Consider the following 60056-nt stretch of genomic DNA (forward strand, 5'->3'; position numbering starts at 1 on the left):
CAGAAGTCAGGTACTTAAGATTGGTTTGGTTTTGGGCATTTATTAGCAAAAATCAGATCTTTAACACTGGCAACAGCAGACTTATTTCCTGAGCCAGAAACATCAGGCCATTTAGGTTAATAGGTACAAGGCATCAGTTCTTGTCTGTACAGCCATCACTGGACATGAGGGTGCATAGTCTCCTGTATATTTCCTCCATGTAGGAACCAGTACACATATTCAAGCTCTCTTGAAGACCTGTTTACATACTTGATTCTCACAACGAAGCTCCTACCAAAAAACCAAACAAGAGTATAGTTGTATATAGTAATCAAAGGAACTGCTTCTAGAAGTGAACATAGATCCTTTGCCATGACTACTGACCACAACTCTGCTGCCATGCTAATATATTCAGAATGTTAAGCATAACTTAACTATACAAGACAGTGAAACAATGAAGTTATTCCAGCTAAACTAAAATCAAAGCAGAATGTGCTCCCTATGTACCATCCATTACAAATACTACAGAGCTAGAAGATGACTTGTGCACACCACGACCACATTATAGATCTTATTTTTGTCATATAGAGACAGAATTAGTAGAAATCTGAAATAAATACCAGATGGAGGTCATCTCCTTCAAGCCAGTGAGTCCAGCCCCTGTTGTTCTTCTCACCAATCTGGACACAAACAAGTTTGTCATTTTCCCAGGTAACTATGCTCTGTGGAAGAGGAAACAAAAAAAAGAAGAGTGTTTCTGTGTGTCTTTGTCTCAGTTCTGCAATATACTCACAGACATATCCTTTTTTCCTGGATAAAAGGGGACCTAAATACTACTCCTGAGGGAAAGTGAAACTCCTTGTCTGTAACTCAGGCTCCTACCTCTGTGTTACATTACAAATAGTATTCTTGAAAAAATTTCAGCTCGAGTAGCTGGATTGATCATGGCATGTTAATTTTGTCATGGCCTCCTGATTTTATATATTCAGTCTTACCTTACATTTTCTGTTATCCAGGCCTTTATTATCTTCTTCAAACTCTTCTCCAATTTTGAACTGAGTCAAATAATCTCTGAATGTGCTAGTGGTATGGATATAAAAGGAATCACCATCTTGTTTGATCACTTTCTGAGGCTTCAGCATTTTTGCTATCTTGCGTGTTGCAAAGTCAATACCTTGGACAGGAGGCAAAAAGGTCAGAGTAGTATTTATCACCAGCCATTTTGACAGCCAGGACTTACCTTTTTTACTACTAGAATAATTCCTTAGATAGTTTGACCTTACTGCTGTGCAGGGTTTTGTTGTTTGTGTGTGTGTGTGTGTGTTTAAAGCTGTATGTTACACAGATCAAATCATGTTCTTGTACATTTTACTCTTTGGAAACCAGTTTACTCAATTGTTGCACAATTCCTATGCAAGATTTCTAGGACTTTGAGTCAGAAGTCCTTTTAGGAGTCAGGGAGAGTTGGTTTCCCCCACACGCAGACACCCCAAGCTTGGTCTCAGACTTAGCTTGTGCTTAGCTAGAGGGAATAGTTAGTGCCTATTCTCATCCTTTGTCAGAGGAAAGGCATTATGTGAATTAACAAGAAATCTTTGCACCCTATTCCTTAAATAGGGTAAAATGAAGGGCAGTCCTAAAATGAATTACTCTGGCTTGTTTTCAGGACATGCCACCTGCTATTAACACTTTTTAGGTGCAGCTAGAAAACACCACACTTGTCAAAAGATTTCCTGGTTATCTGTAATGATCAGTCACCTTTAACAGAATCCTAATGTTCTCAGTAATACTGAGCTTAAAGCAATGCTTCTAGAGGTTTTTTTCTATTTCACTAGTGAATGGTCATTTCTTTAGAAGAACAGGCCATCTATTTGGCAGGCAACTGAATTATACTGCATCCCAATAGCATGCTCAGAGCTGGGTTTTCAGGAAGGGGGATGGGTAAAATGGGGGGGCTGTGTATTATTAATTTAGTTGTTTTCATCATCTAGATTAAAAGTGTCATTTTATAGGACCACTAGAAGTTTCTCACTTTATGCAGGCTGAGGTTGTGATCTTCTTGACAGGGTGTGTTCAGCTACCATGTGTTGAACCATATGGCTCATTATGCAGTCTGTGTTTGAAGTGGGACTTAATTACTGTATGCATTACAGACGTGCCAGAATCCGTCTGTCATATTTTTACATGGTTCCCAGTTTATTTTAGCATAGAGGGGTTTGAATTCAGTACTGACAACAGCCATACCCATTAAGCCTTAACATGGTTATAAGAATATATAAATACAAGCTACTCATAAATCTGTTCTTTAGACGTAGATATTAAATTGAAGGAAAGGCTAGGCTTGGAATAGCCATGTCCTTATCTGTAACCATCTAGTTACTCAGCTGATCAGATATTAGCCGCCTCAGTCTACTTATCCTGTCAGAAGGGTTTTTCATTCTAGCTCTACAGTATTGGTTTCAGTCCTTGTTTTGTTCAGTATACTGGCAACCAAGCAGGAGTAATTAAAGATAGGCTGTAAATCATCAACAGGATTCTTTGCCTTTACTTTTAAAAAAGTTCCCCCAATTACATGCTGAAAACAAATTGCATTTTTCACAAGACTGGCAGTTATGTTTCATTAAAAAAGCCCCTTACTTAGCTGGACAATGTTTATTATCAAGGAACAGAAGAATCTCTGTTCCATTTGAAGACATTAACACATTAGCAATATATGACTTCAGTATTCAAACTGAGCAATAAATCTGCATTATGGGAGCACCCTTTCCTTTTTTTTCCCCTAACTGATAACATAACAGGATTAGAAACAGAGAAGAGTTCTTTCACCATGTTAAAGATACCAACTAGGCAATTTAGGTAGGTCACCCATCATAGATGCAGCCAGAAAATAGATTTCATTCTAGTTATGTGTACAATAACCAACAAGGGACACTGCTGGTTATCAGTTTCCGCAAGTCAAAAAGGCAGAAAGGGGTGGGAGAGGCAGGGAGAAGAGAAGGCAGCACACAAGGTTGCCTGCTGTCACAGTCTGTAATGAGCTCTGTACAAGAAAGCTAATAAAGTACCAAGAACTTTCTTAGTTCCCCATTAAAGCACTGTTAATTTCTCTAAAAGATCTGAGCAAGGTAAGAGGTTAGCTTCAAGCACTCCAGAAAGGGGACAGTTAGAGAGACTTATCAACAAGTCACAGTAATGAGAGAAGTATTTTGTAAGCTGTTTAAAGATAAATGACACTAAGAGAAACAACTGCCTGAAGTGGCAAATACCCAAGCACTTTTTTTGTTACTTAACATGTAATTAACCCTAGACATAAGTTCTGTAAGTTTGTGTGCAAAGGCAAGAGAAAATGAGCAGACAGGGCAAAGTTTTCCCTCTCTCTGATGAAAGCTATACAAAAATTCTACTTTTAACAAGAACTAGGCTGAGAAATTCCTGAAAGCTGCAAGGACACTTGGGTGACAGGCTGAAGAACAGTTAATGCTGTCTGTTCATCAATAAACAAAGAGCCTTCCATTGTTTTTCAGAGGAAAAAAAGCTTTGGCAATATCTAGGTTTTAGAAGAACTCAGACTCTTAAAATCCAGGAGGACCCTTATAGGGGAAGAATAGAATCAGGGTTTTTCACCTACCTAAGGCCACCATATAACCTTCAAAGTTGTCATTGCTGATAAGGTTCCAGGTTCCACTGAAATCCACAGGCATTGCCAGACTGTGGCAAGAAGGCACAGTCAACCTCTGACCAAAAAGCAAAAATGAAGAAGTAGTTTTCCAACCAGGCCTTATATAAGGAAGACTGGGGGTGGGATTACATCTGATGGAGGGGAAGGGTACTGTTACTGAGCCAATAGGTGAGAGGGTATTTGCAGATCAGCTTCAGCTGTATTGGAGGGAAAAGTTCACAGTTTCTGAAATCTTTGTGTGGAGCAAATGTTAATAGCCCAAGAGTTACAATGCAAACGAAAAAGCGGTTTATACCGTTTGTGTCTGTCTTGTATACTTTGAAGGGAATCATGGACGCATTTTGTCATTACTAAAATTCCCTGCATGTATATTAGATCTGTGGCTTTATGATCTGAAATCTACATATTTGTTGAAAAGGTGATCTACCCGCTATAAATACACACTATATCTGAACAGACAGGGATTGACTGTTAAACTGTAGACGGTATTGTATCAGCAAATTTTCAAGCAGTACCTATGACACAGTAATAGAGATAAGTATTGTATCTCGTTGGTTTATGTCTGGAGTGAATAGTAGGCAGCATTGCTGTCTAGTGGTTATAACAGAAATTGAAAGACAAATCTTGTTTGTTTATGTTATTCTCTGATGTGACTCTCAACACAGCTCTACTGTGCCACAGTTTACCTATTTGTTATGAAATAGGTAAACTGTTCTTATTATAAAGAAACCTATTCTTTAATGCTGCTAGTTACATCCTAGTTAAATGAACATGCATACACAAAATTATTTTCCCAGATGCCTTACCAGCCAGAAACTTTGTGTAACGCTTAGGCATGAGACAGCAGATCCAGAGGCCTGATCTCTATTCCCAGTTCTGCAGCTCTGTATTTATCAGTTTTCCTAGATGGGGAAGAGGACGAATACCTGTTCTTGCAATCCACTTTCAACTCCTAAAACTAGCCAGTAACAACAGCAAATTCAAAAAGTAGTCTCATGTATATAGAAGATTACTTAATAAAGGAAAGCTCCCTCCTTTGCTTTTTATTCTTGACACATGCAATGAAGGAGAGATGATACAGAAGTTATTCCCACTGATACTTTATTAGATGCTATACATTGTGGCAGAGCATATAGTGCATAGAGCACAGGATGCAGCCGGTAAGCTTCGGTGTTGGACTTTATCTTCAGCAAAGAAAGTGAAAGAAATCTCTTAAGTGATGACCCAGCAATGTGTTTTGAGAAGTGAATAAAGAATGCTTGACTTCAAAAAGAAAGGCTCTATAAGGAATTTGGAAGTGAGATTTTATTTCCTTTAGAAGATACGTAATTCTCCAATCTCTTGCAGTTCCTCCATCTGTGGTTACTTTTTGCAAACTCTATGCCTTATTGTTACAATTTACCAAGTGAGAAATACAAATTGAATAATCCTGAACAACTAGGCACTCTAGAATTGGTAGGTACAGGAGAGCTAGATAACCTTGTACCTCAGTTTCCTCTTTGGTAAAATGGGGAAAACAATCATTCCCGAAGTCACACGTATGTTTTGAGCATTAGCTTAATCCCACATTTTAAGTGGTCAGATGGGGCAGTAATGAGCACCACAATGAAAGCCATGTTAAAAGAAAAACCCAAAATTGATGGGCAAGGGAAATCTTAGCTGTGTTGCTACCATAGTAAAAAGTAAAAGCGCATTTGGTATTCTGGCTCTTGAATGAGGAAGCTCACCGATAGCTACTACATTTATCTATTTACTGACTTGGGTTAGGCTGAATAAAAAGATAATATTTTGCAGAGAAAATTAAGTTTCCTTGAACTTTAGCAACATTTTTGGAGCTGACAGTTTGACCTATATGACTCACAGAATCATGCGAGTAGGAAATTAGGACGTCAAACTTGTTTCCTGTTCGCAGATGGACATTGTTCTCTAACCTATACTAAACTAGGAATAGGACAGAGAAATGCAAATTAATGTTTCCCCTGGACTCAAATAGTAACATTTCACCCATAATTTGTTATTACGAGGTTATGATAGTAAAGCACTGTTGCAATACTACTGAATTCCAAGTAAAGAGAAGTCAGTACTTGGGTAAGTCCTGTGTAAAAGCCTGGATATAACATTTTAATTGAAAATTAAGATTATGCAGATTGTCTGGGATATGGTGCTTCTTTCTGTAAATCAGTACTTAATCTCAAACTAAGACTTGTAAAGGGTCCTAGGGTTACTATTTCAAGGCTCAGCCAAAGAATTGCTATGGAACTTTTTGTAAGAATTGCTAAGTGCCCTGGCCACATCCTATGATGGTTCATTTCTTTCTCCCTTACAAATTCTCAATTTTCTTTTTGTGGAAAGAATTTTTTTCTATTTCCATCTTAATTGCTGTGCAGCACTGAGCATCTAACACATTCCATTAAGGATGTGGCCTCATTACAGAAGTAGATAAAGTGGTTCCTGCTGCTGCTGCTGCAGTATTTATAAAATATTTTGAGTCTGAATTACACATGGTATAAGGGCCCTACGTTCTCTTAACAGAGCAGAACCAAATGCAGTGATGTAAAAAAAAAGCCTCAATTTTACTTTTAGAGCATCTGTGAATGCATTATAACTCTTTTATAAAGTTCAGCGAACTGTATTATTCACAAACATTCAAGTATATAGATTCTCTTTTAGATCTAGTCCACTCTTGAAAGTTATACCTGTCTAACATTTTTGAATAGGCCACATCACTGACTGTGATGCTGGTATTTATAACTGATTGGAACAGTAGATTGTCAGTGTGCACTTACTTCTAGTGTTGAAACAGGCAGGTTTCTGGATCCCACTAGTAAAACAAAAGATCCACATTCAGCAGTCAGTGTAATTTTTGAACAGTATTGTTTTCTATAGACAAAACTCTACGGACATCACTCCGCCTACTTAAAAATCATGCAAAGTCATCAGATTTGGTTAATAACAGGATGGCTAAAATTAGCATATTACATGCAGTTTATTTTATTGAAAGATCCATCACACGTAACTACATTAAAACCCAGTGAAATATAACTGCTTGAAGACCAAAGCTTTATAAAACATCCTATTGAATTCACAGTTTCTCTAGATTTACACAGTGCACCAACACACACCAGCATCATTATTTGGAAGAATAAACCTAGACTTAAAGTGCAGCTTTACTCTGAAAAGTGACCACGTAAATAGGGTGCTTTCCCATTAGAAAGACCTGCTCTGTTTATTCAGAAGCACACTGGTTGACTTGAGCGCTGAAAATAAATCTTGCCCTCTATTCTTGTCAGTCATAAAGATAGACAGCAAGCAAAAGAGAAAAGAAGATCTTGTCCTTTCCCGCGCACCATCAATAATATAGTTCTCTTCCATCAATTATGGCAGTTTGATTGCTGATAAGGTGTCACAGAGGGCGTAATTTACCTTTCAGTACCTTTATTATTATTGATGATAAATGAACCCAGCATCATTACCAAAGGGAGGTGCAAGCTTGCCTCAGCTCTAGGGGAAAAAATGGCAGACTGAGCACATTTGATGCAGGAATGACCAAGAAAAGAAACTAAGAATCCTTGACGCTACTTTCCGTCACAGTGCAGTTAGAGATGCACTTCTAAGTTGTGACTTGATTTTATTACACTAATCTCCTTGTAGATTCTCTGTAGACAGCCACCTTTACAGGCGGAGCTAGCAGAACACAGATGTTCTAGTGTATGGTAATGGCAGAATTTCATCTGGGGCTCGAAGTTTGCATGCCCGATGCTGGCTCCACTGCGGGTTACGTGTTTTCCTGATAGTGTCTCGACTCCCCTGCTGGGTTTTATATGAGCCTTGTAGGCCCTAGGGCTACCTGTGATGCTCTGTGTTTGGCTTTTGGCTTCCAGACTCCCCCGAAGCTCCTAGGGAAGCCTACACTTCTGCCTCAGCATTTTGGGGATCCCCTGCCCAGGGAAGGAGGATGACGGGTTGTCACGGTTACGATCCTGGAACATGCCCCTGGTTCTAGACTTGCCCAACAGCATCTAGGCTTCCTGCCCCGAGAGTCTCACATTCTGCTGGATTTGCTGATCTGAAAAATGTGAACAGAGTCATCTCGTAGAGCTCGTATGAAAAAGCTGTTGACCCATTAGGTAGCATCTTGGAAACCTTGACTTTTTTAATAAGGCACACAATCCAAACAAAAATGGGATGACAGCAAATAAAGGGAGGTAGAATTCTATCACCATAACATTCACAGTGCCTCTCTAGTTTATATTCACATAAAACAGACAATATACTGTTATATTCAAAACCAGATTTCTAGCAAAGAAAAACATTTCACTTATGTACAGTCGTAATATCCTACCATTTCTTCTCAACCCCAGTTACAGAAAACAATTCTGGCTATATACATTTGGCTCAAAAGTAAAAGCTCATTTATTATTTGTAATAAAGGGACAACTGTCTAAGAATCAGTGCAATGACACTTTTTAATTTCTATTCATTAAATCAATGGCTGTAAACCAGTTTCTGAAGTAGGTCTGTCCTTCCATGAGAAACTGAAGTGCTGGGCTTAACACACAGCTCTGGAAACACGAATGGAAAAGTAAAGCAATAGGCATTTCTGGGAGCAAATTGCATGACGGCAGACAAACAGGCTGCATATTTGAAAGGCAGGCAACTCAAAGCATGGTATATCTAGCACCACTTCAGCCAGGAGTAAATTTTTCCCTTCCAGGATAGAGCTAAATAATTTCTTTAAGGTGCACCACATGTTGGCAATTTTTAAAAAAAATGAGTTAGATAGATTTACTATCAGTAAGTGGTACATTTTGAAATTAAATGGATTTGTTAAGACACTGTAAGTTATGAAAAATATTTGTTATTATTTTATAAATAGCAGCCAGAGCAGTCTGAGTTAAAACTAATCAGAACATTTTCATTTGTTTTGTTTGTTAATTTGTAATTCTCATATGCAAGTGTGAATTCTTATACTTAGTACACTGCACCACGACAAAATGTTTAAACGTGAAAATCTTATTGTTGGATTTAAAAAATATTGTGCAGGTCCAATTATTGAGTGCACCAAACCTCAACAGCAACTACATATGTACTAAAGCCACAGAATTACTCCGCTATTTATGTAAAAAAAACCAAACAAGAAAACAACCTCCAAACCCCACATTTTCCTCTACTGAACTGTAGCTTTTTTTCACAGCAGAAAGTAAGTTAGTTGTATAGTGCCTGTTAGTTCTTGGAATCACTTGCATGTTTCTGTAAGGGAGCCAAGACAACCCCAGCATTCATGTCTTCACTCTCTGGACTATACAGATTATTTTTTTCTATGTATGCTTGAACTACATCAGGCACTAGGTAACGAATGCTCTGACCCCTCCGCAGTGCTCTCCTAATCTTGGTGGAGGAAATGTCATTTGTGATCCATTCTTCCACAAGGTGAATGTTATTCTTATGCCTCCACAAAATATCAGATTCATAGATGAATTTCTGAACACTGTTTCCAGCCCTACTGATGCATACGAGGCCATGATTTTCCACAATTTCAGTGATGTCCTCCGACTTCCACAGATTGGGGATCCCAAAAGATTCCAGCATGTCACTTCCACAAAGCAGCTTAACCTGTGGGACACCTTAAAAAGAAAAATAAGTGAGAACCAGGGCTTGGTTTAGGCCACCAGATTCTAGCTAACTTGACATTTAATTTTATGCTACGTCTCTGTATCTTTGGTTAAGATGAGACAATGGAATGAAATAAAAAAATATTCAGAGTACATAATTTATTATTAGTAGCCTCAATACAGGGTGTTTCTGAAGAAAGGTTATGGGAGTCCATTCAAAAGGACTGAAAAAGGAACTCCAATATGGTCATTTAGCCTCGGGGTGAATCAATCACTGTGAGGATCAAAGTAAAAGAAAAAATAGAGAAAATTCCAGAATAGCTAAGTATGAAAGGATACTGTAATGCTGTTAAAACTTCATGTGACATTCCACAGAGTTGCAGAAGAGGAGACAGCTCTTACAGGACAGGGGGCAGAGGGGATTATGTAAAAAGAAAGAAAATACAACCGAAAAAAACCCCGCATAGATTATGTGACCTGACTTCAGGGGACTCTCTTCCATACTATGTTTTATAGGGAATTTAGAGAAGCATGTGGATAGAAACCACCTTACAGTAATGGAAGCAAAATCGAGAGTGCTACAGATCTGCAGCTTCCAGTAATGTCACAGGGCGGTAGGAATGTAGTAGAACATCTGACAACACAACATAAAAAAAGCCTGCCTGATGCTGCTAGTCTTTTGTTTGAATACATTTACTTTAAAACACTATCAGTTAAACATTAGAATTTGGAAAGGTTCAAGGGAAGAAGTCAGGCAGAAGTCAAGATTTGGTAATATAAAGGATTAAGATGGTCATTATGCAAGACCGTTCAAATTCTATACGAACACATATAATTGTACTTTTAGTTCTTTAGCTTATCATGTAAGATCTAAAAGCAGTAAGCAAAATACATGCTACCTAAAATTACAAATTCAAGCTATGTCTGTTGTATGAAGTTTCAAATTACATTTTAAAATGATCCTGTACCCAGATACATTTTGAATTTCAGGACTTAATCCTATCCTTTCTTTCTTCAACAACTTGTAACATGATCCAAAATTCTCAGCTGTAACTACAGTTTAGCAAAGTTCTGTAGGTGAAATGGATAGCTCAGACCTTCTTCAGTTCCAATGTCTATTATCTTGAGTATTTTTCATGGCCTATATATTTTACCCTTACAGTCGTCCTGTTACAAAGCCTACTGCTTTATGCTGTGGGAGCTAAGGGAATAAACTTATTCAGTGAAATCAGAACCAAGAACTAGCATAAAAAAAGTTACTCATCAGTGCAATTCCCTTGAAATAGCAAGTATTGTTAAGCACTTAATTTGCAAACAGACTTAACTTTTTATATCTGGACTCTGATTTTTCTTTTTAACGGGGTCATGCCTATTTGGTTCCTGTTTCCTCTTCCGTCCTGGCTTTGTTAAAGGTATAGCATTCTGCAGACTATTAGTGGGACCAGGAGATAAAAGCTTTTGATGATGGTACCTGCAAAACAGATGTATTTTAGGTATTTTACAGATGTAGGAAAATATAGGGAAGAGTATGGCCTACTAAATAATCTATCACCACTTCCTCCTGCAGTACTTTCACAGACAATCCATCTAAGAACTGGTCTGCTGGAACAGGGACTTGTGAGAGCTGGGTCATAAGATGGTCAGAATGCAAAGATTTCAAAGCAACAACTACAAGGTTGGTTTGTTTCTTTTTTTAATAAAAATGTGTTTTAAGAAGAAGAACCTCAGTGAAGTAGCAGTGACTGAAAGAGTAAAAAATGAAAAACTTAAAAAAAGATATTCCTTCAGACAATTCTCATGGCAGCCTTTAAATACACAAATGGGCAGCATAGCACAATCAGAATCAAATGAGGGAAGCTTGTGTAGCATGTGCCTACCCTATCCTAGTCTCTTGTCCTTCCTCATGAATATCTTTTCAGCACAAAAATTGAACAAAGCCTAAGAAACAATGTATCTTAAGAATTGTTCACAGGCTCATCTTTTGTACGCTTAGGGTTAATGGCGCAATCTTTCATTTACAATGCTCATATAAATAGTACTTCTGAATTCACTGAGTCTATTCATATGATTTGGGGTTAGCCTGCTATTATTCTAACTTGTTAGAGCTAACACCATTCCTTATCCTTCTATACGTTCTTGAGACTTTTTAGGGTTTGGCTGAAGAATACCTTAAAACTTTTAGTGTTTCCAACCACTCACTCTGGCTGCTTTCCCAATCATCAACTTCCACCCAATCTGAGTCTTTTGTAGCTAGTTTTGCCATAGTTACTCGGTGATGTGCACTGATCAGACCTTTCTTCTTATATGCATCACCTACTGGTGAAATTATTCCTTTGATTACTTTGTATTTTCCTGTGGAAAAAACACATCACACAAGAACATAAGAAGTGTTTGAGCAGATGTTACTTCCACTGTATTGTATTTAAACTATTACATAACCGTTATTCACTGCAATCTCTAACAGCACCAATGCCAGCTCTGATAGCCAGCCCAGTGGAAAAGTACAGTGTACTTCTGCCATTGTGCAAGGCAGCACAGTTAAAGACTTAGTAAGATATATTAGAAAGATATATTTCTATAAAGAAAAACTACAAACCTCATGATTTAGCTCATTAAATTTAGTAATAAGCAACATGTGTGTAAGACTGTTCTCTCATGTATTTGGCCTACATGATTTTCTATGATACATCACACATCCTAGCTTCAACATCTAATTAGTATTTCCAAAAGTATCTGTCACTGTCAAACAGGCATTCATATACACAAAATATTCACCTTAATATTCACCTTTAAGTGTCTAGTTACCAGAGCTGTTTTGAATGATATAAATTACCATCCTACCTGTTTCGTGAAAGTAGTCTTTAGCCAGCTCAAACAGCCTTAGATGCATGTTGGTAATGGGATTGAAGGACCCACAGGCCAGCAGTACTACTTCAGTCTTCTTGTCAGGGTCTTCCATAGCCATTCCTCACAGCTACAGAGCCAAGTGGAGAATGTTGGTGCTAGGTACCAGCCACTACAAGAAGAGACCAGATTAAAAAATACTTATTCCGACTTATTAGTGCTACCAATAAGCAGAAGATTTCAAGATCAAATTGAAGACTGCCTTTTCCTTCCATCAACATTTGGCCTGTGATTGTTCATGTGATAACTGCATTATCCAATTTTTAAGAGATTAAAACGACTGCCTCTAAGTTCTTTTTGGTTATCTCTGGACAGAGGTACAAGGCAAGGAGCTGAGACAACAGTGGCATTATATTGCAGAAAGGAGGATAATTCTTCTGTGGGGCTTCAGAAATCAAGGATTTAGAGAAAAGTGAGTGTGCTAGGAAGAAGACATATGTAATAGATAAGTGAACTCAAATTTGCCTTGCCCAGGTATTATCAAAGCAGCTGCGACTCGCTCCTATATGCAAGAGGAAACGTCTTTAAAAATGAAATCATTCAAAACGGGCTGCTTGCCTGAAGAGAGGACAGCCTACTGCCCACTGAAGAAAAGCAGCGCATGCAGAAAAACTTCATGAAGAGAGATTATTTGTCCTGATTGCAGGACAAACGTTATTAGAACTTCGCATTTCTTTTAAGATGCCAATGCCCATCAACTGCCAAGAGACACATCTGCAGGGAACTTCCTTGTAAGTAACTTCCTTATAGGTAACTTCCTTGTTGCTAGTGCTTACGGGGGGAACAGAACATCCTATAACAGTTCCCAGTGCTGCTACTCTAAATTGCAGTGAGACTTTTCAGCAAACACTACAGAACTAACATTATATTGTATTAAATTCTGGAGGAGAGGAGGGTTAACATTTCTCGTTTGGGATTTATTTACATGATCTTGGTATGTGGGAAGAGAGTGCTATGGACTAAACATGAAAACAGCCAATCTACTTCGTGTTGCAGAAAGTAAGTGGTAGGTGTACCAGCAGAAGAGATGATAGGAGAACAGTGAATTTAAAAAAGTTTAGTGAAAACTGCAATTAAATACCAGATTTTTTTTTCTTTTTTTAAAATACAACAGCACTATTCCAATTTTGAACTTCAGCTTCAGAAAGCTGCTTAAGAATTGGTGAAAATAAGTAGATTTCACTACTTATCTTTTTCAACACTACATGGATTTTTGCTTCTCAGTGTTCTTTTCTTTCATGAGAACATTCTGGCTTGCCAAGATGGTTTCCCCTAGCCTGACCCTGAACAAATGAAAACTGGAATATGTTATGGGCCATTCTCCTGGTGTTGCTGTTTGTGAGATGTCTGAGACATCAGCGTGGAGCACTGAATAGTCTGCCATTGTTTCTACAGCAACATCACTGCCTGGAAAAATCCCACAAGGTCACCCTCACATTCTGTCTCCTTTACAAAGAAGCTGAGCGATGGTCACAGCCACCACAGTGGTGAGATATCATCAGAGCTAAATCTTGTAACAGCTACTATGCACTAACATCAAATAGCCCTTGAATAAAAGGAAGTCTTGCAAGGCTTCACATTTTGCAAGTGTTAGTACTTTTCTGTGCTTTCAAGAGTTTCACAAACTTCTAAAATATTCTTTATTACTGCAGAGTAGTTCAGCATTTGAAGGTCTTGGTGTTACTTGGCATGCAGTCTTCACCGGGGCATGAGCTAGAAGAGTTACTATGGGAACAGGCAAGGAAAGGAGTTAGACTTGCCTTTGTAATGCATAAAGCCCTACTTTCTAAAGAAAGTGACTCATGCTGCAAATTTGAAAAGGCTTGATTTTCTCCTTTAAAAAAAAAAAAAGCAAGGGCAAAGATAAGAGCAAATTTTAAGATGAAAATATATAGTGCCTTTTTCTGGAGTTAGTTGAATGTCCTTTTTCATGCTCCTAACTAATTTTACAATCTTCAGAAACAGGCAATTATTGCATCACAAACTCACCTTGTAGCGCTTCGTAACTTCATAGAAATTGAGAATGGAAATATAATTTAATAGTTTGCACATACCGTCAGTCTCCTAGTTTGCATTGACATCCTCTGTCTAGCACTGTTTTCACAGAAAACAGCTGCATGGTTGATGTGGGGAGCAGAGGAAGCGACAGAGGTATCATCACACGATTGCCTTTGCTGTTGTGTCATCCTTATAACCAGCACAGCACCGTCAGAGCTGGCATCTGCTTTCTGCGAGAGGACCTTCATAGGGCTCTAACTTTTTGGAGAAAGCTATGCATTTTGCACATCCCAGGAGAGAAAAAGACTAGGTTCCAGTGATGATTAAAGCCCAGCCACTGCCTGAGCTGTATACGAAACTATGCTTATTCTTATTGTATAATAACGTTTAAGTAGTTTTGATGAATCATGTGTAGTTTGGCACTGCTTGACACAATTCTAGTTATTGCAGTTTGACCACAAGATCCAAACTAGCAGCCCAGCTCCTGCTATAGAGAGATGAGAGATCTGTATGCAGACGTTTAGTTTCACAAAACTGAGAACAGTGTTAAAATAATTAATGCTATCTCATGCCAAATACTAAATGAAATATTAGTAAAACATCGCTACAGAGACTTAAGGACGGGAAACGGTAAAATGGCCTTTACTCAGATTTTCTGTAAGTGTAGGACATCCTGGATCATTTTCCCTTGTCCTTCAGAAGGAAAAATGAGGCGCCTGGTGATGTAGTCCTTTACATACGTGCTTATATATAATCTCATCATGCTTATACATAATCTTACCAATGTTTAGTGTGCACTACTTGCAGTCCTGCTAGTCCTCGGCTGGATCGGACACGTGTTTGCACTAAAGCCCGTGGGAGTATGCCCACAGCTGGGAGGGTTCTGAAGGCCAGCCTGCTCGGGACGGGCAGGTCGGCCCATCTCATTCCTGTTTCCGGGGCCAGGCTGCAGTACGCGCGCTTGGGCGTCTGCAGGACACCAACATCGCTGAGCGCCAAGCTGCGGGCGCGCGGGCCGAGGCTCCGGCACGCTGCGCACGGCAGCCTCCGGGCCGCTTCGGCAGCCTCCTCCGCGCCGCGAGGCCTGCACACGGGCCCGGCCCCCGCCCGCACGGCGGCGGGCCCGGCCCCCCGGCTCCCCCGCCCCCGCCCCGGGCCCCGCCGCGGGCCGCCCCGCCGCCGCCCCGAGCCGCCCGCGCTTACCGCCCGCGCTTGCCGCCAGCTCCGCGCACGGGGCCCGCACTGGGCGGCGCGCGGCCGCGCGCTCTCATTGGCCCGGCCGCGCCGGAAGCGGCGCCTCGGAGGCGGCTCGCGGCCCCCGGCCCCGGCCCGGCCCCTGCCCCAGGTGAGGCGGCGGCGCGGCCCGGGCGGGCGGAGGCGGCCGGAGAGGGCGGTCGCGGCCCTGCCTGCGGCAGCGGGTCTGGGCGGGCTCGCCTCGGCGAACCGCGGGCGCGGAGGAGGAAGAGCCGGGCTGCAGCCCCGGCCTCGCGCAGCGCCCGAGTTCCTCCTTCCCGTTCCTCCCGGGCCTCCCGCCCGCTCTGCTCCCGCCCCGCTCCGGCGGGGAGGGGGGATCGCCTTTCCCCGTGTGCCGGCCCGCGGCGTTACCCGCCGGCTGGCCGCCTGCTCCGCTTCGTGCCCCGAGCGGCCGCGTGCCTTCCCGAGCGCTCGGCTTTCCCGCAGCCGCCGAGTCCGGCGGAGCTGTGTGCGTGCCGCGGGCCCTGCCGTCCGTCCGGGCCGTCCGGGCGGCTGGCTCCGCAGCCCGTCCCGAGGGGCAGCCGGGGAGTACAATCTTGTGTCGTATAGCGGGCCCTCGGTACTTCAGTAACTGCTGCCTGGTTTGGGTTTATGTGCGGAGGCTGTTTGAGTTCCTGCCTTGGCGAACGCCTCCTGCTGCAAAGGTAGCAATCCTGTAGACCCAGCCCAGCGTTTCTGCATTTCCACTGCAAGGATCTCCAAGTTTTTGATTAGGCATTCCATCATCGAGATACTTGCATCATTTTCTCGGTACTTGGAGCATTTTAAAATAAGTTTTAAGTTGATACAAACCAGTAAAGCGTTCTTTCTCCTAGGAGTGTCATGTAACAGCTCAGAATTTTCATGTGAAAACAGAAAATGGCTTCAAGAGGAACAACAGAGACCAGTAAACTAAAACAGAACTTGGAAGAGCAGCTGGATAGATTAATGCAGCAGCTTCAAGATCTGGAGGAATGCAGGTAATAAAAATAGATGCTTTCCTCTTACATGGTAAGATTTTTCTTAAGTGGTTGGCAGAAGAAAGTGGTACCTTTCAAAAATCTTGTGGGTTTTTGTTTCATTTTGTGTTTTGCTGTGGCTTTATATTTTTTAAATTGGGTAGGATGTTCGTGTTACATAGTAAAAATTATTTTAAAAAAACCCTTTCTTTTTATTAAGATCATTTTATTTATCATCTTGTGGAAAATGCTGGCAGAAATACTCATTACTATTTTCTTTGAAATTTTATATTTCGGTGTGACTTTTTAACTTTTAATAGCTGTTCACAGAATTCACAGTTTTCATATGGGCTTTTTTAATAGTGGTTAACAAATATCTTTTGTGTCTATTTTGTCTTATAATTACGGATGTTGGGTTTGTGGTTTGGGTTTTGTTTTTTTTTAGTTTGTCTGACATTTTCATGTGATTTGTTTCATGTGATTTTGTGTTAGTTTTTTGTGGGCTAATAAAATTTGAGATAAACTGAATTACCAAGGAAAAGGGGTTTTTTCTGTTTCAGTACTTGCACTTAAGCATTCTGTGTGGTTTTAGATGCTTTCTCTGACTATAATTCTAACTTGTCTAAGCAGTATGTATTTTTTTCAAGAAGAATTATAACTGCTAAGGGTTGGTAGTGCTATTCTCTGAATTGGGCAAGGTTTAGACAGGAGGATCAGTTATTCCTGAATAACTTGGTGGGGTTTGGGTGAGAAGATGGGCTTCTCGGGTAATTTCATTCACCGTAGGTTTGAGCAAGACAATTCCGCTGCATATTTTCGTTGAGGTCCAAAATGCACTTTAAAAAGTGCACCACTTTTTAAATATTGCACCAAGTGTTGCGTATCTTGTAGTTGTCAAGGCCTTTTTGATGCGAGTGACTTCATACAAACAACACAAGTGCATGGGTGGCTGGGAGGTGCTGCAAAACCGAGGAAACTACATATGCATTACCTAAATAACAGCTGAGAGGGCTAGAGCAGAATAATCTGAAGTGATGTGAATGTTCTCATTGCTGTCTGAGAAAGCGTGCCTCACGATATTCCCTGATGTCCTTTTCTCCATGTTACATCCTGAGTTTAGTCCTGTGAATTAATGTGTCTTGTTGGATCCTCTTTAGAGAGGAGCTAGATGCAGATGAGTATGAAGAGACCAAAAAAGAAACTCTAGAACAGCTGAGTGAGATCAATGACTCCCTGAAGAAGATTATGTCTGGAGATATGACTTTGGTGGACGAGCTCAGCGGGATGCAACTGGTAAGGATGACGTGTTGTTAAAAACAGTTCATGTTCTGCCTGGACTCAGTGAAACAGAAAATAGATACAAGTGGTTCATTATAATTGTTAGACAGGCACGTGTGAAAGCTAGTTCTATGTATCTAATGTTTTTATTATTTAATATATGTATACATTAAAAAACTTGGTTAGGTGTCTTCATTTTAAAAGTATAAAGAATATTGAAGAGTTATAACCATAACACTATAGAAAAAACTGTCGGAAACTGTAGGGACTAAATATCCTTAATATTAGAAAATAACACAAAATAATACAAATTAATTTAAAAGGTGTGAGGGACAATGCAGGACGACATAGATTGTGAAAAATAAGTTATGCCTGTTTGTTAGAAAGCACATAGATAGCATTTCCTGTGCTCTTACTGTTGATTCGTATTTCAGAGATTCATACCAATCCAAATGAAAAGTCTGTAGGAGTGACCATCTAGTGAATTGATCTTATTTTATGCTGATTTCCAAACTTTTGATCTATTTTCTCTCTTTTCATATGTTTAATTGGAGCATGATTTGTTGCTTCTGAGCCCTAGGTTTTAGGGGTTTGTTTCCAGAGGGATCCTGATTTGTCAAACACAACTGTGGTGAGATTTAATCATAATAGTTTTGATACTCCGTAGAGGATTTTGAATAACAGTAGGAGATTTACCTCATCATTTACATTCTGCTTACGCTTAGGAGTGCTGTAATCATCAATGTGGGCATTAAAACTGCTAAAGATAGCATAGCACATCCACTTGTGATGTGCTTATATCGGGAAGATGTTGGAAATTATTTGAAATTAAGACCTGGACTGTGATGAAAAGTTTCACAGCTCTTTCTCGGTGTAGTTGCACTGTTTAGTGGATTTTTCAAGCCCTGCATAAAGGTCATATATTTTTTCATCTCGCTTCCATGGTTATGCAAAAAAATGAAAAGCTCTCTTTATCAAATGATGCAGAGGATACTATTGATGCTTTCCAGCCTTCATTAATCTTGTCATGCAGCTATAGCTTGTGACTATTAGTTCTGTTCATTCTTGCTCTTTTCCTTGTAGGCAATACAAGCAGCCATCAGCCAAGCATTTAAAACTCCAGAAGTAATTAGAATGTTTGCAAAGAAACAACCGAGGCAATTGAGGACAAGGTTGGCAGAGGTGAAGGTTTCTGTTTTACTGTAAAAACTGTTTATGTGAGCTAGACTGATTTAAATGTGTAATGATTGCAAGGAGAGCACCAAGTGTGTTAGAAAACTTGGTGGCAGTGTCATAGAGATAGAGAAGTTCTCTTTCAGAATTTGTTCAGCTTTAAATGTTCCTTGACGTAATGGGGACAACAACGTATATTTCTTGAATTACCTTCCATCTTGCTGCTTCAAAATAAAAATGTGATTAATAGACAGTGAACTGAGTATATCTGTAAATAGAAAATGTGAAGAGTATGAGGCTGTAATTGTATCGAGGGGCTGGAGAGTGCACTCTGTTTCAGAGATCTAAACTGAACTTGAGATCCAGTTAAAGTGAAATGAAATGGGATTCCTCCATGTATCAGTGATATGTGAATCCATAATTTTGAATGAATAGCAGTCTTTGCTTAAAAGAAATTCAAGTTTGGAGAAATCAAGAATGTGAAGTTTAGGTGCAGAGTATTTGCAGAATGGTCAGAAAAGCTTCATGGCCATCTTTTAAATTATGGGTAGCTCTGTCCCTTACTTCCATGGGTACCATGCTTGCTGATGATATTTTTAGGCTGTTGCATTGCTCATGCTGTTGTGTTGAGTGAAACTAATGGGAAGCTTATATATTTTGACTTCTGCCCCCCCGGGCATACAGATGGACCGAGACTTAATGGTTGGGAAGTTGGGACGAGACCTATACACGCAGCAGAAGGTGGAAATCCTGACTGCCCTCAGAAAGCTTGGTGAGAAGGTAAGGTGTTGGTATGATAGATGAATAGAAATTTCTATCTCTCTGTATTGAAGAGGAATTTGAAATCATTAAAATAAGAAATTACAAGTTTTGTTTATGGGCAAATAATGAAACACAGCTTGCTTTTGTAGTACATAAATGTCCTTCCATTTTAATGCTAAGCTGTCTGAAACACTCACTACTGAACATATATCGAATGGTATTGTACATTTATCTAAGGCTGTTCCTACTTTAAAATGCTTTCTTTGGAGGGTCATATGAATGAATCGCATATAAGCTGGTACAAGTTGATGATATTTATAAAAGCTACAAAACAAGTTTTTTATTGTCTTACTACCACCTATTCACCTGGCAGGAACTATCCAAGACTTTTGACATACATGAGCTTTGCTTACTTTTCTATTGGTCGTAATACCTATCTCTGGGTGTAAGATAATTGGAGAGGTGAGTGGTAAACCGGTTGTTTCCCTGATGAGTACATCAGTGGCAGAACAACCCCTGGTTTTTACCACTAGAGGGAGGAAGAGTTGTTGTTATTTATTTTTGTTGATGGTATATGAAGAAAATGGGTTGCTGTGTAGGTCTGTACTTAAACTTTCTTAGGAAATGAGGGAATGTAATGGAAAAGATCAAGTGCAATACTTAAAGGAGCTGCATTCCAAGTAGATGATATTAGTAAATGCTTTCCCTCAGAATATTTTTATTGCTTGGCTGTTGGTTAAAAGGCTAGTTAAGATTGTGAACTGACTGCAGGAAGATACCTAATCCTCCTGGCGTGAGTTCCTTGGATCACTTCAGACAAGCCTCTTGACCAAGCTTTGATGTAGCCTCTTTATATTTTAAAATGATTGGTAACCTACTTCACAGAGGACTTGCTAGGACAGTAGTTTTGCATCTGTTCTGAATGTGCAAAATATGGTAAATATGACATGTTTATCTGCATGATACTGCAGAATGTCAAGTAGTTAGATGCTTGCTTACAAAGCACAGCCAAGGAAGGTAACTAATACTTCTTCCCTCATTCCAACATCATTCTGAATGCCTGTACCTGGTTTTTATATTTTTAATAAATAAACTGACACAAACACTGTGGACAGTTTGACACACTTATGTTTTGCTTTAATAAGGATATATATCCGAGGCTACTTAAATGAGTGAGTTTTAACTTAGAATATCTGAACCTTCCAAATGTAGGTTACTATTTCATTATTGTAAATATTTTATGGGCATCTATCACAAGGCATCAGAGCACATACATAAAAGCAAAATGCACATGTGCCAATGTCACTTAAAAGGAAGAGAACCATTTCTAGGTCATTGACTCTTAACATGGTCAAAGCTGGTAGTGACTGTGTATTTTCGCTTTCCTTAGTGGATGATGTAAAGTGAGCTTGGATCTTAGCTCATTACTGTATTCACCACATGACAAAAAAGTAATTGACATCCGTTGCATAGTTTTGCTACAGAGGTACAGCGTGACCCTTTCATAAAAAAATTATCACTGGAGGTCAGCTTGAATCTTAGCGGTGCATGTAGAGGCATGTCTGATGTTGCAAATGCTGTCCTTCCTGGGCTGACAGATGCTGCTGAGGAAAAAATCAGTAGTAGGGGGAGTAGCTTACATTTTCACTTTGGCTTGTAATATGTTAGACCCTAGCACTTAAAAAATGCAAATTGACAGTCACTGTAACCTATCATAGTTCATGTACGTGCCCATGTGGATGGTGGGAGTTACAGTGGTGGGAATATGCACAGTTAAGGTACCAAGCTCATAGTTATGGCCTTTTTTTGATTTAGCTCACTCCAGATGAAGAGATGTTCTTGTCAGCAAATGCTGGTACAGCCCTGAGCCAGTTTGAGAGGGTCTCCACTGACCTGGGTAAGTTTTCATTCTCATAACTTCCAATTTCTTTGCCTCATTGAACACTGATTAATAGAAATACTTGTGATTCCCCTGTTAAAGAGAAAATATGAACAAAAGATTCATGCCATTGAATTTTGATGTACATTTTTCTATTTTATTAACAACAAAACTCTGATACACTATCCATGAGGAAAAAGTAACACAGCAAATAAATCCAGCGCCAAATGTCCATGAAATGCCAAGCGTTGCCCTTAATGCTGAAGGCTTGAATGGTCTGTCTCAGGCATAGATACCGTTCTTGCAGTTAAACACAAATCTCTTTTGCATTAATGACTCTCTTCAGGAGAGCCTTTTCCTCTGCTTGGTGCAGCGAATTTGGCAATTATTGGCACACTGTCAAGATACAGCTTTAAAGCACTCTTCTTGCCATGATCATCATAACTCGAATCATATTGACAAGACCAGAAGTTCAGTTACGATATGCGTTGAATAAGCACAACAGTTCATCCTAGCATTACAGTTCTAACTGCGATGAAAGAACTATGAATGGCAGGAATGTGCCAGACTAGGTCAGGGTACAAATAAGCTGACTCTGTGACCTACCTTTCAGTACTCCTCTTCCTGAGAGTGTAAGCAAGCTGAGAACCTTTTGTTCGGAAGGGTGCTTCCTTAGAAGCTCTCTGTGTGCGTGGTGGGTTGAACTTGGCTGGCCACCACCTGCCCACCAAGCTGCTCTCTCATTCCCCCTCCTCAGCAGGACAGGGGGAGAAAAAAAATTAAAAACTCGTAGGTCGAGATAAAGGCAGTTTAATAAAGAAAAGCAAAGGCTGTGCACAGAAGCAAAGGAAAACAAAAAGATTTATTCTCTACTTCCCATCAGCAGACAATGCCCAGCCACTTCCTGGGAAGTGGTGCCTCAGTACATGTAGCAGTTCCTTCTGCAGACAAATGCCTTAATAACAAATCACCTACCTTCTCCTTTCTCCTAGCTCTTATTGCTGAGCATGGTGTCAAACGGTATGGAATATCCCTCTGGTCGCTTTGGGTCAGCTGTCCTGGCTGTGTCCCCTCCCAATCTCTTGCCCACCCCAAGCCTACTGGCCTTTGGGGGCGAGACAGCCTCCGTGCTGTGCCAGCATTGCTCAGCAGTAGCCAAAACATTGCTGTGTTATCAGCACCATTCGAGCCACAGATACAAAGCACGGCACTGAGAGCTGCTGTGGGGAAAGTCAGCTCTGTCCCAGCCAGACCCAATACAACATGGCTGGTTTCAGACCTGTCAAGCCAGTATGTCTTTTTTTTTTTTTTCTTAAATTACCTCAAGTGTTCTAGTTTTCAAAATGTAGGTTTGATTTCTTTTGATCTCAGATGTTTTACTTGATTTAAATTGTATATAAGGAAATTCATCATTTCCATTAATACTTACTGAAAATGTTTTTTTCCTCTCATAGGGTCAGGAGACAAAGTCTTTGCTCTAGCAAGTTTTGAAGTAGAAAAGGCAAACCAATGAAGAGGTGCGTGAGGCTTGTGTCTCTCCAGTTATCAGCAGCATTGGACTTCTGTCATATTGCATTTGGTTTTTCTATTTTTAACATGTTGAAAAAAAGAAAAGCAAAACCAAAAAAAAAAAAACCCCAAACCTCTTGGGTTCTTAACCAGAAGATACGGAGTAAACAGCCTTAAGTGCACTTTGGAACCGTGGTGTCTGAATCCCTTAGTAACATAAGCTCTGAGGCTGAACACTAAGTGGTACTCTAAAAACAAAAGCATGGCGTGACTGTCTTTGGAAAGAATCAGCTATTTTGAACTTTCTGAATGTGTATTTCTCTAACTATTAAAACGTAATCTTTTTGCATGTGGTTGTAGCAAGCAGATCTTTTTCAGGAGCAGTCCTAATGAACGAGTGGGTTTTTTGGGTGATTCTTCACGTTGCTCTCAAGTTGTCTTAATTTTTGTCTGGACTCCCTACTAAGTAGCTTATACTAGGAATGCATTGAAGCTTTGAAAAATTGACATAGTTTATTTGAAATGCCATCTTTCCACAAACTGTTTGCAGAAGAACCAAAATGAGACTGTATGCTGATCAGTGCCCCTTAGCTGCTTGTTTGCTGTCCACATGAATGAGTGCCATTGTGTCCTAGCCTTGACTGACCAACAATGGAAGCCCTGTAGGGAGGCTTCTGGAGTAATTTAACCTTGTGTATTGAAATGACAGGGACTTGCTAGGAAATGGCCATGAGAAGCCCTTTCTGTGACCTCTAACTTTAGCTCTGGGTGTATTACAACATGCTGCCGTTATTTCCCAGTCTTTCTGAGATAGCATGAAATAGCTTGCAAGTAGAAACAAGTTTAAAAAGGGTGGAAAAACTCTCATTACATGATTGGTGCAAGTGTTGCTCAGTCTGTTTATCAGATGGTGGTGCTGTGAAGGGGGGGGTCTGTGTGAAGTTAAAACCCTGAATAATCTCAGGGTGTAGGAGGATTTAAAATCTCATTGTTGAGTTTTTAGCTCTGAGTGCGGAGAAACTACTTGGGACTCTAGATGTGTGTTTAACTTCCTAACAAACTCCTTTTTTTTGTAAAATCAATATTAGGGATCTTGTCCTCAAAGTACTGGCAGCTTCACACTTTAATTCTGTACTTGTTAGCATTTTGTCTGAGCTGATTGGAAGCCTGTGTTTCACTGAGAATTTTTTGAGCTTGAGAAATGTGCATTTCAGGTCTTCTCTACCCTTGGTACATATTCAGGCACTGATCTAATGATATTAGCAACCAAAAAAAAAAAAAAAAAGGCATTTCTTAATTGAATTTCATACCTGTTCCCTCTCTTATTTTACCACTAGCTAGAGAAAAGGATATGGATAAAAGCCAAAAACATTTCTTTGGTCATCTTAGCTATTAACAATTGTATCTTTTTACTCTGAACAGAAGGAAGAGAAAAGCTTGATGTTTCCTTATGAGTGTTGCTTTGTCTGAAACTAGAAGCAGCAAATCCTAAGTTCTTTAACGCAGTGTAGCTGCATGTAGACATACCTGTTCAGCTTACAACTTCTAGCTGTAAAAAAAAAAAGGAAAAAGAAAAAAAAAAAGAAAAAAAAGTAACTTAATGCAAAAAAGAAGTAATTTCCCTCTATTTCTGTGTGAAAAGAGTTCAAAATTAGACAGTTTTGGGTTCTTTGGACTATATGTTTTAACAGGGAGTTAGCACTTCCTTTCTTTGGGGAGCTTCAGAAGTGGAGGAAGCGTTATGAAATCTCATTGGCAAAAGGAGCATTTGGCTGTGAGTGTGTTGACGTGCTGTTGTTATCTGGCACCCCTCAGAGAGAGTGTGACTCGCCACTCAGATACAGTCAGTTCCCCTTCCCATAAGGTGGGGCAGAAATGTATCAAGAGAAGGCAGCTACCATTTTGCTGCTTACACTGCACAAATCAGCTGGTTTTTCTGAGTGATAAATTTATTTCTCCTTAAATGAGAGCAAAGTACAATAACCAAATGCCACAGTGATTTATGCTAGCTTTCCAGCAAATGGCATTAAAAAGAGGTCAAACAGAGATCTCTACCTATAAGGAGATAGGTGTATCTTCAGGACAAACAGATTTTGTGCTGGTTTTTGTGATTGGGTATTTTTTTGACAACGTGTCTTATTCAAGTTTTAAGCATGTTTCTGAACCGATCGGTAAAATGTGATGACTGCCATCACATAAGTCTGTTGCTGGAAAGAAAAGGATGGTGATAATACTGGAAAGATCAGAAAAAATCCTAGGAAAAGAGTGATCTTGTTTCCATATAAAAACTAAATAATACACCTACTGAAAGGATGATACTGAATTCTTTTAGAATTAGTAATGGTTTATAAACCAACTTTGAAACCCAAATGTTGGGATTCAGTTCCGGTTTATGGTGGCATGACTGTTTTTGGCAATAGTGGAGTTGGAGCTGCGTTTATCAGCAGTGAAGGTGACCCACTGTTTTGAGGACTCCTGTGTTTAATGGAGTAGGACATCCATGTTTTACCTGTCATGTATATATCTTAGGCTTTTATAGCTAGACTTGAGCTTCAGTGACAACTGCCATTAAATTGTGTGAGTGGAGTGGAATAGTCTTAAATTTAGATAGCCTATTGCAACGTTAATCTCAGTGTCGTGTAGTAGTCACTTAGAGATGTAAGTGGGTAGCATAGACTATAACCAGAAAATTAACGTGATCGGTCATAATTTAGATTGTACTTACAGGGCATAAATACCCTATAAATAAGGAAGTTTATCTAATTGTAAATTAGGACTGGAGTAGAGTAAACCGGAAAATGTGGGGTTTAGAATGTGTTTTGCTTTAATAGATATCTTTTTGAAATCTAGTATTTTAGAAATGAAAGGATATACAGTATAGACAGCATAATTTATGTCTTTCACTGATGGAACTTTTTTTTCCTTTTTTTTTAAGAAGCTTTTATTTAGATGGGGTCTTTTGTGCATTATATCACAACTATTTTCCTGTCTGGGGCAGTATTATGTTCTCCAAGAAAGGCTGATGGCAGCTTTATAGCTAAGAGCAGCATATTAAAAAAGGTGTTATTAGACAGTCTAAAATTATTGAAAACAAAACAGTCCATGGGGACTGTAGCTGCCTTCTTTTCCTTTCTGCTCATTACTGGTGCTAAGTAACTCTTTCCCCCCACACAACCCCCGCCGCAACCTGCTTGCAGCATTAGTATGTAAATTAAATCTGTCAGCATTCCCACAGATCACAGTAAGTTTACAGTACAATACCATGGAAATCTTTTTCCTTGTGGTTTAGAGAGGTATATGTTTCCAGGAGAAACTCTTTTTTTTTTTTTTTTTTTTTTTTAATTGATATGAAAATATTACAGGATTTTTTCAAACTTTCTGTACTGCAGGCAGTTGTAAAATTCCTATTAAATTGATCCTTGACTGAATATCTTTTTAATGTTGTGCTCCTTCTGCTCTTGGAAAGATCTGTCGTGATTTAGATGGACAAAGATGCGATTGAGATCAATGAGCAATACCATTGCAAGATTTAGTATGCCAGGCCAGACTTCCCTTCTCCAAAGTCATGAAGGGCCAGAAAGCATAGCTCTAAACCCAGAGGCTAGATATGTCCCGCAGAATGTCCTGACTAGAAATGTAATTTAACAAGGAATGTGTTGCCAATATGAAGCTATGCATATGTTGACCCTAGCAAATAGTTATTTAAGTAACCTACGTGAAGTAGTTAGATTAATTTCAGAGGCATAGTCAGTTCATTGGTATGCTGTGCTAAATACTTTGCCAAATAATCCTGGGATGTACCTCCACTAGTATCTCAAATGTTTCTTCAAGGGCTGGAAAAAAGTCCTTAATCTATTTATTATAATAATCATTTGCTCAAATAAAATCTGGTAACAAAAGAACAACTCCTAAATGAAAGCATGGTTTTGTGGTTTAACATACGAGCTTGTGACGTTTGAGTTCCATCCCTGGTTCAGCATTAGATCCAGGCAGGTCACTTACTCTCTACACATCTTTCTCTCCTGGAGTAACATACAGATTATGATACTTGAATATCGAGTGCAATGAAGTTGTTATTGATCATGCATTGCTTTGAAGATTAAAAGTGCTTTGGTTTTTGTTTATCATTTAATTCTGAAACAAGGATTGTAAAGTACAGTAGCTTTAAACACATCAGGAAAGTTGCCCAGAGTTCTTTTTGGCCATATATAACCTCCCTTTTTTAATCTTCTTTCGCTATAGGGTGAATCTAGTGATTGTACTGATCTGAAAGAAAAAGTGTCAGAGAGAAAATTGAAGCTTCAAATGCTCTGTCTCTCTTTCTTCTGTCTTTGTCTCCTTGTATTATTTCCCTTCTTTGATCTTGAATAGAAAAGTAGCAAGTTATCTTTGTCTTAAAGGAAAAATACAAAATTTCTTAAGAGATCCCTTAGTTCATCATGTTACCTTCCCTGTTAAAATCAAATTCATTTTGAGAGAGAATTCTGTATTAATGATACCGTACTGCCCAGGCATTCAAGGCTGTATCATTAGTGGCTGAAATGGTAGGCAAATTAAAGTATAACCGTTTGGTTTTGCTTCCAGTATGGCCATTCCCCTCCTATGTAAGGACAAATACAATTTTTACATTGTAAAGAAATAAAAGTCAGCCTGGAGGCATCTTTTGGTATCCCCGCTTCCACCATTTTTAAGTTATCCTCACTGAGTTCTGGGGAAGTCTCTTGTATTAGGGAAGTAAACTCTTCTTCAATTCTGTCTGTTTAGCTGCCCACAAGAGAGGAAGAGGAGTGCTCGTATTGGAGTTTTTCTTTAGGAGTCATAGAAAATGTGACATCTTGCCTCGCTGTGAGGTGGTAGGGCTTTTTAACTTTACCTTAATAGTGTTTTTACGCCTGTGAGGGAGAGGGGAGAATTACTGGAGTTTATGTTGCCCAAGATTTCTCTCCCATAACTTTTAAACTTCCAAGCTTCCCACCTCAGGCAAGCACGAGCTGGTGATGTTCAGAGCATGTGAAAAGGTGGCCTAAAGTATCTGACGCTATCTGACAGGATAAATAAAAACCTTTCAGAATAAGTAGTCTCTAAATAAGGTCTTAAAAGACAAAATACAGACATAAGGTTAGTGGATATAACTATATGGCATTGCTGTATCATGCACTGAAATATCTACTGTAATTTAACACGCTAATCTGTTAATGAGATATTTAATAGCAGATTTCTTTTTAAAACAAATTCTAATCATGGACATCTCTTTTTATCTTGCTATCATAATAGTTTGCTGCTTGATAATGTTTAGGATCGTGTTTTCAACACGCCTTCAAAAATGGGTCGGTAATAACCGCAGATGTACTGAAAACCATCAGGCAGAACCACCTGCAAATCCTGTGGACAGAAGTGTTAATGTCTGGGTAAATAGCTTTTCTTTTGATTGTCCAGTTAATATCCTTGTGAGGTGGAGATTGAAATTAAGTTCTGTAATGTTGTCATAAAAGAGCGTGCTTTGCAACTTTGTAAATACCAAATTTAATCTGGGAACACTTCTGGTTTTGAATAAAACATGCAGCTGAGAAGGTTTCTTACCATGCAAACTAAGTCTGGATTAACAAAAACAAAAAAGATTGTCATAGTCTTTTTTACACTAAAGGGCTTTTTTGTCCATCCCTCTGAAATATCTCTGCATATCTCCTCACTCCACAGTCTGTAGAAACATCAGATATTGTAACTAAGGCAGCTGAACTATTTCTTCAATTTTCTAGTATACTGCCTCTGATCGACGCAAGTTGTGCTCGCCACTAGGTCATGGAAATTGCAGCTGACTGTTGTGACCCTACATCTATTATAGTGCCCCAAGTATGCAAAGAGTTGATTGGTTGAACTGTAATTCTCAGGAAACACTGTACTGTTTCTACATCGGAGCGTGATTTTGATGGATTGGAATTGTCAGACTAAGTCTGAAATATAAAAGAGCACAAAAAGAAAAAAAGATTCCAAACTAAAACCAGTTCCCTCATTGGGTACCATACACATCTTTGAGAGAAACAGTGTTTTCATTATTGTTGCATGTGGTTAAATCAGATGGATAATGAAGGCAGGGCTTGTGTGTACAGATGCTGCTGCAAGCCCTTAACGAGAGGGGGATGCCAACAAATACAGAGGGGCTCGGAGGGTGGAAGCAGCTGTACTGTGAAGGAATCCTAAATGAATTTCAGAGTTGATTAAGAAAGAATTGGAGATCAGAGGAGGACAGAGTGAACTGAGAGAATTTTTCCAAGTCAAGTGGGGATTCAGAGGAAAAGGTTTCATGAAGTTTTGGCTTACTAGAATGAACAGCAGCCTTATTAAACAGAAGAAATTAGAAGCTATTGAAAAGAAAAATTCATTAGTCTGTTAGATTTTTATAAAGCAATATCCAATCTTTACACAATACTTGTAAAAATGTTAGAAAGACTTAACCTTTAGATAACTAAACTTCCTACCATTCCTCTGCTGATGATAAGCTGTGTTATTCCCATTTTGTGGTTGGGGCAAGTAGGGTGACAATTGCTAAGATAGTAGGTTTGATCAAGTGCAGTGCACTTCTCTCTTCTGTTTGCTTTGTGAAGGTCTGTGCATTCCCATGAGACAAGAACAATATTCTGCTAAATCTGTTGCGGAGCTAGGAGTTAAGAGGTCTCTTGAGCATCCATCGTGTCTTATGATGATAAAAGTAACTACAATAATGGCAAGACGTCACCTTGCTTGATAGCTGAACATCTCGGTAAGCTTGATGGTAGCAAACTGAGGTGGGGCAGAAGCTTTATTTAGACTTAGGGTTTTAAGAAAATAAATCTAAAATTCTCCAAGTGTAGAGGAAGCCTTATAGTATCTCTCTGCTAAAACCCTTTCTAAATAAAAAAAGTCACGTTAAATTGATGCTATTTAAGATTGCATTACGCTGTTGTACAGTCAGCCAGCTAAATTAGGAGAGGTAGGCAATACTTAGTCATAAAGTGGTGTTTTGCCCATGATGTTATCAGTAAGAAAATTCATAGTATTGCAAAGATGCAAATGATGGCTTAATTATACGCTCCTACTAGCATAAGATGCTTTTAGATCTTTCCCTCAGACTCATGTACTGTGCTAATTAACAGTAATCCAACTGGAGGATCCCAGAGCAATGCTTCTGCATATTTTTTTCAGCTTATGCTGGAGCTCTTATGTTCTTTTCTTAAATAATTAATAATCATTACTGCCTGCTGTGCTGTGGGTATGCGCTAGTGATCTCAGATCCCAGCATATTTGCACCATTCCTGTTCCTGTCAGCAGCTTGGTTTTGCTCTTTGCATAGGCTTTCATGTTGAGACCTTCATTAACTGGCAGTGGGGTATGGATTTCAGTGGCACTGGGCTTTGATGTCATTAAGTAGCAAGCTGTTAAAGGAAGTGCCACCTATTTCATTACTGTGACTATTTTTATGCAATTAAGTTAAATACCAAGTAGAAAACAGACGCACTTTACTAAATAAGACTTAGTACACAAACCATTTTTATCTTTGAGAATTTTATACTTACCTTGTTGCCCCCCCCAAGGCGTAGCATAGGTAAGCAGCGTTACTGTTAAGCCTAGTGGGAAGCCAAAATGCAGATCAGTGGAGCAGGGGTGATGAACCTTTGATGGCTTCTGTCTCCTTTTTTTTTTAATTATTATTTTTAATAATTAATTTCTGAGTTCACTGTGGGTTTACTCTGCTTCCATCTGTCTCGGGGAAGGATTACTTTATCTTTGAGTGCTCGAATGACCAAAGGGCTGTTCGTTCTAGTTGGAGGTTCTCACAAGAACTGGATGATCTTAAAGGTCTTTTCCAACCTAAACGATTCTATAAGATGGCATTTTCTCTGTTTGCTGAATTCAGCTTGAATTACGCGGTACTGAATTTTGCAGTGTCTTTAACTTTCTTAGCACAGTAGTACTGAAAAGCGCTCAAGTGACCTGTTTTAACGTGACTGTGCTTTATCTAATTTGGCACTCCGGAGAAGCCCCGCTGCTCGGCCTTGCCCGCTGGACCCGACAGCCCGAGGGGCGGCAGGAGCTCGCCGCGACGCTCGGCACCGCGCAGCGCGCAGCCTGATGCGCAGGATGCTTAAGGTAAGCGGATGGCTAGCAGCAGGAACTGGACTTCGTGCCAGTCTGCCGCCAGCCTCTCGTGTGTCGCCTATCCCGACCGGGAGGCCCTGCGGCCGAGGCACGAGTGCCGGCGGCTTGCTGCCCTCCCCGGGAGCTGTGCGAGCGGCGGGCACGGCTCCGGCCCGGGGCTCCCGGCCCTGGGCTCCCAGCCGGGCTCCGGCCCTGGGCTCGGCTCCGGCCCGGGGCTCCGGCCCTGGGTTCGGCTCCGGCCCTGGGCTCCCGGCACGGCTCCGGCCCCGGGCTCGGCTCCGGCCCGGGGCTCCCGCCTGGGCACGGCCCTGCCGGCTGCCGCTCCCGCTGCCCCCGCCCGCTCCCGCCGGCCCCGCCCCTTCCTCCCGGCCGGCGCTCGGCTCCTGCCTGCGGCGCCGCCGCTGCCCTGGGCGCCGGGACGCGGCGGGTCCCTCCCCCGGCGCCGCCCAGGCGCCGCCCTCCCGCCCGCCCCGGGCCGCCGCGGTGAGTCACGACGGAGGAGGCGGCCCCTGCGCTGCGCTGCGCTCCGCTCCGCTCGGCTCCGCTCGCCTCGCCCGCCCGCGCCGAGCGCGCCCGGCTGCCGCGGCCCGCGCCGCAGGACCCCGCACGCAGGTGAGCGCGGCCGCGCCCTTTGTGCGCGGCGCCCGGCCCGGAACAAAGGCGCTCGCCAGGGCCGGGGCGCCGGGCCTCCGCGCCGCCCCTCCGCCGCCCCGCCGGGGCCGGCCGCCGCGCCCCCTCCCCGGCCCCGCGCGGAGCCCAGCCCGCGGCCCGGCCGTCGTGGTCGCCGGCAGGGCGGTCGTGGTCGCCGGCAGGCCGTGGCCCCGCGGCGCAGGTACGGGAGGTGCCTTTTCTTAATGCTCTGCCATCATCCCTTACGTCATGTGGCACCCTTCCTCGGCGGCGGTGTCCCACCCCGGCCACGGCCGCATTTTTGCGGCAGGTGAAGCCATCCCCGGCAGAGCTGCTCAGGGAGGGCAGGTGCCAGGCGCAGGCAGCAGAGCCCGGTGTCCCGGTGGCCCGGTGTCCCGGTGTCCCGGTGGCCCGGTGGCCCGGTGGCCCGGTGTCCCGGTGTCCCGGTGTCCCGGCTCGGGGCACCCCGCTCTCCTACCAAAGGCGAGCGATGCTGCGCGGCGTCCTGGCCCGCGGCGCGCCACGCCGGTAACTCGCGTGGGAAGAATGCTTCCCGGCCGCTGTCACAGAGGGCTTCGCCTGGAGGTAACTTCTGCCTTGGCTAAAAATCGCGTTTCCCGAGCATCTGAAGCAGCGCTCCGGAACTTTCGGTTTAGTGTAAAGATGGACAGTATTTGTTGGCCCACAGTAGTTCCGTATCCCTTGGGAAGGTACGTGAAAGGGGAACGGCATCGTTTTCTGAATCGGAATACATTAGTACTCTGGAAAGCAGATGAAAGATCACTAGTTTCTGCTTAACGTCCAGAGGTGCTTCATCAGGGTAAATTTGCCTTTCGGACTTGCTTTCTCCTCAAGAAGAGAATATTTTGCTCTGTTGTGTATCATCTTTTATTTGACCGTTTCTCATCTTGGCGCATTGAACAAAATAAGCTTTGATGCTCTGTGAGATGAGAGCAAGACATTCTGCAGATGCGGTTTTAAAAAAAAAAAAAAAAAAAAACAAACCACCAAACTCCAAAAAACAACAGACATTGGAGGCAAGTTAGGTATGCTTGTTCAGTTTTCTGATCCGAGTTGGCTCCAGTATGGTGATAGGCATGTCTGTTGAGTATTTTAAGAACATAGTTTTTAAATACATTTACAAAATCAAAATTTTATATTTAGTTTTTGTTGGCCGCTGAACTTGCAAGCTGTCAGCTTCTTTGGCCCTTGGTATTTTTGGAGCTCGTGTGATGTGAAATAGCCTGCTGAAGGAGACACATGTAGATGGTGAAAAGTGAGGCTCGACTACGTACTTCAGGGGGGTTATTTTGAAAGTACAGGTATTCAAGGTGAGGGGGCATACAGAAAGCTACATATTACTACTTTTTTAAATGCAGGCTTATTTTCTTATCAGTCTAAAAGCTGCTGTTTGCCTTGACAAACAGATTCAGCTGGAAAATGGTGGCAGGTGTGCTTCAGATACATTGGGGTTGCTTCACTTTGCCATTAGCTGAAAAAGCATCATCTCTTTTATTGTGTCTCTGGCATCTTGGTAGACATTGGCAGCTGCTTCAGTATAATTTAGAGTTGTTGGTAAACGGATTTGCATGCTCTCTTAATTGATGTGGTGCATCGTAATAGCGTAAATCTACAAGGAAGCATGTAAGATTGAACAAATGCAAGAGCGAAGGCCTTTTTGAACAAGTAAACTGATAATTGGTTGGCTGAAGTTTTATGGCTTTCCCAAAATTGCTTTTAAGCAGTAGTTCTCTTTTAGTTCGTTTTAAGCATTGCAACAGAAATTATGTAAAGTTATATAGGACATAAAAGTGCTTTCAGTTCTTTTTGACATCCACGTGGGAAGATACTGAAATCTTCACCAGGAAAATCGTCCCATAGCCTGATTAGGAGTCATTGTAATAAATACGTATCAGCTTTGCCGCAGTTGTCATTTGCCCGAATCATAGAATATCTCAAGTTGGAAGGGACCCATAAGGATCATGGAGTCCACTCCCTGCTCCTCGCAGGACTACCTAAAACTACCTCCTCCGGACACACTCTAATACTTGATGTTCTTAATGTCGTTCAGCAGTAACGTTATCAATTGGAATATAGCACCGCATGAAATGCAAGCAAATGGAAAGGAAATGGCAGGCTAAAGGACAAATATATGATTTAAGGCATCTGCAACAATGGTAGAAGTCTGTCCGTAGCTCCTGTGTTTCATAGTACTCCTGCATATCGAACGAATAGTGCAAGAACAGAAGAGAGAGACAGCATGGCCGTGTAACCCTTTGGGGAGGATGCTTAAAGGAAAGAAGGTCTAGAAAGGGGAAGCAGCTGGTAGTTCAGTTTTGTTAACAGATTTAATATCAACATACTTGAATTTCCACGTTCCTTCCCTTTGCCTGTTTGTAGCTGTGTGTAGGAGCTCTGAGGATTGCACAAGCAGTGCAGGTGTGTGGGCAAAGAGGGCTGTATCCTCACGAGAGGAACTGAAGCTTCTGTCTGCGGGCTTAACAAGAACTGGTTAATACTCATGCAGTTCACTAGATACATAACATAATAATGTTAAGTCTTAGGGCTGCACGGAAAGCAAGTTCTGAATCCCAATTTTATGGGAAGTCTGTAGTTGTATAAATTTCTGCTCTCTTCCATCCTCTGCCATTTCCCTCCTTCCCTTAGCCAGGGTTTTAGGGTACTTAACTTTGCAAGAGGAGAGAGAGGTTTCCAAAACAATTTGTGTCATTTTCTAAAGAAAACCAGAAGTGAACTCAAACAAAACCTAATTTTTGTAATTGCAAACATTGACTGTGATACACATCTATTTATAACATTTAAAAGTCATCCTGCAGTTGCATACAGGCAAATAAAGCTAACATCTGAATGTGCCTGATACAGTGAAACTGATGTTAAAGGTTGATGCTTTGCCTAGTAAAAAAACTTGTGTGAAATTGAGCTATTTATATTAGTTTAACGTGAGTTTTTTCCTCTCCAGAATGTTTGTCATCTGTAACCAACATAAACATTTATGAGTTTTAGTAAGTATTTCAGTTTGTAAGTTTGTTGTTGACTGCAAAGCATCCCTCCTGAGCATCTGACCTAGTTTTAAGTGTCAAAAATGCACCCAAGTGCTGTGCATACGGAGAGGCAACAGGCTTTTGGAGGCTGCCATTGAATATGCTTGCAGAAACTTCCAGTAGAGTTTTTTTCCAAAAAAGAAGGATTGGGTATCTTCAGAAGTATTTCTATACATGCGGATGCAAAACTATATTTCTTTTTATTGCAAGCTGTCATCAGATTGGATTTCCTGCTGAAGTGCAACAAGGACGGTAGCAGCTGTTACAGCTATACCACACCATTGTGTACATAATGCAGAAGCGATTGAACCTTATGTTAATGTTTTTAATTAGAAAAACTGTAATCCTAATAAATATGCCAAATGTTTATATTCTGGGAGTTGGCCTGTTATAGCTACAAGGTGGTTATAATTTGATTTTCAGATAGTGAGAGCAAATTACCTTTTCTGCTATGTTTCCAAATATATTAATAGTCATGACGGTAAAGCTGGTCAATCATGTTCTTTATTTAAACTATCAACGTGGTATTTCTGGAACGGTATGGTGGGATATTCAGCCAAAAATAAACCTTGATTTGCAATACGAAAGATGTTAAAAAATCATAGTGTTTAATATTTTTAGTTTAGTTTAGTTTTAGTTGAGCCCTCTTTAGAAAAGCACTTAGTCCTGTATGTTTTTCCAATAGATTAACTGAAATCTGTCATGTCTTGTAAGATTCTCTCTGCAAGTATACGTATATAAGTTTGGGGGGTTTTTTTTGTCTTCTGTTTTAAACCATATAACCAGAAACCATACATAAGTCATATTCATAATGCCTTTTAAAAAATTTCTTTTAAAATAACTCTGCATCACAGATATTAGAGATTTTTTTTTTTTAATTCAGTTTGAGAGTTCTGATTTGCTGGAACAGTAATAGTATCCGTTAATTTAATTCCAGTAAAGCTATGGCATGTATACGAGTATGTGAACAGTCCCAGAAGATGCTTATGTTTTGATGCTGATGTACACCAAAGATGTAAGTTATTGGAATGAAAACATTTTGTCACCTACTCCATGTCTTAAGAAATGTTGGTAGTCTAATGGTCTTGCTTTCAAGTACATGGGAGAAATAATATGTAAATAGGTTTTAAATGTACTAAAAACTTTTTACCGACAAACTTAATTTCATTTAGAAAAAAAACCAAAACACTTTGTTTACTGTTGTTGATGCTGTTGTATCTCTGAGAATGGATGAGACTGACAGTTCTTTTTCCTTTTAAAGAGCCGTGGCCTGTCCGTGAACTTCGATTGGCATAAGAAAGCAGATAGACCGGAATGAGCAAAGCTACAGAGTGTTGATAGGTGAGAAGAAACCAAAGATCGGAAAAATAACTGAAAAACATTAGTCGGTAATTGAAGAAGGAGAACACTCTTCTGACTCTGGGATTTATTTTCAGACTCAGTGTGGGGAAGTATTATGTAACAAATACTCAAAAAAAGAGGAAAATGTATTTCTTGCTTCTGCTCACCACTGGTGATTTGACAGAATCTTATAGTGCTTATGTATGGTTTAAATGTCAGTTTGAATTTAGGAAGTTCAATCATACTTATTACTTTTCAATAAGTATTTTCAGGGTTTTACAGAATGTCAAATCTGCCAAGCCTATTTTTCTCTTTAAAAAAAAAAATGTAGAAATGGAGCCAGTAGATTTGTACAACCATTACACTTGTCTCAGGGTGTTCTGTTTTATTTCCTGCAAGTGTGTAGACCAAGAATTTATTTCATTTTTCAGAAAGTCCATTTTCTCTGTTTTGAGGGTAACTAACAAGTATGGGAGCAACTTAAGTGATCAATTCTGATGACTATGACCAAGCTTTGAAACTTTCTGACTCAGTTTATCCTTCTATAAGCTTAGTGTACTGCTTTACAAGAATGTTAAGATGTTTAATTAAAGTGTAATTGTTTTGCCTCTGAACTCATCCAGGTCCTGATTCAATGCACGTTGAAGTCAGTGAGGAGCTTTTAATTAATTTCATTGAGCTTTAAATAAGTATACGTGTACGCACACCCATGTACACTTAAAGGAAATGTGACCTAAATTTTTGCAGAAGGGTTTCTGTAAAGGAGCAGTGTAAATACTGAAACAGTTTAAGGTAAACTCCTGATGGAAGGCTTTTTGTAGAAATGAGAAGGGGATAGCACAACTGCGGTGAGCTCTGGTGCCTGCTGCCATACTAATGTAATTTTAGTAGAGTTTCCTAACTTTGAGTGTGCTGGATCTTACATGGAAAACTGAAAATTTCATTGTGTCCTGGCAGCTTGTTCAGTTGGTCGGGGAGGCAATATCAGACTTCAAGAAAAACACAGTTAACTGAATGTTTATGCAAAAATGATCAGCAATAGCACACTTAAAATATAATTAACTTTAAGAGTTGATGCCAAATTGAGAAAAATAGGAGCATTCACATCTGCTTAGCTGCTTTTTTTCAGGAATGTGTGTAGATGCCAAATAATACTCATTGGTTTATGTGGAATTCATGAAAGGTTTTGCTTAACTTCAGAGGTCAGAAACATCAGGTTTTTTAAACAGAACTTATCACTGAAAATTTGGTCAGCAGCTACAGGGGACTCAGCAAAATAAACGTTTCACAAGTCACATAAAACTGTTCGCAATGGTTTTCTTAACGTTTCACTGTCATGATTCTTAGTTTGCTGGCTCTTAGAAAATACGATTTAAACCTGAAACAAAATTCTGTATGCATAATAGCATGTGTGAGGAAATACAGTTTTGGCACCTTGTTTTTGATATATCCATTTCATTGTTCTTTTCTGGGTAGCTGCAATTTTTGACATAACTGCTATAAGCTCCTTCCTTTTGTTGAGAAACTAAATATAGCAGAGATGTACTGTAACTGTACTATGGTTTGGGAGGTGCAGCAATCTGTCTGCAACTTTAATAATTCTCTTTTCCCATTCTGCCTTGAATCAGTGGTTGTTGCATGCAGTGGTGCTCATGGAAACTTTCTGAAGCGGTCTGGATTCTTACAGTCGTTTTAACTTGTAGAAGGATCAGCCTTGCTGCGAGCTGTCTTGTTAATGGTCTCTGGGCTAACGCCGTTTGTTACTATTGGTATATATTGGAGTTTGAGTAATCAAAATACGTATTGTTGCATCTGCATGATGCCCCTTTTCTTAGGGGAGTGATTGCCATTTATCCCGTAAATGCACCGAATTTTACGTATATAGGAGATCTTGAAACAATGGGTTTTAAGTATTTAACTTCATTAGTGTTGATCTCTGAATAAATCAAACTTGCCACACAATTCCACATACAGTTTTCCATGCAGCTCAGCTTGGTTGCCTTTAATATATGTGCATTGTCAGTCTTGCCTGTGATTCTTCCAGTTCTTTTTGTACGCTGAAATTAATCGCTCCCAGCACTAATTTGGACTTGATATAACCCTTAAAAAACCCCTGTAGTCAGTAGTTTATTTCTCTCCAGCCCATGTGTTTTCTTTGTACAGTAGTGCTAAAGGGAGATTTCTGCTGTCAAACTAATGACCTCATGCAGGTTTATTTCACAGTTCAGGGCTAATATAATTAAGGTAATGTTCAAAATTGTGGCTAGGGAGGAAGGAAATTGCATCCCTTTTCCTGAGAAATAGGAAGTCTCTTGAAGGCAAGATTTCCTTCCTTGTAATCCTGCTTTACCAAAAAATACGGAAAGCAAGGTGTGTGTGGCAAAATTGGTGTGTAATTAGGAATTTGGTTTAAACTTGTGAATGTTAAAAGTCCTCTCTTAAAATTGACAAGGATTTTTTTCCTTCCTCCTCTCTCCATTAGATATCTTTGCAGCATGGTCTTGTTTGGTGACCTAAAGAAGGTAACAAAAATCCTTTTCTTGTGCTTTTTGGTTTTAGTAAGTCCTTCAGAGAAGAGAGGAACTATCATACTTTTGCACATATGATTAAAACAGCTATTTAGACCGGTTTATAAAACACGATTGAGGAAAGTTCTCAAGGAGTACTATTTTATGGAGATCCTAGGAGCAGGGGTCTCTTGCTCATATTATCCAATAATACTAATGATGCTAACAGATCACTGAGGAGGCAAAGGTTTTGTGTTGTGGTTAGTGCAAAAAAGATGATCAAGGAGTGTGTTCATATTAGACAAATAGCCATTAATTCGTAGTTCAACTTTCAGCAAGAGCTGTTAATAAAATACCTCTTTAAATGGTTTAAAAATTAAACCATACATTGATTCAAAACTGAAGCCACTTCTTTGCTTTTTTGGTTAGGCAGAGCATCCATGGGGAAAGCAGCACAGAAGACCTTTCCCCACCCCTAAAGAGGCAAGATAAGTAGGTGTCATAAGGGGTGTATTTACCACATGTTACAGCAAACTTTGATGTATGAGGCCAGAACAATATTCCATGTTGTCGTCCAATCGTTAGGCAATTTTGGTAGTCAGGAACTATTAATCTAAGAGTCTCCAGTCCTAACACTGTACTTTGATACAGTATTGCAAAATATTAAAATGCTAAGTAGTCACCAACCTAATAACAGCTAACATTTTAATTGTTTTAAAAAAAATCTGGTTAGCCATAATCTCTCTGCTATAAAAGATCCATAGGCATTTTCAGTGTAAAATGTATATGATCTGGCATTAATGATGTTCAGATCTCAGTATAAATTACAGGGCAGCATAGGTCACGGTTTAAATTGAAAGCTATCTCTAATATGCTAGGCATCTGTAGAAGGATACCATGTTGATGAGTACCAAAGAAATGCCTGTAAATATAATGGTGCTTCAGTGAGTGCAAGAGTGGAGAGAAATCCTTTCAGTAGGCATTTCTCGCAATGTCTGCCATTTCTGGTTGAATCTAACAATGCAGTGTGCTTAAACTGCTGAGAAGTTGGTCACTAGACCGCAGGCAGTTCGACTCCAAATACGCTACTTCTGTTTTTCGGGGGCTTTTACTGCATGCTTGTAAATTGAAATTAAATGTTATTGTTACTTTAGCTGCTTGCAGATACTTACTGGAGTTTAGCCTATTCTGATTTTAGACTGTTCTGTAATGGTTTATGTTTGGTTAATAGTGTCGCGTGCCTTTTTGTTACAAGTGGACTGAAACATCAAATTTTTGCACTAGACGTAGTTTAATTTCGAAGCAGTTTAATTTCAAAAATCTGATACAAATACAGTATTAATTAAATTATTTGGTTGGAAACATACTAAATACTGAAGTGCTTCTCCATTAGCACTGCTGGTAATTCTGAGTGTGTGCTTGTTCACGCATATTTCTGTTTCCTGTTCCATTTCAAGCCACTTGAGAATTACTGAAGGAGGCAGAAAAAATCATCCTGCACCTTGGGCAAATACCCATACTTGCATCAATTTTGACATTGTACTCCGTTGTGTAGGCGTGGTAGGCTTATTTTAGGTTCATTATGAAGACTGAACAAATTTCTCGCTTCTACAGTCAACTGATTCTTTGTCAGTGTTTGTTTCACGAGCGTAGGGTGTTTATGTGCCATGTATTAAGTTATTTTTTTTAGCCTGTTGAGTTTAGTTTCTGTAATATAAATGGCAGTCTTCAGTAAAACCCAGTCTTAATGCTAATGATCTATGTCTTCAGAGGATTGTGAATCCAGCATTACTACTTCTTGCAGAGCTTCTTTGAAAATACGACTTTGGTCATAAAGCTGATTGACATTACAGGAAAATGAAGTGACCACAATTAATGGTCTCGATCTTCCTTGGGCATGTTTGTGTATTGGCCTTGGTTCAGTTTCTGCAATGATCATAAAATGGGCGTGCTGTAGGAGGCTCTGTCATTGGTGCCAGTAATTAATAGTCCAAAGAATGATACCTCACAGGTCGAGGTGTTCTCTGGGTACGTATTTGTACAATGCGTGTAGCATGCCTACCATATAAAATGGGATAGATATAGTGAAAATAATTTGTTGATTCTTGTAAGCTGTTTAGAAAAGTTTTACCTATTATTAGTGCTCCATTTTTTCACTGGTTTATGATTCAAGTTAAAAATCAAACTATGAAAATAAAGCTAATTTCTTGAGATACTTCTTCTTTTTCTTAAGTTTGTTATGTCTGTGTGCTGGAAACTTCATTTTCTGTTTCTGAAAAGATGGAATATTTATGAAGAGATCCATAGAAAGTATTGCTGTACAGTTTTGTTTTGATGATGGATGCGTAACATTTTTTTAACAGCAGTAATTCTTTTGCGTGGGATACCTGGTAGTTAAAATCATTGACTGTCTATCATTAGTAGTGCCCAATTTCCTGTCTAGAAGATTTGTAGCTTTGTTACAAATAGGGGAAGAGGTGCATGAGCCTCTGAAAGATGCTAACGATTAGGACCAGAGCAGCACTCATCAATCCAGCTGTTGAAGATCTTGGGTAAAGTATTGTAACATTCTTTTAGAATTATTTCTTTGACTGGGGTAGGATTTGTGTATAAACTGTGGTAGCTAACTATTGTCACTTCTTAAAGAATTTTTGACAAATCCATCTTTGAAGTGTGAATACCTTTGTGAAATGAAAGTCTCTTTTTAAGGTTTTGTTGCTGTTACTACATTTAATTTCAGAGGCTTCAAGTTGACTGACGTGAACTACCTAAAAACCTGTGCTGCCTCTTTTAACTGTGTGAGACATGATAGATGTCTTCTGTTTGAGAGATTGCTGCTGTGGTACTGGGGGGGGGGGAAAAGTCTGATTTGTGTGTGTGCCGGAAGGTGAGGAGGCAAGCATTAATTTCATAAAAAAGGTGATTATGATGGTAGGATTTTTTTCTTTTTTTTTTTTTTTTTTTTACAGTTAACTTGAGCATTGATGTAAGAACTGTTTTAGCATATTGGGAAACTTTTTTGAATGCACTTCATCACTACTTTTGAAGTCCTTTTTGAAGCTCTGAAAGGTGATCCAACACGGGGGGGGAGAAAAACCCTGCTTGTTTTTATAGATTTTTCATGTCGAAATGGCAGTGATCTGGCCTGTTTCCTGTCCCTTTTCAAGGGGGAAGACTGTACTGTTTTGTTAAAAATTTAAATCTAACATTTAAGAGATGCAAACCTACCACTGGAGTTCCAGCTGTAAATTGACCAAAATCTGACACTGGGGTTCAGATTCTAAAGTCAGCTAAAAGGTAGTACTGAACATAGAAACGAAGACCAAAAAAAAAAAAAAAAACCCGTATTAAATATTTCAACTCTTACTGTTCACCTATAAATAGGTAGCTGTTATGAATTCTTCATTGTCATATCTCTCTGGAGATGGGAATTAATCCAGTCTCCAGCTGCCTGTGACTGAAGGTCATGAGTCAGACTGAATTAGAGGAAAAATTGTAGCAGCGTTTTGCAGACTCCGGTTCCTGACTTCAGGTTTCAGGCTCCAGCTTGGAAGGTTTTTAGGGCTCTAGCTGTTCTCTGTAAAACGTCATTTGAAAATTAACAAGGCTTAAAGGTGCAGCATCCCCTTGCACTTACAAGCTTCCCAGTATGACCATGTTTTAACCACTGAAGTACTCAATAGTGTAACTGTGGAGGCTAATAGCTTAACCCTGGATAATGATATCATAGAGTTAAAGGGACCTCTTCATGCTGGCTGTTAACTCAATTTGTGTAGCGCAAAGGAAACCTGCAGCGCTTGGTTTTATTCGCCATAACTCCTTATCTGAGCTTTTATAATCCTCTCCCATTAATTGAGGTTTTTAGCTGCCTTGAACAGAACCAGCCAGATTCAAGAAAAAAAAAAAAATGTGGCTGAACTAATTCCTGTTGGATTTCTTTCGGCTATAACTGGAAATGATACAAGATATTAAAGAGGTAGTCAGCTGTGACTTACATTTTAAAGAGCTTGCCAGATGGCCGCTGTAAGTACCCTAAATTATTAAGACCAAATATGTAAAATATTACATTTACTGACAGCTTACTGCCTTTGTCTTTTTCTTTTCTTAATTTAGGCTGTGCAAATTCCTCAGTTTCACTGTGTTTTTTCCCATACCAGTAAAATGTGCATGTTAGGAATTTCAGCATTACGGAGGTCTACGGTGTTGGGCAAAATAAGTAATTTGAAGGAATAAAAGCTTGTGTTGCTTTCTCATTGCATTAAATAAGGATGTTTTTAAAATTAAATGGGATGCTTAAGTGGTTTGCCTTATGCAAAATTTACAAACATACTATTTTTTAGTGTGTCTTTTTTTCTGTTGGGATGTGGAATTTTTCTTTTTTAAGGATGATGGGAGGGGGGTCAGAGTAATTCAGAAGTTCTTTATTATGAACCCATCTGTGGCACTGTCCAGCAGAGAAGCCCTTCCAGGTTTTGAATTCATAAGTGTATAGGCAGAAGTGAGGGAAATACAGTTATGAATCTGTAATTTTCAGTTGCTGTGTGTTGGAATCCTCCTCTACCGAAAGCATTCAGTCAAAACAGTTCTTGCTGATGAGCTTGAGTTTCCTTAGGAGCTGTTTCCATCTGTTCGTAAACCAGACTAGTTAAACTGAGTTTGAGTACAGAGTTCTCTTGTATGCATTTTTTTTTTTTAAGTGAAAACATGGTAGCTGGTGTTCTAAATCTAGGTAGGAAAAAATAAAGGGGGGGCCCTAACTGCAAAGGCAGTATTTTTTCATTATGTACTGTTGTGTCCAGGGTCAGTAACTGAAGAGAAAGCCAGTATGGTCTTTTAGTTTGGTTTTGGGTAGGATGATATTGTATTTTTATTATAAACTTCTCGGGTCAGGTAACGATGTGGAGAGGTAGAGAAGCATCTCTTAATGCTAGTGGAAAAGTTAAAAGTATTAATCCCCTTCTGCTTTGGTAACATACTTGTAAAGTAGCCCAACTGTTTTTTGGTGTAGACATACCTACATCTTCTGGTTCCAAACCCATGTCCAGTTTACTCTCATGTCTAACTTACTGCCCTGCTAGCAAGTGTAACTTCAATCTGTAGTGTTTTGCATGAAGGTGGTACTTACGCTTTCTTTGCCGAGGGGGCGGGATTGCACGTACTCCACAGCCAAAGAGATGGGTTTGGTAGGCAGGCACACAGGGATCAGCATGGGGATGTCGGGCGTGCTTGACGCTGCCCAGTCCCCGTGTTGGGCCTTGCAAAGCAGAAGGCATTCCTGCGATCCTCACCCAGCCCTTCTGCCGGCAGCATGGGCAATGAAGTGCTCTGGAACAGGACAGCTTTTCCATTTGTTTACTGACCAACCTCCTTCACTGCTGGGGAAAGGAAGGGAATGGTTTTAAACTCAAATTTATTGCTTTGGCAAAGCTGGGCTGGCAGTTTTGGCTGTAATATATAGATCTTTCTCATTTATTATTCTGTCTTGTGAGTCATATTAAAAATAAATGAGAACTTAATTTCATTCTCTGTGCCTGCCAAACGGGAAAATTAGGTGACCCAATTATGTCCATTTGCAGTGTGTTGGATGCAGCAGGACAAGCTTGTAGGATTTAGTCTTCTAATGCAGTTTAGTGAAGAATGTAATAATTCCATTCTGAAACTACAGCTTTTGAAATGCACAGGTTAGTCTTTTTTGTGAGAAAGGAGTTGCATAATGGCACTGGAGAGTAGAACCATGCTGAGCTGCAAAATAGGTAAGGTATTGGCAGCCCAAACTTTCCTGTTGGCTTTGCACACCTGCCTCGCCCTTACCTGGAGAGACCAGTTCCAGACTTGGTAGGACAGTGCATTCCGTATGGCTTCATCAGCCTTCCGCATCTCTTCCTTTAGTGCTGGTACTTCAGGATACAATTGCAGAAGCTCAGCCAAGACCCCAGTATTTCTTCGCTTAGGCCAATAAGTGTCAGTGAATGTGTGACCGGGCTTCTGAATAGCTTTGAATATTCGCTCTTTTGAGTGAACAGGTTTCCAGTCGAGTTCTGTTAATGCTGCGGGGATTCCTTCAGTCCAGCACACGGCGGTTCTTGTTTTTCTATCTCCCTGTCTGGCTTTTTGTGCTGAAAATACAGATTGAAATGTTACCTCTCAGGGAATGTTTCTCATATGCAATATAAGATATCTGGCAAGAATAGGTAAATAAATTAATTCTGTGTTTTAACTATAAACACTAGGATTCATTAGTGCTGTTGATAAAAGTTTGTTTACGATGTACGGGATTTGCAAAATTTGGTTTTATCTTTGCTGATCAGCTAACATTCAACTGCCAGCATCCTGCATCTGGCATGTTGCATCCTGATGCTGGTTCAATTTCCTTATGCTGTTGTAATTCAGTGACGTGTACTTTAAAAACACATTGCTTTTCAGTTAGTGTGCCTTACATTTTAGCTTAAAAACTCATATAGCCTAGCGATGTTTGGGGAAGCAGCATGATCTCTTAAGTGATAGAACTTAAAGCTAAGACTTTGACCTTTTTTTTATCTCCCATACAGACATCTCTGAACTTGTAAACATTACTTCACTGCTTTTAAGTTTTTCTGTATGTTAAAAAATACTTTGTAGCAATCTCTGACCCAAGTGTAAACCATTGTAAGGAAGTAGAATTATTTAGGACAGAAGGATAAGGATGGATTGAAACTGGAGTCTGCCTAGAATAGTTTTCATTTCATTTCCATGGTAAAGGACCTTGCATGGTTTTATCTGTTCTTAAATCCTGGCTGGGAAAGTAAGCCCATTGCGGCAAGAAGAATTTTGATTGTAAATTTGAGAAATGGTTTTATGTTCTTGTGGTCTAGTGACACCTAAGTTGGAAAGTGTTCAGTTATTTTTTTTCCTCGTACTCGTGGGAGTGTGTGGTATGAGGTAAGCTTTGACAGAACCTCATGACCAGGAGAAAATCTGAATCTTGCTTTCCGTGGTAGAAGTGTTGATTGGTAGGACTAGCCCGAGCAGCTGTTTGCAGTACCTGTGTAAGTGTAGAGAGGCTTGCGCGAGGGTAAAGAGAGAGGGACCTCCCCGAGTCCTGCAGCATTAACACACCAGCTGAAGCAGGCACCGCTTGTTTAGGCAGAGACAAAAAATTGGAACTGAGCACAGGCAAAATAAACAGTGTTCTGACCTTGCAGGAATAGAAGGTGCATGTAGGTGAGCAAAGAAGCAGAGTTCAGAGCCGGTGATTGCAACTGAGGCAAAGAATTACCTGACCTGAAAAATGATTCAGGGATGGATCATTGTGTAGCACCCAGGTCTGTTGGGACTCTTAAGACTGAGCAGAACTCGTGCTAGGAGTGATTCAGCTGTTCCTCAGCTGTCTTGCTAAACTCTTTCTCATATTTTGCGCTTCTTCCCTCCCACCCCAAAATACATAGTTGCAAAATATTTTTAGATCTTATTTCTTAGGGTTCGTTAGAGATGAATGTAGAAATGCTGATATGTATTTGAAAACGTTGAAAGTGTGAGCTGCCATTTAGAATAGATAGGAACAAGTTGGTAGGAGAACCTTTGTGTGGCTTTGGACTGGTCACCAGAACTTTTAGTCTTATTTTATTCTTATACTTTTAAGAAAAAGTAATGAAACCTGATTTTTTTTAAAATTTTGTTTTATTTTATTATTATTTTTATTGATGTACTCCAGTCATTTTTGGAGCTGTTAGCAGTAAAGATGCTTGTTATACAGAGGATGTGCCCTATGGTTTAGCAGAGAAGTTCTCAAGTTCTGGTGTGCAAGCTTGATGTTGCACCCGTGTATTTGTTGTGACAGCGGTGAGGTGAGTTCAGCCGGGGGCAGCTGCCTGGATGGGACAAAGACAGCACGTTTTGAGTGCTGCTGCTGACTTGTAGAGGGACCAGACTTTTGCTTGAAAGGGAAACTGTCTATGTTGTAAGCTTTCTGGCTGGTCATGAAAATGGCCTGTCTGCGGAGGCTGTTTCGGTTCTCAGCTGAATTCCTCTGAATTTATAGGGTTAGGAAAACATTTAGTCTTTCTGTTTGCATTTGTGTTTGGTGTTAAATATAACAAATGCGTAGATTACTATTTGCGATTTCAGGGGTGTGTGTGGAATTTTAATGGTAACTATAAATACGCTGTTACTGTCAGTAGGACAGAAGTGCATCTCAGAAGTGGTTACTTCCCATGCTCTAATCCTTTCCTTTAGGAAGGAGTTCACACAGTTGTGTGGTGAGTATTTGTACAGTGGTGGTGGGGGGGTGTGTCTTTGAAGTCCATAGAAATGACAACAGCAATTAGTTACTGCAAATGGTCCTGTTGTCAGTGCTGTAGATAATCTTTCTTGGGACTGCATTGCATATTTAGAGGGCAAGAACAGTGGGAACTAATTAGCGAGGTAGGGCTTAAATAATCCTTTCGGAGCAGGCAATTTCTCTCCTCTGGAGAGGTGACATGATTCTTTTAAGCCATTCATAAAGCTCAGTGGCTTCCAACACTTGTTAGTAAGAGACACTGTAGAGAACCTATGGGTGAAGCTAGCAGGTATTTTGGATTCAGCGTTTCTCTGATGAACCTGGCGCGCAGAACAGTTGAGTAGCTCTAGCTGCTCCTGTCTTGTTTCCCTGCTAGTAATAACATCTGCATGGGGTGGTGAACAGCCGTGAAAGAAGTTGAATTAGTCTAGATCTGCCTTTGCTTGTTGACCAAAAAAAAAAAAAAAGTATGTTTGGTAAATTTAAGCTGGACTTTATTAACAAATGGTGCAGGTATGCATATGTTCCCTAATCAGAAACTCTGAATTAAGTACAGCAACTTATGCTATTAATGACATGATTCTAGCTGCAATGCTGTCCTGCGTAGCAGGTACTTGCTATTTCATGGCATGTTACAGAGGCCTTGAACTGTCACTTCATTTCTGAGATTGAGCTGCTTGTCTTAGAGGCTGATGTGGTGGATAGGAAGGGTTATAAATTCTTACCATGCCCTGATACTCAGTGTCAGTTGTAAAATATGTTCAGAAATATGTCACAAGTCTAAAATAAAAAAAAAAAGTCTATAACTGTTACCTGTTGGTGATTGAACAGTGAGGTTGGTCTGAAAAATTCTGTGCAAAGGGTTTTCCAGCCCAGCTTTCAAGCACCAGTCTTTGTAATTGCCATATTCAGATAACACATGCATAGTTGAAAACAATAATTTTGGTCAAAACCAGCATGCTTTACATTTCTCCCTAGTTTTCCTTAAATCTTTGGTAAGCTATGCCTTTTTTTTGCCTTTTTTTTTTTTTTTTTTTTTTAAACTAGAAGAAATTACATGTCACAATGTTTATTGGTTTTTCCAGGGAGTTGGGTTTTATGCTGAAAGCTTCTTAAAGAATGCAAAGCTTGAATGCATTCCATTCTCAAGTGATTGGGAATGTCATTGGTATGGTCAGGGTGTAAATCCTGCAGATGAAGAATGGCTTGACCTTTAAAAAACCTTATTCTTTAAAAATAAAAAGAGTCTACAAGCTTCAGACAAGCCTACACTTTTATGAATTTTGGCTAGACCGTGTTCTAAAGCAGACTGTGATTCAAAGCCTATTGAATGAAGGGTCTTTCAGCTTTGTGTATTTCTGTAACGCTTTGCTCATTTGTTTTTACAGGGCAGTTTCCTCATACATTTTTTCCAGCTACGATCATTAATCGGGACTGAACACGTGGGTTATCTGATCTTCTGTAGTTTTTAGAAGCAGGTACGTTGGCAGGGAAATCTCTGATGTTTTATTGGTTGGGGACGGGGCAACAGCAACTTCATCTATGTAGCAGAAAGAATTGTAGGGTCAGGGAAGTTCTGCTTAAGTAACATTTCATTATGTATAGTATATTAATTCAGCTTTCTTGAGAAAGCAAAGTTGATAAGTAGTTCGATAAGATTTTTCGGTCCTTCATTTGTAAAGATGGATTGTGCTCTCTTCTGGGCATAGAGTAGCTTTGTAAGTGCTTTTGGAAATTTACTGGTGGAACATAATGCTGGGTAGTATTGTCATCCCAAACCGTGTGTTATAAAAGCTTCATGTAACAGGAAGGGAGATACATTAAAGTTTTCATGCTGGAGTCTCAGTAGTGTCTTAAGGCTTTTGTCTTTCTACTTTGATGTCATCAGGTAGGAAAAGCTGTGGTGGCTGAGGCTATCACCCAAAATAATTGTGCACTGTATGAAGAGCAAAGCGCTGTTGCTCTGTAATCTTGATTTAACCTCTTTATACATACATTTTGATAGCTTTTGAGCCATATTGAGTGCTTTTTCCCTCGTGTTGCTTACTAACTTTGTGAAGCATTCGCTGAATGGGCAGGCTTCAGTATTTTTATCCTTCCTGTTAAATAGGTAGCTTTGTGATAAATCCATCTTGGCTGGAGTTTACTTTAGAAGAACCAGGTTTAGATAGTAATTTCCATTAGCCCTTTTTAAAGATTGAAAAATTAATAAACAACTGGAAGACTTGTATGATGGAAAACAATGAATAATGACATGTATAGACTACAAATCTCTTGTAATATCTGAAGTGCAGGGGAATGCTGAAATGTGGTCTTCCTAGCTGGCACTGGGGCAGCTGTGGCATTTTCTTGGTGCTTGTGTATGGTGCCACCTATTGATAGATATCCTATATAATTTGTTCCATTTTTAAACGATAGGTATGTTACCACATTTCATTTTTTTGCTGTTGTGCTTTTTTTTTTTTTCTAAATTGATGTCTTTGGCTACTAGTACAGCACCTTCCCTCTTCAGGTAACAATATTCCAAAAAAAAGAAAAAAAAAAAAAAAAAAGGATGTATTAGTATAATATTAAGAACCAGTCAGAACCTTTCAGACTTACTTAGTATCTTGATAAATGTTTATTGTTTTATCAGTCTCTGGATATGTATAACTTAATGTCTCTTGCTCACTGTCTTATTTCATTCATTGTCTTACTATTGATGTCACTTGTTAGCACTCAGTAAACTGCACTGTGGAGTATATGCTTAGTAACATAATCCAGTCTACTTACTTGAGTTGACGCTACACAAAAATATAGGATTGTTTTATTCCCCCTTCAGAAAGCAGTTTGCTGATCATAGCAAAACAATATGATCACCTTGCACATTTACAGGCTGCAAGTTTCCAAGCAGAACCATCTATAGCAAATCAGCATAACGCAAATCTTCCCACTGGAAACTTACTCAAGTAGGACTGGTGATAGAGCTTTCTTCACTTTTTACCACTGTTATCTTCATGCTAAGTAATGTGGGTGGTAAAGCTATCCCAGCAGCTGCTACTTAAGTTTGCATTACTTCTGACTCACTCAGGAGGGCCTATGTGTAATTTTAAACTGTTTCCACACCCAGATTACTTTCCCTTTAAAAGTAGTAATGAAAATGAAGTGAGGGGAGAGGTTGGTAATGACTACAGGAAAACATTACATGGAAAACCGTGCGTTTGAACCTTCTGTGATACAGTCTTCACGAAGCATACCTCATGTGTAGTGTATTTCTTTGGTTACTAAGGTTTAGGAAAGCAGGCTTACAGCTTCGTATAGGACCAGACCCATTCTGTGAATGAAAACTAATTGGAGAACTGTTCCAGAGCCACTTCTCCGAGCTGCGCGTGGTGGAAGAGTGGCTGGCTTACACCTCCATCCACAGACTCCTTAGCGTGGGTTACGTTTCTCCAACACACAGGACTTCTAGGAGGTTAGGTTAGTTTGTTATCGTGCTGTACTCGTGTATTATTTGAAGCACCATTACTTTCTAAATTTGAAGTTAAGGTTTTTACTATTGTGGACTTAATAAACATGCTCCAAGATAATTTTTAATAGCAGCTGAAGAGTATGCCTGAATTTTTTTTTTGTCTTGGTAAACACCCTATTGCGGAACTTAAATAATTACCAGATACTCAGACAACAAAGTATAATCATGCTCTGCACTATAGAATTTAGATAGCATAGTCTGTTTATTCCATAACAGTATTTTTTATTAAAACAGAAAAGCAAAACTTCAGCTTTTAAATGATATGAGAAAGGATGATAAACTCTACTCCTTTCCTGCACCTCCTAGCTCATTTTTTTTCTCTCCAAAACCATTTAATAAGTTTTACTACCTTTTACAAAAGTGCAGTGACCTTTTTTATATCATATGAAAAGGAAAAAAAAGGAAAAAGAGAGAGGAGAAAGACTTAAGAGTTGAGATTTCATCCAGCTTTTGTTCAGCCCTTGCAGGCTTGATGGCTGTGCATTCTGCATCCTGTTTTCACACTGGTTGTACTTACTTATGGGAAAAAAACAAAACCACAGACTCTTCTGTAAGGGTGATTCTTTCATCTAGTTGTTAGAATTCTCTTTTTCTACTCATGCAGTAGTGTAACAAGAGATAACAAGCTAGCAGGGATGTGAATATCAGCCTCTTTGAATGTTTGAGTTGCATATGTAAGGCCCAGTTCAGCAGTTCAAATTTTTAAGGATTTCTCTGATAAAGCATGTGATTCCTTACTCTCCCAGGCTATTAAGTGGTCTGCCCACTGGTGAAAAATAGGTAGTTTGGAAATTAAACTTTTCCTATTATTCCTACTATAGCCCATTTCCTATTTTAATTTGTCTTTTTCTGATCTTTTATCTTCAGGAAACGCAGGAGCTGGCAGGAGGGGAATGAACCGTGAGGGCGTCCCCGGAAAGAGTCCGGAGGAGATGTATATTCAGCAGAAAGTGAGAGTCCTACTCATGCTGAGGAAGATGGGATCAAATGTAAGATGCACTGTCATAGCCCATATTTTGTGGCTTTCCAGATAGTTTTGTAGTAACTGGGGTAGTGCTTAATGAGATGGGCAGCCGGTGGTCTGGTTTTATGACTGAATTGTTTTAGCCATCATTGATTTAACCATTATCTGCAGTTAAACACAATTGATTTTTGCTTAAATGTTATGAACCTTGTGATGCCTGAAACTAAATCTAAGCATCTGATCATTTCTCTATATACAATAAAGTTTTTCATTATTGGAAAACCAGCAAAATAAAGCACCTGTTTTCAGGCGACTTTGAATCTCTCCATGAATGCATGATGTACCAGTTTGCTGCTGTGTCCTTGCTGATGGTATAGTTTGCACAAGTAACAGTTGATTAAACTGTTGAAAAGTAGAATAGAGGCAACTGTGACATTTCTTATTGGGAAGTGGGAAATAACATCTTCAGTCTTTTGTCATTTTCCTTTTTGCTGACTGACTCTGTACATTTCCAGCTGACTGCTAGTGAAGAGGAGTTCTTGCGCACATATGCAGGTGTAGTGAATAGCCAACTTAGCCAGCTTCCTCAACACTCAATTGATCAGGGTGAGTACTGGATTTGTCTGCCTTGTGTTTAATCTGTGAGAACAGTCTCAGAAAATAGCAAATTTAGTTACTGTGACTCCAGTTGCTTGATAACACTTCTCACAAAATAAAATGGAATCATCTAACATCTTTTGTTTTTCACATTTTCATGAATGTGGAAGTACAGTGTTACTACTTCAGAAGAGTAAGAGGGAAAGTTTAGCAATAGGACGAGTTTGTTTCCCATTGCATTTCTTTAATTTGCACAATGTAATTAATTCCCGGACGGGGTAGTAGCCATGAAATAAGTTTACAAATCTGCTGTGGCTTGTTTAGATTCCCATTAAGGGAATGGAGTACATGCTGCTTTTGTGAATTCTTTGCAGAAGTCTTGCTAAACAATTGTGTGGTGCTACTCTGAATCTACTAATCTCTTCTGAACCTGAATGTTTCTTTCTGAATTTTTTTTTCTCCCCTTCATAGGCCTTGTGCCAAGTCACATTCATATTGTAGAATTTGGTATTGAAGGAAAATTGTAAGACTTGTATGCCAGAAAGAACTGAGTTGAGCAGAAATTTAATATACATCTAAGACATTTAGAAAACCATTAGAAACACAACCTGCACAAACTTGCTCTTCAGTTTTAAGCCTGTGTGTTCATTCCTCACATAGCTGGGGGATTGATGGAGATAGATATACTTGCATATTTTGGCTCAGAATTCTTAAACTTTTCTTCCAGTCTAAAGTGAAAGTTTGCTGGTTTCTTGTCAAAAACTGAGGTAGATATTCAGTTAAGAAAGACTGTCTTAGTTGCAGTTGGCATTTTTCAGCATTATCCCTAAAGTAGTTACATTTCTCACAATTAAAATATATGCTGAATTACCTGCACTTTGGCAAAGAAGAGATAATAAAAACAGAAGTCCAGCCAGGGAACACAGATACTTTGTACAGCTGTGTTCCTGCATAGCTTGATCTAACTTTCTTGTCTAAACTGTCTGGTTTTATTATCTGTAAAATTATATTTTCTCACTTTGCAGAGGGCTTTGGAGACTCAAAAATTGAATTTTGACATAACTTTTAAATGTAATCAAAAGAGAGACCAACAGTTACTTAGTCTGCTTCTAGATTCACTAATCATGGAATACAGGAAATGTAAGAGCTTCATACGTTATTAAAAAAGTTGTCTTTGTCCCGTATTTGAACAAATGCTAACTGATTTCTCTGTCATCATTTTCTTAAAGTCCTTGAATATTCTTAAAACTGTGTCCATAGGGAAGTGAAGTCCTCCCTGTTGATGCTCGCTTTGATCTAATCTGAGACACTGCTGTCTTTCCTGGGAGGTTTGACCCCACAATCTACCTTCGATCCTCCCAAATTATTATTAAGCTGACCATTAAGATTTTTCTTGGTAGGGGAAAAAAGAACAATGAAAGAAAATAGTTAAAAGGATGTTGGTTCTTTTCATATTCAGATATGCTCTCTCTCCAAATTAAGTAGTGAATAGCATGAAGAACAAATGAAAATGAGGAAACCTAGCCAAATACTTTTTCCTTTGGAGAAAGATGAAGCTATGCTATAAAGATGAAGCATATGCTATATGCTGTATAGACATAAGCAATTATAGTTTATTGCTCAGGACTTTGATTTCCTTAGAAATCTCTCCAGATTTCTAACAGTCAGTTATGATAATGTTGCTCTTTGCTCTTAGGTGTGGTGGCTCGCGCAGCAGCAGTCGTTGCTGTCTGTCTGCACCTTCTGCTGTATCCTGGTGTTGGTGAAACAGGACGGGTCGTTATGAAAGCACTGGAAATAGAGAATACAAATTGCGTAGGTGTCCGATTTGCCATCTTACGAGAGATTCTGTCTCCACTAGATGGCATTATCTGGCGCTGAAAAACCCCGGCCCAAGTCCACACACTGACGTACTTAAATGTTTTGTGTTCCTCAAGATTGCTTAAAGGAATTTTCTTCCCTACTTTTCTGCTGTTTTCATTGCATCTCTTCTGGAGGATTTTTTTTTTTTCTTTATGCAACTTGCCTTACGCAACAACTAAAAGGTGTGTTATTTAAGGAGTAACTTACAAAGAGTTAGTATTTTAGTGGATTTCACAATCTTTCCTTCTAATAGGTCTCAAACTCAGTCTCGCTTGTCCCAAACCTCTCTTTAGAGTCATTTTTCTCCAGCAAGCATACAAAAGACAGAAAGCTGATTTCGTACTCCCATTTCGTTCCAAAAAAGGGAATGGCATACTTGGCCTTAGCACTCTAAAAGCTTTGTTATAGACCTGCAAATTTTTGTGCATCACTCAAAAATGCTGTAGTCTGGCTCCAGAATTACAGGAAGGTCATTTTGGTTTTTGTTTTTGAGAAGAGTACAGAGGATGGATGGTCTAGAATTTTGTAAGTGTATCACAGTCTCTACTACATTTTTTGTGCTTTCCTTTGTTGTGCACCCATGAAATACTGTCTTAGAACAGCTGGCTGGTGGCCTTGCGGTAATTATCTGAGGTAGCACGGCTGAGCTTATCCCTGTATGGTGCTCCCTACTACGGTTTCTGATAACGATCTGTCAGCTTCGTTACTGAGCCTATTTGTTTGACCACAGGGAGTCACTGCAACCTATGTGTCCAATGTGTATTTGTAGCAATGTGGCAGTGCATTGAAGAAAGAAGTTTACACTTGTCCCTGCTGAATTCAAGTGCTTGTGTCATAAACCTTCAGTGAGCCACTATTAATAACCATATCGCTGACATTTAAGTTCCTCCATGATACTCTGCTTACTGTCTTAGGGTTCAGCAATAGAAGTTAATTGATAATTTTGATCAAGAAGCATCTTAGAATACCTCTGTAATTTTTAAGCAAGCCTGAAGTCTAAGACTTCCCTTCTGTTTGTGCTTATTTTTATAGGAAGAGGAGAGATTACTCTTTTATCTTTTTATTTCCCATCTCGCTTTCAAAAGGAATTAATCAGTTCAGACGTACAAAATCACTGTGGTTTAGGATTATTTACAGATCTCCTTTTACATTTGAAATGCACGTTTGGAACGCCTTCACTCTTGAAACATCTACATTGTATACTGTTGAAGTGAATCTTGTTTTCCTGACAGGAAGCTCAAAGTTATTCTGATTGCACTACTGAATATCTTTGTGTAGATCAGGTAATAATGACATATGTCCAGGGCTCTCTAATGTGCTGTAGCAGATACCAAATTGAAATCCATGCAAATCTTCCTAGTATGCATTCTAAACTCTTTACATTCATAGCTGCAACATATATTAGAGCAACAGATCTGTGAAGAGATCTTGAATGACCGGAACATGTTGTACTAGTCTTAAAATAGTCTTTTTTTCTTTTCCTTCTTTTTATTTGAGCTCTATTTGCCCTTTCTTTTCAGCGTATTCCAGAATCTCAAGAAGCGCCTAGTCCCTCAGTGTGTTGACTTTGATACGCTTCTCGAGAGGTGCTGTTCCCCTAACACGGGCTGCAGTCCACCAAGAGCAACGAACATTTAGGCAATGCAGATGTCTGGATTCTGTTCATAGCTTCATATTTTATCTGGTTTTATTAATATTTTGGCCTGTTCACCCATTCTTTTCTTCAGCTGATCCAGACAGTCATGTTGCATCCATGACAGTTATGAGGCTTATCTGATGCATTAAAATTACTTTATTATACATTGAAAGGTGACCTGCTAGCAGAAGGGATGAGATCTCAGTAACCCAGGAAAGCCTGAACAACAGTTATAAAACTCTAAGCTGAAGTATTTAATACTTAAATTTAGTATTAATTAAGAGACTAAACGGTAATGTCATACTCACATTTTTTTAATAACCATTTTATTTTTTGATCATTGCTGTAATGTTGTTAACACCTATATGAAAGTGCAAAATACAGGGCATTTTTCTGTAGTCAAGGAGCTTTTTAGTTGACATCTGTGGGTTGGTTGTTGTTTTGTTTTTATGGCTCCAAGAATAACTGAGGAACCTAAAAGCATCTCTGTTCAGCCAGTGTATATGCTAGAGAGTAGATGTAATCATGAGCCGCTTTGAGATACTAACATATTAGTTGCCTTCCCTGCATTGCAGCAAGAACTAATGCATCTCAGATTCATTAGGTTTCTTGAGCTTGAGATGATGAAATTGAGGCTTTCTCACATATTTTTAATACAAGCAAAATGCCTCTCTGGAAGTTACATGCACAGAAGCATCTCCTGCATAAAAACATACTTCCTGTTTCCCAGTTACTTACATTTCTAAATGGTAGGCTAGCACTTGGCTTTCTTAAGTCGCTGCTCTGGCAAATCTGTACATGGAAGCTGTGCAGCTAGTAAGCTTGATATGTGAATTATACTAAGACCTTGGTGATTACAGCTCTGTTGTTCCTATAGCAACAGGAGTGTCGTGCTGGTTCTTGGAGAAAGCTGGTCCCTTGGGGAGGGCAAAGCTGAGATGCAAACACATGCCTCAGCTAGGTTAGACGCATTCTCTGGATGGCAGGGCATTAAAAATGAACCCAGGCTGCTTGTGGAGTTAGGAAGGGGCCCATGCTCATGAAATATCAGATAGTGGTGGTGAAGTGGATTTAGAGCTCTTCTCAGTGTAGTTTATTCTTTTGAACACAGTGCTTGTTTTAATGTGCTCCTCCTCTCAGCAATGGATGTTGTATTTTTAGAATGCCAGACTAGGATACTAATACTGGGATTTTCAGAGAAAAGTTAATGTTTAGAAGATGGGTGCTGGAAGGTGATTGAAGAAATGTGTATATACAAAGATCTTGAGGGAAGTAAAGAATCTTTTTTTTTTTTTTTAATTTGGCAGCCTTCAGAAATTCATGACAGGCTTAACCTTCTGATCTCTAAAGGCTTTTGGGGTTTAATTAATTTTGCAGATGACTACAAACAAATCAGGTGTATGTATCTATGCACCATTCAAAGAACACTTGGAAATAGCAGCTGTTAGATGTGTCAGTTAGCATCTTCCTTTGTGTTAAGGTAGCGTGGCTTTAATCCAGCTCGTACCCTACCGGCTTGATGTCACTGTAGCCGAGTACTTGCTGTGGAAAGCATTAGCTTCAGTCATATCAGTGAAATTTTCTGAAGCTTAGGTGAACTGATCAGCAGTTGCATGTGCTGAGCTCAGTGGCTATCTACGGTCTTTACTGCTGTGCGGTAAAGTCATTTGACCTTCAGATAATCTTGGCTTGCGAAGACTGAAGTCCCAGTGGTATAAAAGAACCACTAAATTCAGCAATCCAAGCAACTGCAATTAGAACATAATTGCAGCAGGATTTTTTGGAAAGTTAGTGGGGTAAGATTGTCACTATTGCTTTTTAAGATAGAACATAGGCCTACCAGTTAATTATTGTTAATTTCTAGGAAGGATGAAGGTGGGAAAGTGTAAGGCAGAAGAAGTGGGAGAAGTATTTGCATGTCTGAAAGTTTGTGGCAATTAATGCTCTGCTCATGAAAGAAGATGGGAATGTTTTGTTTGGTATATGTAAGTCTCTATTTCAGTGCAGTGTAGAAATGTGTGCCCAAAAAAAGGACAGCTGTGGAGAGAGAAGTTGTATGTATAGAATGTAGAAAGTCAGGTATAAGTGTGCCTTTTTCATTGTTCTATACATTAATTACTGGAAGTGCAGAGCTCCGTGAAGGATGTGCTAAAAGTAAACGTGGTTCACCGTCCTATTGTCTTAGTTGCAGGCTTTTGGCAATGTGCAGCTTAACTTTATAACCTGTGCTCTGCTTTTTAAATTTTTTTTTTACTTGATTAGAAAGAAAACATCCGTTGTGGGAGCCAAGTGGGACTGCGGTAGAAGCTCTATTCACTAGTACTTTAATCCCTGCTTTCCTTTCACCACATAGAAACCCCTGCTCTGTTCTTTGGAAACGTTCGTATTTGTACATGAGCACAGGCTGCCGTAGAATTGCTTAATGAGCAGACTTGTTAGATTGGTTTCATTTAGCTCTGGATAGTTTGGGTTGTAGGACTGGACTTGAACAAAACCTGCTCTTGTGCTGAGAAATGGAGATGTGGATGACCTTTTTCTGGACAAACGTCACCCAGGTATTTTTGCTACAGGACATCATCAGAAATAATCATGCTCCATAAGTGGCTTCTGGAAGGTTGAAAGCACTGATGGGAGTATCTCTTTCATTTGCATACTGTGCTCTCACCCTTACTTGAGTTCAGCAGAGGAGTTTTCCGTTCTGTTTTGAGATTGTTGAAACGCTCAGCTAAAACCAGTAGGACTTACTGCCCTTCAGGAGGCTGTGGCATTGTTGTGTTATAACTGACTGCTCTGCTTACGGACATGAAGGTATCTTCCCTTTTTCGCCAGTCTCCTGAACAAACTGGTTCCAAATCAGGGAAATACTATTGCCTTTTATATGCCAGTCAAGAGTCACGGTGCTTGTGAAGAATGGAGAAGTGCTGAATAACGAAGTGTCTCTTTTGTCAGTGATCATGAAATAAGGCCATGAGGTGCAGTACCCAGAGGGCCGGGATCGCGGTGCGTGTGTTGAAGGTGACTGGGCTGACATTGTCAGGTTTGGTGTGAAGCTGATGGACCTGTTCACATTTATCAGATCTGATAGCCTGCAAGAACTTTGTGTGGCTGCTGTTGTTTGGACAAAGGATGTCTTCCTCTTTGTAATGATGTATCACCTCACTAAGGATAAAATTGGATCTTTAATGTGGGAATAAAAGAAAGCAGCATAGGCTTGAGTCTTTACTGCAAGATGTTGTTCTGTTGAGTGTTGTGCCTTTGAGTTACCCACCCGCTTATTGGTCTACCTGGAAGGTATTATTATCTTTTATTTGATAGATTAAATTGTCTTTTTAAAGGCAATTGCCTGAGGTTCTTGCAAATGCTGGGTTGCATGTAATTCCTGCAAATTAAAACACTGGTTGTTCTACCAAATAACAAAAGGAACTGAGGAGGGAGCAGGAAATAAAATTGTTCAGAATTGTGTATAAAATCTATTCTTTACTAATCTTGTTTAAAACTGTACCATGAGACATAGAAATATATCACTTCTAATCCTTACCTCTTTTTTTCTTCCTTTCTAAAATGAATAGCTAAATCCCTTTTGCCACCTCTGGTCTTCACTGCTGTCCTGTTCATTCCTGTATATCGTTTCCCTGCTCCCTGGTGTTTTGGCAGAACTTTTTAATTTAGCATTGCCATCAGACTTCATTAGTATATGACTACTTTTCTGTTCCAGGATCATTTATTGAAAGTATTAAGTAAAATTGGTGCAAAGGCCAACCGCTGAGAAAGTGTAGTCATAATCTCCTTTTCAGCCCAATGATTATCCTTTCAAACACAATTCGTAATCTTCCCTTAACAAATTGTTTACCCACCTTGGTTCTTTTACTGATTGCCCATCTTAATTGAAAAAGTACCATATGGGAAACTATGTATTATAAGTGCTAAAGAACATTACAGAGGGAGCATGCGTTTTGATGGTGTTATGATAAAAAAACCCGTATGCGCTTTGTTCACGGATTCAGGTAACTTTAAAACTGTAGTTACTGTAATTACATTGGTGGTAAAACAAGGGTGCTGCACACTGACTGTGCAGTTAGCTTTGGCTGTGAAAGGCTGAAACCTTGAATTCTAGACCCATTCTCCATCCACTGTTTACTTCCTCCTTTAGGATGCACGTAATAATAATTCAGTAATACTACAGGTATTCAACCATTTTCCACACTTTTACACCGTATTCTTTATTGTACTCTTGCTTTTTCCTGCAAATAGAACACTGTTTTAAAATTTGGCTTTTCCGTTTTCCTGTTGTATTGACAAGCTGTATTTCTTGTACTCCCTTCTCTTCTCTTATTCAAAGTCCAGGCAAACGGCAAGCTACCAGCAGCTCATATTGACAGTGACATTGGTATTGAAGCTGTGCCAGGTGGGCCTAGAAAACTAGAGCAGAGCTAGCTGAGTGTGAACCTGCTCTTCAGCGATAGCTGTTCTGATTGTGAAAGCCAAAAAGAACTGCGGAATTCCCAGCATTCTTTGTGCCGAAAGCTATTTCTGCTCATCGTGTTTTAAACAGCTGTGTGCTCGGCACAGTAGGCTGTGCACAGAACAGTG

General features: G+C 39.8%; 4 protein-coding genes across 6 annotated transcripts in view; 2 read left to right on the forward strand and 2 right to left on the reverse strand.

The window, feature by feature from the left end:
* Positions 1 to 219: 219 nt before the first annotated feature.
* Positions 220 to 3744, reverse strand: RBP7 (retinol binding protein 7). The gene is made up of 4 exons (XM_009489174.2): positions 3608 to 3744; positions 975 to 1153; positions 600 to 701; positions 220 to 270 (listed from the first exon to the last, which is right to left on the reverse strand). The coding sequence occupies exons 1-4, from the start codon at positions 3678 to 3680 to the stop codon at positions 220 to 222; spliced, it is 405 nt and encodes a 134-aa protein (XP_009487449.1). The 5' UTR covers positions 3681 to 3744.
* A 4773-nt stretch (positions 3745 to 8517) lies between these two features.
* NMNAT1 (nicotinamide nucleotide adenylyltransferase 1) lies at positions 8518 to 12271 on the reverse strand. The gene is made up of 4 exons (XM_009489173.2): positions 12112 to 12271; positions 11439 to 11622; positions 10596 to 10741; positions 8518 to 9282 (listed from the first exon to the last, which is right to left on the reverse strand). Exons 1-4 carry the CDS (start codon positions 12233 to 12235, stop codon positions 8882 to 8884), a joined length of 855 nt encoding a protein of 284 aa, XP_009487448.2. The 5' UTR covers positions 12236 to 12271; the 3' UTR covers positions 8518 to 8881.
* Positions 12272 to 16247: 3976 nt separating this feature from the next.
* On the forward strand, positions 16248 to 28407 carry LZIC (leucine zipper and CTNNBIP1 domain containing). Of its 3 annotated transcripts, XM_075721565.1 has the most exons (7): positions 16248 to 16385; positions 17522 to 17657; positions 18726 to 18824; positions 19500 to 19595; positions 21393 to 21474; positions 22911 to 22973; positions 28240 to 28407. In XM_075721565.1, the coding sequence occupies exons 1-6, from the start codon at positions 16285 to 16287 to the stop codon at positions 22967 to 22969; spliced, it is 573 nt and encodes a 190-aa protein (XP_075577680.1). In that variant the 5' UTR covers positions 16248 to 16284; the 3' UTR covers positions 22970 to 22973; positions 28240 to 28407. The 3 variants fall into 3 exon arrangements, with proteins under 3 accessions (XP_075577680.1, XP_009481946.1, XP_075577681.1); XM_009483671.2 differs by lacking the exon at positions 28240 to 28407 and having other exon boundaries at positions 22911 to 23630; XM_075721566.1 differs by lacking the exons at positions 19500 to 19595; positions 21393 to 21474; positions 28240 to 28407 and having other exon boundaries at positions 22911 to 22964.
* A 19930-nt stretch (positions 28408 to 48337) lies between these two features.
* The window catches only part of CTNNBIP1 (catenin beta interacting protein 1), a 14537-nt gene continuing 2818 nt past the window's right edge, over positions 48338 to 60056 (forward strand). Inside the window, exons 1-3 of the mRNA XM_009492451.2 lie at positions 48338 to 48373; positions 51274 to 51395; positions 51886 to 51976. Coding sequence (XP_009490726.1) covers positions 51300 to 51395; positions 51886 to 51976 — 187 coding nt within the window. The 5' untranslated portion in view covers positions 48338 to 48373; positions 51274 to 51299. The remainder of the gene's footprint in view (positions 48374 to 51273; positions 51396 to 51885; positions 51977 to 60056) is intronic.

This window comes from Pelecanus crispus, chromosome 15 (assembly GCF_030463565.1).
Source record: "Pelecanus crispus isolate bPelCri1 chromosome 15, bPelCri1.pri, whole genome shotgun sequence".
Taxonomy (NCBI): Eukaryota; Metazoa; Chordata; class Aves; order Pelecaniformes; family Pelecanidae; genus Pelecanus; species Pelecanus crispus.

What these genes read in the sequence shown, in the direction of transcription:
- RBP7 (XM_009489174.2), bottom strand. Translation starts at nt 3,680, where the DNA reads ATGCCTGTGGATTTCAGTGGAACCTGGAACCTTATCAGCAATGACAAC. An exon ending in AGGTTATATGGTGGCCTTAG is followed by an intron (nt 1,154 to 3,607) that starts GTAGGTGAAAAA and finishes CTCCTGTCCAAG; the next exon opens with GTATTGACTTTGCAACACGC. An exon ending in AAGGAGATGACCTCCATCTG is followed by an intron (nt 271 to 599) that starts GTATTTATTTCA and finishes GTTTTTTGGTAG; the next exon opens with GAGCTTCGTTGTGAGAATCA.
- NMNAT1 (XM_009489173.2), bottom strand. Translation starts at nt 12,235, where the DNA reads ATGGCTATGGAAGACCCTGACAAGAAGACTGAAGTAGTACTGCTGGCC. An exon ending in AGACTACTTTCACGAAACAG is followed by an intron (nt 11,623 to 12,111) that starts GTAGGATGGTAA and finishes TTTTTTCCACAG; the next exon opens with GAAAATACAAAGTAATCAAA. An exon ending in GAAACACTAAAAGTTTTAAG is followed by an intron (nt 10,742 to 11,438) that starts GTATTCTTCAGC and finishes TCTGTTTTGCAG; the next exon opens with GTACCATCATCAAAAGCTTT.
- LZIC (XM_075721565.1), top strand. Translation starts at nt 16,285, where the DNA reads ATGGCTTCAAGAGGAACAACAGAGACCAGTAAACTAAAACAGAACTTG. An exon ending in TGAGGACAAGGTTGGCAGAG is followed by an intron (nt 18,825 to 19,499) that starts GTGAAGGTTTCT and finishes CCGGGCATACAG; the next exon opens with ATGGACCGAGACTTAATGGT. An exon ending in GAGGGTCTCCACTGACCTGG is followed by an intron (nt 21,475 to 22,910) that starts GTAAGTTTTCAT and finishes TTCCTCTCATAG; the next exon opens with GGTCAGGAGACAAAGTCTTT.